This window comes from Tachypleus tridentatus, chromosome 9, assembly GCF_004210375.1.
Source record: "Tachypleus tridentatus isolate NWPU-2018 chromosome 9, ASM421037v1, whole genome shotgun sequence".
Classification (NCBI taxonomy): Eukaryota; Metazoa; Arthropoda; class Merostomata; order Xiphosura; family Limulidae; genus Tachypleus; species Tachypleus tridentatus.
Genome location: NC_134833.1, coordinates 156,593,120 through 156,654,067, shown reverse-complemented (window position 1 = coordinate 156,654,067; position 60,948 = coordinate 156,593,120). Strand labels below are relative to the sequence as shown.

Genomic DNA, 60,948 nt, shown 5'->3' with positions numbered 1-60,948 from the left:
GGATATTTGTGCTCTGCCCATCACGAGTATTGAAACCCAGTTTCTAGAAGTTTAGGTCCACAGACATATCGCTATGGCAGTAGGGGGCAACTCTTAACGAAACATGATGGGGTTTTTCTCTTTGCCTGCTACCTAGGATGGATGTCTAATACATTTTATGAATGTTCTAAACATTCCGCTGTTAGTAATATTACAGCACATTAAGTGCTTGAAGAAAGATACCTTTAATAAGATGAAAACATTATACCTGAGTGTTGTGTTATCTCACAAGTTACTAGTAGGCCTACCAAAAACAGAATCTTCTCGAAACTCTAAGTTTCGAGTTACAACAGTTGAGCCAGGAAGAAGGATATAAAAGTTTACACAATAGTCAAGTGTTTAACACCTTACAATCTACAATACAGTAAACAACAATGCGATACAATACACGAGAATACAATTCACAATAGATCAAGTGATAAGTTCTGTTTAAAATTGGTTTTAAAGTAATCTCGAAGAAGAAATAGTGAAGTACTCGAAAGGGTTCGAGTCTTGGTATTGTATGAAAAACATTAGTGATAAGTGTAAGACAAACAAGAACATCATGAAATGTTTTAAGAGAAAAAAATCTCTTGTTAGCCCTTGTAAAGTAAACTAGATTGTTTTTTAACTTCGGGCAAAATTGTACGAGGTCTATCTGCGCTAGTTGTCCCTAATTTAGTACTGTAAGACCAGAGAGAAGGCAGCTAGTCATCACTACACATTGCCAACTCTTGGGTTACTCTTTTACCAACGCACTGTGGGATTGAACGTAACATTATAACGCCCCTACAGCTGAAAAGGCGAGCAAGTTTGGTATGACGGAGAACCCGCGACTCTCAAATTACGAGTTGAGTGCCTTAACCACCTGGTTTTGCTGGGCCGGTAAACTAGAACAAAAGAAAATAACCTGAAGTTTGAGTAAGCTACTTTAAATCAAAGATTTAATAACGCTATGGAGTAACAACACGGTGTCAACACTTCACACGTAATGTGAAACTAGTTCTAAAACTCATTCATTTATGGCAGATGTCAACAGAGAAAAGGGAATATAAAACTAAAATAAAAATTAAACCATTTATTGAACGTGAACAGCTGAAATTAGACGAGAATGTTCAGAATTTTTATTTAAGTGAACAAAGGGGAAATACTTCTCTATTGTCTTGACTGCTAATACGTGAACTGGAACTTGAGACATAAATACGAGAACTTTAATAAGAATTTTCGTGGAAAGTTGAAAACATCTGAAAAACCCACAAAATCTAAGCTCCACAGCACACAGTTTAACAACTAATTACAACTTTATAGAATATTAAAGCCCATATTGTGGATAGTCCCTCCATATGACTGGTGGGATGTGTACAAATAGGGGAGAAAAGCGACTGCCCATGGCTATCATCTGATTTATTAACAGAAATTGCTCACCTTTCTAGTTAATTACTTTGTTTTTTCGTGTAAGAAAGCCAGATAAGTCAGCTTATGCCTCGCTACAAAACTACTTGACAATTACAGACAGCAAAAGTTAATAATTTACGGGAGCTCCTCATGGCGTCTAGAAAGGGAACTGTAAAAATCAACAAAATTAAAAATAATTACTTTGTAACTCTTCGACTAAACTTCAAATATACAAACTACTATTTGTCATTAATTATTTACATTTTTTTTTATTTTTTGAGAATGCTCTCGTAACTTTCTCTGAAAATACAGTACTTCAATTTGTCTGCAATTTTGTAACTGATTCAGTCGTGGTCATCGTTTTCGTATAATAGTTGAGGTTTCCGATCAAACTATGTTATTCTGTATATATTTAATGGTTGGAACTAAAGAAACACAGAAACTTTTATGCACATTGTCTGTAATTGGAACATGGTGGAAACTCTTAGATAACTAAGCTGTATACGAACTATTCTCGTCAGATAGTAAACACTGTCCGCGAAACATAACCATGAGGGATCACTAGGCTATTTACTGCTCTTGTATTAATTATCGACTTGAGAACAATCACCAGAATGCACCTTACTAACTAAATACTAAGTCTGGCCTCTGGTCAAAAAGACATACTTCTACCTGAACATCTCGATTGGACTTACGTTGATACCACCAGGATTAGTACCAACGTCATCAGGGCATCTGTATTTTTTACAGTTGAGTCAAGGTTTCACATCACATCTCTTCCAAAGTGGAACATATTATTAAGAGGAATTATACTAAAGTAATGGAATATGAACCATTTAAAGATGAAAGAAGCCTGAAACATCAAGCTATTTGGTAACAAACCTAGTAAAGAAGTCAGCAAGACCTTTATAAACATCTAAATTGTTTGTTGAATCGTCTCCCAATTGGATGGCAGTTTGTACTATATATATATATATATATTCCTCTGAAGATAGAAGAGGGTCAATAATTAGGCTTAGACTATTATACAGCCATGACAATGAATGTAGAATATGGTTGTTATGGTGGCTGTCTTCAGTATTTGTATGTAATGCTATGAGTGTTAGACCCACTGATGAATCATACAGTATTTAACAACTACTATTCTTCATGTAAACTAATGCCCATATTAAGGTGAACCATACTAATAACGAAACCACAGAGTTACTGACTAGCTGAAAAATGTCTTGATCAAAGCCGCAAAGGACATTTACGAAATCACCACGGATGCTTTGTGCATCAACTATTGCACTTACTATATGACATAACATTGAACATTCTGAGGGGTGAAACTATCAGTTACAGTTCAACACTTCTAGATTCTACCTAGAATATAATGTGTATCTTTATTAAGGTATGTCAAGGAATGATTGGGAGTGTCATTGTGGTTAGCATGCTTGAACGGTGATACAGAGTGCTCATAGTTCGTAGCTGTTACTACAAAACCACACTGCACACTTTGATACACTAGGCTTACTCTAACAGTGTGAGTCAAATTCCATTACTTGGTCAGACAAGGGTAGCCCAAGAGTTGGCTGTGAGCGCTTTACTTCATTTATTGTCTGTCAGCTCAACATTAGAGATGGTTACGTGCATGTAGACACAAGTGTAGTTTTACTTGAAACAACGGCCCGGCATGGCCAGGTGGGTTAAGGCGTTCGACTCGCAATCTGAGGGTCGCGGGTTCGAATCCCTGTCGCACCAAACATGCTCGCTCTTTCAGCCGTGAGGGTGTTATAATGAGACAGTCAATCCGATTATTCGTTGGTAAAAGAGTAGCCCAAGAGTTGGCGGTGGGTGGTGATGACTAGCTGCCTTCCCTCTAGTCTTACACTGCTAAATTAGGGACGGCTAGCACAGATAGCCCTCGTGTAGCTTTGTGCGAGATTCACAAACAAACAATCTATAGATTCTGTGGTTTGTGCCCGAATTCCTGTCACACCAAACATGCTCCCCCTTTCAAACGTGGGGGCATTATAATGTGACGGTCAATCCCACTATTCGTTGGTAAAAGAATATTCCAAGAGTTGGCAGTAGGTGGTGATGACTATCTGCCTTCTTCTTGTCACACACTGCTGAATTAGGGACACCTAGTGTAGCTTTGCGCGAATTTCAAAAACAAATAAACAGCTCTCTACTTACAATATTTTCATTAACGAGATTTTCCTTTGAGCAGTTAGTTAGGGCCTGCAATCTAGAGGTTTAGATAATATAACGTCAGAGGTCGTTGTGTCTTTCTGATGGGGCTGAGCGAGGAACAGTGGTTAGAATGCTAGACTGAATTTGAGATTCTGTAGTTTGTGCCCCATCACAACATTTTATGGATCCTACATAATAAGAGTTATCGTCAAATCCTAATTTGTGATGAGAATAGCGCATTAATTGGCAGTGGTTGTTGTAACCTGGCTACATCCTTTCTGATCTAAAACATAAAAATCAGACGTAACTAACACAGATAGCCAATCAAGTACCTTTGCACAAAATTCAACAAATAAGAACGACCTTTTCTGAACTTTGTTTGAATCCATCAATATGAAAATAAGCAATAAACAAAATATGTAAACACCAGTTTACATTGGCAAAAACAGACAGAAACAAACACAATACACCAAAACAAAGCAGGGCAAGTGTTTCCAATGGGTGTGTCGAACTAGTTAAAAACGTTCACACAAAGCTTTAATAAATATCTCTAACTGTTCTAATGTTAGCCTTCGTATGAGTTAAAAGAAAACTGAGGTTAAACTAGAATGATAAAATAAAAGAAAGACAAAGAATTCTAATGTCAAAGTTAAAAATAAGGAGCAGCTTTCTTATAGTCTAAACTCTTGAAGAAGTCTGCTTACTATAGAATAACGTATTTTATTTACAAATATTAATAAGTAGTTTCTTCTGTGATCAATTATCATACGTATGACTTGCTTCCACTGCAATTCCCGTATTAACACAGAAAATTCATGGGATATTAAGTGATTTTCAAACAGAAAAGCAAGTTACCTATCTCAAAATATCATAGATGTGGTACTTGCTATCTTTCCTGCAAGAGAATACGCTTAACGACCAATTAGAGGACGCAGGTCTCGTGTGCAACAGAAGGGGGAAAGTTGAGTTGTTTACCTGCGTGAATCTCTGCGTCCAAGTCATTTGGAAACTTACATGTTATCTAAAAGGTCAGATAATACATGGTACAGTTGAAGTATTGAAACGTACTAGTAATTTCTATCTTCATTTAGTATTATAATAATTATTTTGAATTCATTCGTTATTTAATATGTGCATGTTTTACATAATAAGTAGCCAGGACAACAAGTTGATTTTATTTCGAGTTACGTTTGTTCCGTTCTCATTGAAGTAAGTAACACTGGTTGCTACTCATATAGGAAATTGCTTAATACAACACATTGTGTAAGGCTGTTGACAGCAATGCCGTTCAGAAGACATTTAGAGGTTATAACCCTACTTTTGTAGTGATGAGAGTGAGCAGTCACACGGGCAGTGCATGTCATTTTGAATAAATTTGAGATTTCTTAGACACTAAGAAGGTTACATGTAACAAGTCTAACATTTGATTTTAACTTGACTGGTTGTATACAGAAGACCAAACAGAAGAGATTCTCTGGCTATGTGCTTAGAGCTGAGTTAAAAATCAACCAGGCCATTATTGCATTCTCTTGCATATCTTCTTATAAAGATTAGCTTGTATAGTTTTTTCGCTTGGATACTTTCGCTATTCACAATATTTGGAATTACTCAATTAGGAATTTTAGTACTGATTGATATCGTGAGTGAATCTCCAGCTATTTAGTTGATCTATCTGATCCTTCTAATAATGTTTCAGTTTACCTGAATATATCACTGTATAGCTAGGAGATATCGTAATTGTAAAGTTTACTACTAGCCACTGAAGTGTGTACTGCCCTTTACTTCAACTAATAGGATATTTACTTTTAAAAAGCTTCAAGTTAGAAAAATAACATCTTTGACAACTAGTAGTTCTTGTGTTGTAGACGGAAGATTAGTAAACAGGGGATATGTGAGAGTTGTCAGTTCTACAAGTCTATTCCTGAATTTTGGATTTCCAACAATGCTATAGATGTTTCCAGGTTTGATCTTGCTGTGACATATGACCCTAGAATGAGAACTGTCAAAATATGGCGAATCCTCATCAGTCAGTTGAGCTTTCCCTGAGTTTGACCTCAGAGTGAGGGAAATACAAACTGAAGATTGTCAGGGTGGTTTAGCATCTGACGAATTTGATATTGGGTGAAATAGTCTGTAGAAGAATCTCAGGCTTACACCAGTCAACTGGATTTAATCCCCGCTCTGATCGAATTGGAGAGTGTGACTAAAGACACCATTATTGGTCAGTGTTCGCCATCCACAGTCATTTCACGAGCAGGTGAGATGAGAGGTACCAGAATACCAAGATAATAGATTTTCAGGCAGTGATGAGCCTTTCCAAGACAGGAATTATACTAGGAACAGTAATTCACACAGAATTATGGTGTATAGTATAATCCACAGACGAACTGTTGTCAGAGCACGAGAGAATTTGATAGTACCTACTATGTTCTGCTCAAAATATCGAGGATGTTTCACGAAATTACTGGAAAATCATAAGTCATTAAGGAAAGTTTCTGACCACAATCACTGTTCTTGTAAATGAGGTAAGAAAGATCATATATCCGACATTCAAAGACACAATAAATAAATACTTTGGATGATGGGCGTAATGCAAGATAGTTATTATCAAGTTTCTATAGAGGCTCGACTCATGAGAAAACAGAATTTGATTGAATTTAAGGCTTAAAAGATGTTATCACCAAAAGGTTGACAACTTTTGCAGCTAATCTGCGTCATTTCTATGGTAAGTTTTACTATGCAGTTGCCTTGCTACACTATGAGGATATTCTCGTAGATATGTTTGTGGAAGGACTATGCAGTAAGAACGTATGACATCACCAAATTAGGATTTCTCACTCTTATTGTCATGATGCAATAAGAAATGGTACTTAAGAGTCAGTCGCAAGAGAGGAACACCCTATGGTATATAGTGCAATGATTTTAGGCAACCACACTGTATTATGTCTGAGCTCATCTGGAGGAACTGTGATGCAACTACGCTGGCATTCACTGAAGGTAGCAGGACTGTACTAGTCCTGTAGCACATTTTGCTAATGCTTCTATCAATATTTTATCCTAAAAAAGAAGAAAAACGTACACTTTACCTGTAAAAGAATCTGATGTCAGGTAGATGGATCCACAGAACAGTGGTCTGCATGAGTACATATGGAAAAGGAAGTCACACTACTACTATGTACAACAGTGGTGTCCAATGGCTTGCTGCAGACAAACTCTACTTTTCCACGACCGTGCAACGCGTAGGTGTAGACCACACTGTTTAAATAAGGTGTTTTCTATCCAGAAATCAAAGAGTATTAGTTGGATGTAGCCTACTCTCCAAATTGAGATGAAGTCTCAATGTTGTTCTGTAATTATAAGTCATCACTAGCTATCCATCTGGATGATGAAATAGTTATGAGTACAGCTAACATAGAGGAAGTAACTTATGCTAGTGTGAATGCTAGGGTGTACTCGTCATATAATGTTTGAAAGAAGATACGCTGATAACAATACATCTAAGATCTCTAGCTGAGGATTGTGCAAATAGTATGTATTTAATACAGTCGCAGCAACTCAATGACGTGTTGGTAAAACATGCTGATGTATTTATTGATTCAATGGTTGTTTGGGCTTAACCACAGTCACATGACATCCCATAGATACTTGTGTTGCATGTCAGATTAAACAGTCGTTGTTTAGGATTCCCTAGAGCACTAGAGAGAACGTCAGTATGGAATTACAATAAATCTTAAAGAATGGTATTATACAACCTTCAGTGAATGCTTCGTAATATTCAGTAGTAATTATCATAAAGAAGGAAGGTAAGGCCAAATTCTGCATTGATCTTTAGACAGGTGAATGAAGTAACTTATCTATATACTTTTTCACTGTCACAAACAGATGTGTGTGTGTGGGTACGTGGGAAGATAATCTTTGATTAAAAGATTTAGGCCTGCCATTCAGATACTGTCAAGTATACCTGGATTACGAAAGCAAATTCAAGATGCATTTTGTATGAGAAGTGATTTTGATGAGGCTTAATCACACCATTCAGTGTAAAGTGTTCCCACCACTTTGGAAAGGTTAATGAAAGTTACACTGAAAGAGTTGCATTAGGAGAAGTGTCTGATACATGTTGCCAACTTTGCCGTGTTTATTCACATATTCGAGTTTGTGGATGAGAACCTGAAAATGGTATTCCATTAGGTAAAAAAATGGTATTCTATTAGGTAAAAAATGGTATTCCATTAGGTAAAAAATGGTATTCCATTAGGTAAAAAAATGGTATTCCATTAGGTAAAAAATGGTATTCCATTAGGTAAAAAATGGTATTCCATTAGGTAAAAAAATGGTATCCCATTAGGTAAAAAAATGGTATCCCATTAGGTAAAAAATGGTATTCCATTAGGTAAAAAGGTTTTCCATTAGGTATAAAAATGGTATTCCATTAGGTAAAAAATGGTTTTCCATTAGGTATAAAAATAGTATTCCATTAGGTAAAAAAATGGTATTCCATTAGGTAAAAAATGAAGAATTAAAAATTAAACCCATAGATATGACTATTCCTGTGCATGGAATGGAATTTTTCAGTCCTACTGTGGATAGATACTTCACTGATTTTTCCGAAATAGCAGTGAAACAATTTTTATTGTTTTATATGTTATTACCAAGTTTTTGTAGCCTACCTTTTCAAGATAGCTTTATCATTTTTGGTTCTTACTACTGCTCAAAAAGCAGTCAAAATGGTTTTTATCTTGTTTTCTGAGATAACAACTGATATTTTTGAGGAGATACATTGGAGACACTTGTGGGGGCGTTATAATGTTAGAGTCAATCCAATTATTCATTGAAAAAGAGTAGCCCAAGAGTTGTCGGTAGTTGGTGATGACAAGCTGCTTTCCCTCTAGTCTTACGTTGTAGAATTATCACTCGACTTTGACAGTTAAGACAATTGTGTAGCTAAGATGGTTTTGCGATTCCTTTTGTTTTTGAACCAGGGAGTAAATGACATAAAGTGTTGTCGATTTTTCAAGAGCATCCCTTCAACAATCTAACTGAGTAATAATATGAACAAAATGTAGCGAATCTATTTGATAACTCTTATTATAATTCAGTTCAGATGGATATATCACGCACATACTGGTACAGCTTGATTAATACGATAATTAAAGTAGCGTGGGATGATTTTTAGGAGGGCCAGAATTCATCTAACTTCCTTTTAGTTTATTTTGAATTTCGCGCAAAGCTACACGAGAGTTATCTACGCTAACCATCACTAATTTAGCAGTCAAAAACAAGAGGAAAAACAGCATGTCAACACGACCCTTCGCCAACTCATAGGCTACCAATCACTGGTGGGATTGACCATCACATTATAACTTACCCATGGCTAAGAGGACGAACATTTTTGGTGTGACAAAATTCCTAATCCGCGACCTGCAGATAGCGAATTGAGTGCCCTTGACTATGAGGCGACACCAGGTTTGTAACTGTAAGTTTCTCAGAAAGGTTTGGTTTGGTTTTTGGAATTTCACGCAAAGCTACACGAGGGCTATCTGCGCTAGCCGTCCCTAATTTTGCAGTGTAAAACCAGAGGGAAGGCAACTAGTCATCACCGCCCACCGCCAACTCTTGGGTTACTCTTTTACCAACGAATAGTGGGATTGACCGTCACATTATAACGCCCCCACGGTTGAAAGGGCGAGCATGTTTTGATGCGACAGGGATTCGAACCCACGACCCTTAGATTACGAAATGAAAGCCTTAACCCACCTGGCCATGCCGGGCCTTTTCAAAAGAGAAAGCCTCAGAAGACATAATAAATATTTACGGCTCCAAGGGGGAGAGAGGACTTGATAGGTGTTTAGGTTATTTTATAATTTCGTTCTCCAAATGTGAACGAAAAATAACCAGGGGCGATCAGAAACTATTGTTTCTCTTCACCCCACACGAGGCAAGAATAAATTAATCGACTGATCACGAAGATAATTAAGTGAATTGGAGTGGCTTGTTAATTATTTATCAAGAGCAATGGTCACTGATGACCTTGAAGTTCACAGATTTGTGTATCTAAGTGAGGAGCGTCGGGAAAGAGCTAAGAAGCAGGCCGGCGTGTCGGAGAGAAAACGAAGAACGAAGGGATAAGGTCCAGCACAACATTCACAAGCGTCCGAAGAATTACGTGGTGTGATTACAGTCAGAGTGAAGGGAGCAGAGAGATGCAAACACAGTACGTCGACAAAATTAAGACTCATGACTCGGAGAAAATAAATGTTTATGTAGAGGAGTGAACAGCGTTTCGACCTTCTTCGGTCATCGTCAGGTTCACAAAGAAAGAAAGAGGTAACTGACCGATAGCAGACCATATATTTGAAGGGGTTGTATAACTGAGTGTAGGAGTGTAGAAGGCGTGCTTAGATGTTTGATTATATTTATTAATATAGGTATAAAGGTGTTCCTTTGTATTGGTTTATTTTGGGCTTTAGTTGTTGTATAAGTAAGGCTTCTTTAATTTTGCGTTTGTTTATGTTTGTTTCTTTATTTAGTATTTGGGTGTTTTCTATGGTTTATGTTGTGTTTATTTGATATACAGTGTTCGAAAACGGGTGAAAGTGACTTTTTGTGTTCTTTTCACCTTTTTTTTTTATAAATATAATCAAACATCTAAGCACGCTCTCTACATTCCTATACTCAGTTACACAACCCCCTTCAAACATGTGGTCAGCTATCGGTCAGCTAGCTCTTTCTTTCTTTGTGAACCTGACGATGACCGAAGAAGGTCGAAACGTTGTTCGCTTCTCTACATAAACATTTTCTCAACCCAAACCAGCCATTTTTACATGTATGTTTTTCTCTAGAAGGATGTGTTTTTTGTTTTGAATTTCGCACAAAGCTACTTGAGGGTTATCTGTGCTAGCCGTCCCTAATTTAGCAGTGTAAGACTAGAGGGAAGGCAGCTAGTCATCACCACCCACCGCCAACTCTTGGGCTACTCTTTTACCAACGAATAGTGGGATTGACTGTCACATTATAACGCCCCCACGGCCTGAAAGGGCGAGCATGTTTGGCGCGACGGGGCTCTAGATTCTAGAAGGAGGTTTTCTCGTCATCGATAAGGAGAGAAACAAGATTTTTTCTTCCTTCAAATATCAAGCCCTGAATCTTGTCATAACTTTCACATATATTGAATAATTAATAATTCCAGAAGACTTAGATACAGTCTTGTATCACAGATAATTTGTACAAATGTGTTTTTATACAAGAAAAGCTCTAATAAAAATGTATGCAATTGTACACTAGGGGGAGAAACCTGTAAATATCACATGAGTAACACAAACACATTATAAATAATAAAATGATGGTCAAAATGGAGTTTGTTTTTCGTGTAATTGATTAGGTAGTTTGAAATTTGAGTTTATTATTACTATCAAGTATGGTACTGGTTGTAAAGATTATAGATTCTTTATCATTGATACCGAGATAATAACATTTAAGTTATGTATTCACTTTATTTCCTTGTTTTCAACACCTCCATTTAATGATTTATTGTTCGGGTATGTCATTTATGTGTATATTATTTATTTAAAAATGAAATTACAATTTGTAACGTAAGTATTTTAAGTTATGAAATATTATTATTTATTATTATTAACTAAGTGATTTTAAAACTCTACGTTAATTACTTAGCACTAATAACAGTGACAGTACGGAACTTTTAGTGACAGTAACGTCGGCCTAATACTGATAGTTGCCGAGTTAGTCATAACAAATGGGCAACAGATTTCTATAAAAAATAATGAGATAACGACTCCAAAAGTAGATATGCGAACCTCTGTCTAATTTATTTCCATAGGTCATTGGACAGTGGAGAGCTGTTCATATTACTTATATATTTAGTGATATATAAATTAAAACTATTGCAGATTTACGAATTACAAATATCTCCTTACCATCTTTTTTTTTTTTTTTAAGTAAATTTTAGTATTTTATTGGGAATTGATGTGTTTTTAGATTTCACTAAGCTTTTGATAAGGTGCTATGGAAAAACTTAGTCAAGCAAATTACATTGATAGGAGTTAGGAAAAGACCAGAACCAGAATATTGTTAATATTACTAGCTTATTGTAGGGTTGTTGGATTGGAGAATGAAAATGTTTATGTTATCAGTGAAGTCAAGATGGACTGGATCTTTGTTATTAGTGGAGATCTGTAGAGGTTGGTGTATCTCATTTATGTTACTGCTAGGGGCATAATTAGTAAATCATGAAATTTGCTGATGAAATTGAAATTTTGGATATTTCTATTCTTCAGTAAAAGTACAATTACTAATAGATGCTGAAATACTACAAAAAAATCAAACTTGGATCAATTGCATAGTTGGACAAATGTGTAGCAAATGAACTATAATTACAAGTGCAAAGTAATGCATTTAAGTTGTCACATTGTGTTGGGCAAGACACTCAAGAAATCAAAGAAATGTCCTGTGGCTGGTACTGTTAGGGTTTGACCTTGGAGCTAAATCTATATCAGGCCTATTCTGTTATTAGAAAGTTTTGTTCTTTGGCACTAGTAACAGGATGGTTGGTCTGTGGAATGATTACCTGCAAATGTGTTCGATATAGTTAATTTAAAGAGGTTAAGGAAAGGCTTGATAAACATTAGAGTAATAAATGTTGGCATTAAATGTTTTATTTGTATTTAAAGTGCAGTGGATCAGATAGCCTAGATGGACCAACAGGTCCCTTGTTGTCCTTAAATTATACATTTATTTTCACCTCAAATTGTGCGAGGAGACAGATATTATGAAATATTATTTCAGCAAGTATTTAATTATAAAGTTTCAACAGATATGTTAATAATCTGTAATTAAATTATGAAGATGATATGTATATGTAAAAACAGCTCGTTTGGGTTGAGAAAATTTTTTACGTAGAGGAGTGAACAACATTTTGGTCATTGTCAGGTTCACATATATATTTCTCTACAAGTGGGTTTTCTTGACATCCCTGATTATGAACATGATAGATTCACTGATACCAACAACCAGAGGTTATATTTTTCTTTGTTCTGTCTTGCATATATTTTTTTTTAGAAGTGCTACTGATAACAATAATATTGATGAGAAATTTTAAAAAAATACCATAAATATATTTAAACTGTAGATACTATATTCATATTCAAATTGAAAAATAAATTATTGTTGTATTGTAAAAAAGAAATGTTTGTTTTTGTGCTAAAGTAAATAATTTTGAAATTATATTAGTATATTAACCAATAATGCAGATTTTAAACATTGTTTTCCAGTTGAGTTTTCTTGTGACTTCTAGAAGTAGAATTTAAGAAAAGCAAAATGACAAAAGGTAAGTTGACTCATTTTGGTCATGTTTAATAACAATAATAATCTTGTGTTTTTATTCAATAATTTTTTTTAACTGGATGAAGAGTACATAATATATTATCAAAATATAAGTTTATAATTCTAACTGAAGAAAAAAATCATTTTTGTTTTGTTTTGTTTTATTAAAGAAACATAATTGACTTAGTTGTATTTTTTGTGAAAAATATTTTTAATTATGGTTACTGATAACTGTATAGTAACTGAATTTTGAATACATTGTTTGGGATATTAATAAACTTATTTCCAAGAGAAGTTATTTTTATTCATAAGTAATAAAAGTGTGTATTTTCTAGTTAATTTTCTTATCTTGTTATTTGTTTATAAAGTAATCATGTTACTAAGATATAAAGCTAATAAAAATTCTATTTTTACGCTAGTTTGTTTAATATTACTGAAAGTTTCTGACACTTGTATTGTAATTGCTTACTAAAACATAACTTTTGGATGACTATTATTTGAGCTCAAAGTAGTTTTGGTATGTGTTTGCAGAAGATGGCTGGAATTAATACCAAGAAGGGTTTGTACCACATGGACATTAAAGAAACTGCTAGAAACTCTGAAGTTGATAAGGATAAACATTTTTCTCAGAGTGAAATGGAAATCACTGAAAAAGGGGAAAACAAAGATTTAAGTGTAACTGCTAAAGAAGTGCCTATGGGTGATTCAGAAGTGGACAGGGAAGTCACTTCAGATGGCGACGTTGATGCGTCAAAAGTGGAGGTGCCGATACTTCAAGAATTCTCTCCTTTGACACATTTACTTAGCACTATTCCTCTGCAAGCTCAGAGGGGGTTATTTACAATGGATATTAAGTTAACTTGTGTTGATGCCATAGCAGAGTTTGTGGTTCTTGGTTCATCCATAGGAGTGGTGTTTATGTATGACAGAAGGAGATGTGAAACACGAAAGCTTCGATGTGAGGTAATTATGCATACATTCATTCATTAATCTGAATAACAGATGGCATTATTTTTTTATATGCACTGCTGTAATATGCTCTTTTACAAACATGGAGTAAGTGTTGTGTAATGAAAATGTTTTTTTAACTGTTTGTGTTGTGTGTGTGTGTTTATATGGATGAGAATTTATTTATAGTAATTCAGAAAAGACAGATTAGTTTTTAATGGCTTGAGAAGTAAGTCTTATTTGTGAGTTGTATCTGAACTAAATTGTTCAGCTGTGCCTTTTACTGAATAAATCTGTGTTGCAAACAAAAGTTACTTTTGTGCCTGATCAAATAATATCATACTGTAAATTTTGAAACTGAATAATTAGTCTTCACAGTTAGTTATTTTTAGGTTGCAGAACAGTTTCCATTTTCCTTAAACACCTTCATTTCACAATAAACTGCTATTAACTAACGTGTGAATGTGCTGTAGTGTTTTATTTACACTGCTTGTTCTAAAGCATATTACTCATGCAAGAGGCAGCTTTCCTTTATAGCAAACATATGAAAGATATTTAATCTAAATTTCTATCTTAAGTGTTATTGGTATGGAAGTTGTTCTCATAATTTACAGTTGTGCTATTTCAAAACTTCTTTTATTTCAGGAAAGTATTGTTCCTGTCACTTGTGTTAAAATTATTGCCTCGGTTGATTTCATGGTTGCTGCTGGAACAAAGGATGGTTTAGTTTTTGCTTTTCAAGTACCGAGGGAAAATAATGAATGTAAGGTGAGTGTTATTTGAATCATTACAACTTTAGCCTAGTCTCTCTTAGTTTAATGTACTATGAAGTTTTAAGGGTAACGGATGTGGTTTTCTTTGTGGCTTTCGGTGTTTATTAATCTCATTAAGTGTTAGGCAGCACCCATAATTATTATTTATTATTATTATTAACAATTGTCAATAAATTGATAGCTCATAAGAGATGATTTTGAAACTAGGCTTATTTTCCATAACCAATATGTTTGAATAGTTAAAATGATAAATTAATTTTATGTACACAATTTAAACTATCATGAAACTACCAGCAAACACTTCATGTTTCAAAATCTAATCTGCACTGGCATCATCTGCCTTCCACTGGCACAGCAATACGTATGCAGATAACACTGCTAGAGACCATGTTCCTATACTCTTGGTGGGCAGTGCAAAGATAGCCCATTGTGTAGCTCTGTGCTTAATTTCAATCAATCAGTGACATCACTGACATTCTCATAATAAAGTTTTTTCAGTTGTGTCCATAAAATACTTTGATGGTTTGAATGTTGTAACTATTTATAATTGTATAAATACCTTGAATTTTAACATTTTAATGTTAGTCTGTTTAATTTTAAGTTCAAATGTGTGAGGAGAAAAATGTTTCATAATCCATTAGTGTAACCTTGTAGTAGTGAGTGCAAACTAGAGGTGTGTAAGATCCATGTGGAACTTTCGTTTGGAAGAGCATTCTTTATTCAGTGATATAACCTTGTGTAAGATCCATGTGGAACTTTTGTTTGGAAGAGCATTCTTTATTCAGTGATATAACCTTCTAATAGTTGAACACAAACTAGAACCATATGTGTGTTAAACCTACTTTTTGTTTGGAAGAGCATTCTTTATTCAGTGATATAACCTTCTAATAGTTGAACACAAACTAGAACCATATGTGTGTTAAACCTACTTTTTCTATGCTAATACAGTATTTTTTTTATTTGCATTGTTAATTTTTCTCCTGAATAATGTGTGAGCTTACATTAAAAGTTTAATTATCGAGAGATTTAAGAAGCCTTCATGATTTGTTGTGGTGTTACACATGTTTGAAGTATTTCGTGAATAGTTCATTGTTTTGTGTAAGTCTAAATTATCTTTTGTTGTTAAACTATTTACTAAAGAAAAACTTAAGTTCAAAGACTAAAAAAAATATAATGAATGAAATGATAAAGAAAGATAACGTGAAAGGTTAACCTGTTAGAAATCTTTAGTTGTTAGAAGAAATGTGGCACATGGAAGCTAACTGGACATTCCCAATGTGATGTCATTGTACTGGATACCAGATGACTTAACCAATGCTGGGTGTACTCTTACACAGGCATACTTTAGCATTTGATGAACTACACATGCCCTATTGACATTCCCTTCTATACTGTTATTTTTGTAGTATTATAACTGTGCCAAGTAAATTTCACATGTTACTTAAGTAAGAGCTGATTGGTTTACTGATGATTTATATAGTTGGAGAAGTTTGTCATCCAGGACCTTCATCATCACCCAGTAACAAATGTAGAATGGAGTCAGAATGCTATGAAGTTGTTTAGTGGGGATACAACTGGCCAGGTTGTTTGCACAGAAATTGAGTATGAACAAGTATGTTTTACAATAGTCTCAAGATTCAGTTCTACTTATTACAAAATTTATGTTGGTTGCTAATATTTATTGTCAAGTAATAAAGGACCAATTCAAAAGTTATAGAACATGTAAATAATCTATTTGCATTTAACTTGTGGGTTTTCTATCTGAGAGATTATGTATTTTTGACATCAATAATTAATTTATTTGGAGGCTTTAATTTAGGCTGAAGGAAGTTTCAAGTCTTATTATTTGTAGAACTTTGTGAAATTGTTTTGTAATTTCCTATATAATAACTTTAGCTTCTTACTATATATAAGAGAGAGAGAGAGAGAGAGAGAGAAAAGAACTTTGTATATATTAACTGTTTTAAAATAGCAACTTTAGAAATGATCATGTAAACTTGGATATCTTTTATATTAATTGAATTTGAGTACTTGGTTTTTCAAAGGTACTCTAACTGCACAACAAAAAATTTGCTACTGGAGAAAATTTAAGTAAATTTGGGTTAATTTGATGTTGCTGATTTCAAAAACATAGAACTTGTCCATAACATCTCTATTTTGAGTTATTGTAATATCTCTAATTTATCAGCATTATGTGAAATACCATACAGTCAACTTAGTACAGTTTATTTATGCTCAGAAATTAAGTTTCCCTAAGCTTTACTGGGTAAAAGGCATGAATTTTTGGTAACTTCAAACATTGACTATATTGGTGTAAAATTCCAAATATATTTTTTGTATATGTTATTTGTTTTTGTTACAACTACTGTGAATTGCCCCACGTTTTCTTCATTCCCATGCTCACCTGCTCTACCTGGGAATCACAAAACCCTCATGTGCTTAGTTTGCTTGAACATTTAAGTCCCTTGACTGTGGGTAAAAGTGATTAGAACCAGCTGCCTCTCACTCACTCAGTTGGTCACTTTGCTCTGTTCTACATACAGTCAAAACAATTTTTTTCCTCTTATTAGACCCACAATATAATAAAATTCTCCAAAACTTTGTTTTCAAAATACTTAATTCTTATTTCATAAACATAAATTCATTTATATTTATTAGAAAACCATTTGAAATACTAGATGTCTCCCGTTCATGTGAAGTTTAAAAGTGCAAAAACCACCTAAACAATTTGTTACATTTGAAAAATATATATATATATATATATATATTACAATTTTACAAAGGGAAAATATCACACACAATAAAGGTAGATTACTACCACAATTTCGAATGTAAAATTGATGACCAAGGAAAATGTTGTGCTCCACAGTTTGTACATCTGGCTGAATATGAAGAGGACAAGTATGTCACTTGTAGTTCCTGTGATGTGGTGCGATTCCAAAGGTCATGTAAATGACTGTTATTTTTTGTTTCTGGATATTCAGGCACAACTAAACAATACATAAAATAACCAGATGTTGTATTTGTAATGTAACCGATACTTTGTGAGGACAGTCTTCCAATGTCACATCTACCAGCAGATTAGGAAAGGGAAGTTATTCTCCAAAAAGCACAATGAATCACCTTTATCTTCTGATTATATTCCCGTAGCTTCTAAAAAGAGACTGCCTCATCTGGTTTGTGATTTGTGTACCAAAGCAACTGGGACCTTCTTGGTTCTTGTCTACAGTAATGGAATTTATCAACTTTAAGAATGAGTTTTATTTTACAAGAAGCACTATGAAAGTCTTGTTTATCACTGCAGTGTATAAGATACTTTGATTTTGGACAAATGTTGATGTGATAATGAAATAATTTGCTATGGAATACCATTCTCAGGAACAAAGACTTTTTATTGACTCATCTAAAGTTAGGCTTAAAGCACAATGAGAACACTAAACCATAGATTCCCATTGCTCATCCTGTGAGCATGAAAGAAACTTATCGAAGCATGCAAATCATAAATTCCTAAATGTAATTTTCAATGAGTAAGGAAGTTATCAAAAAAAAGTTATTTTTACAAGATACAGTAACAGAGGTGATTAGTAATTTGTTTCAAAACTATTGTCAGATTCCTCAGAAAAATTGCATATTTTCTATTAGTATAAAATTGGTTTTGTTGTTGTTCAGTGTTATGGAAAATATAAAGTTTTGAAATAGCTGTTTGTGGTATGATATTTAATTCTTTGTTATTTTGTCTCTTTCAGTGAGACAATCATGTACACTTGTCATTATGAGAGTCTAAACAGTGTACAGTGGTATATCTATTCCATAAATAGCTGTTTTAGATCTTCATACTTTTCAACTTGCTTTTCGTTCACCATACCTGACAAATTTTATCTTAGTCTAAGTGTGTAATTCTTGTAATGATAACATTGGAATATTCTGTACAAGTGTTATAACTTGTAGATGACATGCAGGCTTTCAAAGTGTATTGGTTTCCGTTTCCTTTTCTAACTATCTGTATGGTCCAATGGATGTTTGGTGAAACTTGGGTAATTGTTTATTTAGTTCTGAAGTGTTTTTTTCACGTTTTGAACCTTTCTGAAAATTCCATATATCTCGTGTTAACAATAACAATTGAAATTAATACTAATATTTCATATAACATCATCATAAGATTTTGCCAAACTTAGCTGTAATCATAGCTTTTACATATGAAAAACATGCATGTTTAGGTGTTATATCTGATTTGTATTTTCTGTTGAAATTTTCTACAACCACATATAATATTTCTAATGTTGTTTGTAACCCCTATTAGCATGTAAGCAAGTCAAGGATACTTTTGCAAGAAAACCATCCCATAGTTCAACTGTCATACTTCCATAAAATTTTGCTTATCTCTACCACAAGTAAGAGTGTTATTGGTCAGTTCAAGGGTGTTGACAGCAGTAGTTTCCATATTATTCAAGTTGGTCAGAAGGAAAGAAAAAGGTATGTGTTATATAGTTTTAACTCTAATGTAAAGATCTTTTATGAGTGTTTTGGATTACAGATATTGTGATAGGCACACTGATAGAAACACATTTAAGGTATGCTTGACACCATAACTTGTGTGTAATGTAGTACTGTTGTAGTTGGATAAATACAAGTTAAGTGAAAGTCACATCATTCACACTTATTTGTAATGAAATACTATCACTGGTGGATTTGCACAGGTTGTTAAGAAGTAAAATCATTCAAATAGTTAAAGAAACATTTTGGTAAAGCTACTTCTTGTTTTAGTTCATAAATGAAATTATGTATGTAAACATTTTGTCATGGTAGTCATTGTCAGTCAGATTTAAATATATTTTCAGTATAAAAAAGTTTGTTTTCATAAGATCTAAAGCTAACTAGTAACTGTTTATTGTTTGTGTACATGATACATTCTTAGCATTCTGTTTTTTGACAATATTTTTTCAAATTTTGTTTTAGAAATAAAATTATAAAATGTTTCCAAGAAGGAAAGCCCCTTCTATGTATGTATGAATTACCATATATTTTTGAAGATTTTCTCTAACTTACCCAGTTCCTCATGATGAAAACAATTCATTCTGAGAACTTTGAAATACAAAATTATTGTACTTGTTCTGAACTATAATTAGCTAAAACATTTTTTTCAATATGTAGATAATATTTATTATGGACTTCTATTCATATAATTATCCAAAATGTTTCTTTCATGTTTGAATGTAATATACTTGTTATGGACTTCTGCACTTTTAATCTATGCTGAGTACATCATCAGCTATGTTGAAAAGCCTAGTATAAAGTCTGTAATGTCTTATAAAGTAACAAAAAGTAAGAAACATGTGACAAAATCAAGTTCATTGCCTGATGTATAAATAAATATTCAAAGAATTATGAGTCTGAGAAGGCAAATTGTCTATTTCTAATTACATTACATAGCTTGGGAATTTATCTTTTTAGACAACATTTATGTTATGAAAGATAAGATTTTCCTGCATTTTTTTTCTTTTCTTTCTCTCTCTCTCTCTCCAGCCAAGGAAAGTTTGGTGCTTGTCTTTCTCCTTTATTTCCACAAAAAGGACATGCAGTTGTATTTGCTTCAAGACCAGGATTAAGGTTATGGAAGGCTAACCTGGAAGGCATGGTTATTGAAACTATTATTCTAAAAGATGTTATCCTAAAACCCTTTCCTCAAATCCAGTTGTTGGGTGTGTGGAATGATCTGCCACATGAGAAGTTAACTGAGTTTCAGTTTGGCCCCGTTGTGGTGTTTGACCAAAAGTTTCTTTTGACTTGGAATACCAATGCTCTGTATGTGATAGATACCATTACCAAGAGTATTGTTGCTGGAAAGCAGTCGTTTGTCTCGATAAAGGACGTTGCAACATTTAATGATGAAATCTTTGTTCTTCAGGGAACAAGGCACCTCATGAGAATTGCAACAAAACCTGAACAGTCTCTATGTGTAGCAGGTAAGAAAGTTTGTTATTTGAACTTGAATTTGTGAATATTAAATGCAACATTTTATTTTTGTTATGCCAAGAGTGTAATTGAGTTAAAGATGGACTAGTGGGTTTCATTAAGATAGGTCCTGTTTTAAAAATTACTAATTGATGTACCCATCAACACTTGTGGAATATGTGGGGTATTGTATCTAATTGCCAACCTCCCCAAGTTATTTTGTGGTGTTCCAGAGGGTACATACCAAGTTTGATAGCTGATCCTTTATTTCATCAGCTGTAAGCACACACACACACGTACACACAGTTCATAGTCTTGTAAAAACAGGAACTGTGGAGAAAGTCTTTCTTGGTGCAACTAGTATGTCTGATTTGTAAAAATAAGTATCAACTGAGAGTTTCTAAGTAGTTAGTTGCTAGTTTTATGAAGTAACTAGCTCATGACACAGACCATCATTGCATTCTATCTTCCATGTTAGAGATAAGACAAGTAGTTCTAAGTAGTAATGACTAACAGGTTGAAGACAACAGACTAAAGTGTTCATGATGTGACTATAGTAACTATTTTTACTTTCAAGACTAGTGTATTTTTCTTGTACATAATCTTAAGTAATGTTGATTATAAAGATGAAAGCAGGTAAGAAAAATGTTCATGTTGTATGTATAACATGCAGTATTAAGTAACAAGTAAGGTAGTTATGTATTGGTTACCAGAGCTATTCAGGAGTTTTGGCTTAAATAGAACCAGTAGTGGAAAAGCTACACTTACATACACAAAACCTAATCACTGATCTAGGTTTGTTTTGTATTTTTTATTTTCATTTCACACTTAGTTAACCTTTTCTCTGTACTTGTCTGCCTTTACATGAATTTATTCCACTAGCTTACTACTGGTGATAATCTGTATGGTCTGTTAAATACTTTAACCTAACTTGAGTTTCTTTGTCAGATTGTTACCATATTGTGTTTGAGTGTCTTATTTGAAAACATTGTAGTATTTTAACAGAAACATGTTTTTCATTTCTTATAATAGAGTCCTACCACCCATCACTGTTACAGGGATTTGTAACACCTTTTAAAGAAATCAGTACTCTAATGAAGGGAAAATACATAGACACTTCAGAAAGTGCTGGGATTGGTCCACAACTAACTAAAGGGAAAAGCCCAAGTATGTCTTCCTTGGATATAAGAGAGAATAAGCATAACCATGGAAGCCTAGATTATACTAATGTTTTCTCATCTGTGCTTGGAAACCTCCAGAAAACACTGTTGAAATCACAGGCAAAGAAAAGTGATAATGGCTTGAACAACTGTGTAAGCGTGTTGGAGGCGACTGCCATAATAGGGGAGAAAGAGGCAGAGACGAGAACTGTCGATGAAATGGCATTGGAAGTTTTAGAAAATGAGTCCAATCCAGGTCCATTGGCTGCAGAACTGAAAGAGGAAATATTGAAAACAATCTACCCAGATACAACTGTGGAAAAAGAAAAGAAAAGGACAGATGTTCAAGGACCTCGTGTTGAAATTCAGTGGCCCACTGTCGTGCCAACCATTGTAGTAAAAGGAGAGGGTCAAAGAAAGGTTGAAGAGTTTTCAAAAATTGGAGAAGAGGACTTTGAAGAAGTTGTGTATTGTCATAGAGTGAAAAAAAAACACAAAAAGAAGAAAAAAGGTTATATATTTTATTCAAATATTTATTATTAACCGTTAGAACTCGGGCAATCACCTTCATTAATCAATTACCGAGTATGTAAACTAGTGTTGCGTAAACTAACTGATTAACAAACATTACAATGAGATCAATCAAAATTATCAGTTAATCAAACTTAGTTTCTGGTTATTACAGTTTTTAATTATTCTCTTTATGTAAGTAATCAAAATATTGCCATTATGATTTTTCACGATTGTTTTCAATTAATTCAAGTTTAATTAATTTCGTGACTGAAGGAGATAAGCTACTAAATAATGTAAGTGTTTCTGGTTAGTACTATCTGTGAGTATTCCAATTATCCATGTCTCACAAGAATGATCGATTAGTTGAATGTGCTGATTTAATGACCCTGACACTTAATGAATTAGTAAATTTTATTAATTACACTTATTACTACTTATTGTAGTTAAAAAAAACGTTTCAGTCTATTGACTTTTTTTTTCTTTTTAATTTTTATTTTTCAGTTATTTGGAAACTAATTAATCCTGTACAAAAACCTGTATGAAGAATTTTTACAAATTCCACATACTTGTTTTGTAAAGTAGTTACAGAATTTTCTACTATTAGTGTTTTTTTTTTATTTAATCTTCACTCAAATATTAATTTGAGTAATAATGCAAATTGAGTAATTTGGTATTAGAATAATGTTTCCTGGTTCATTCAGAGTAAGAGATTAGTTTTTTTGGAGAGCATTTTGTTATTATCACAAGTTTAGAAAGTATTCTGTGTTAAAAAATGAAACACTCTTCACATGTTTATAGTTTCTTGTGACTTTATAAATAGGTAGAAATATTTCTGTTTATATCTTGCATTATAAAGCTGCAAAATTTCATGAAATGGTGGCACTTGTATGTATAAACTGTTCTTGAAATGTTTGTGCTTTTAAAGAAGAAAATATCAAAACTATATAAGAAAAAACTCAGTAATGCCATCTTAACTGAAAGTGTCAACATTTCCTGAGTGCTAAGCCTAGCAAGAGAGTTCTGTCATTCTTTTTGTAATGATCTAATATAGAGGTGGGCTTAAAAATAAACAACACATTAGAGACCTGATTTTAAGTCATGTTAAGGTTCAGGTGATATTCTTTATAACCCTGTTGCTCCTAGCTTCAAGCTCTTTATAACCCTGTTGGTGCTAGCTTCAAGCACTTTATAACCTTTTGGTGCTAGCTTCAAGCTCTTTACAACCCTTTGTTACTAGCTTTAAGCACAAAGAATACTAGCTACAGCTTGAGGCTTTTCTCTGGTAACTTCAAAGTAACAATTATAATTAAAACATTTTCCTTATTTTTTTTCTCTCTTGCAAAAATGCCTCAAAATGTGTTTAGCCACTTAAAATAATGGGCATCTAATTTGAGCCTTTATGTTAAATAATTTAGTTTCAGAGAGAATTTTCTGTAAAACCTCCTCCTAGCATTCACACAACTACTAGACTGTATGATGTGATTACTCACTTTTGTGGGGCTTCATGCTTGTTAAAGCTCACACTGGTAGAGATGTGTATTAAGCCTGTCTATTGTTATGAAAAATAAACTTATTCTGAATTTGTATTGTATATTTGAAACATACTGTGTTTGATTTCACACACAGGTCGGAGTGGTGATTTTGTTTCACCTTTGTTCAAAGCTGTTACTTCAGGAGTAGATGCATATGATTTGCCAGTGAGCAGGTCTTTATGTGGGAGTATACAAGATTCTTCAGGATACAGTGACAGTGAAAGAAGTACATGCTCCTTATCAGAACTGGAAACCCTAAATAAATTCAACTACTCAGTAGACCATGTTGACAAGAAATGTGAGGTAGCTGGAGCAGAGAAAAAGAAATGTGAGGTACCTGGAACAGAGGAAAAGAAATGTGAGGTACCTGGAACTGGTGAACATCACAATCAAGGTGAATGTTGTTTAGAGTTAGGAAAACGTGATAATAGTTCAAATAACTTTGCTTCCGAAGAAAGTAAAAATCAGTTCCTACCGAAAGCTAGAGAGCAATTTACCTTAGATAATGACGAGCAGAAAGAAAGCTCTCAGGAAAAGATTAACAAAGTTCAAGCTAAAAAATGTCATCTTTCTCCTTGTTTAGGAGACAGTGATGCTGATGAAATTACTTTTGAAAAGCAGGAAGGTAATTCCCTGGTACAGCCAGCATCGTTTGAATCCATTTACACTCAACATAGCAGGTGTCCAGTTGATCAACAAGACAGTGAGTTAAATTCCAGTTTTGGATGGATGGATGTTCCTGATGCACCTTCACATTTGAAAAATGAGAGTGACATTTACTATCAGAGTAATAAATCTTGTCTGAAAACCTCTGCTGAATCTAGTCAAAGTATAGAAAAAAACAATGCTGGTATGCTTGATAAGACATCAAAGCATGGTACAAGTGCGAATATGTCTGAGAACAGGTGTAATTGTGACACCAACTGGCTTCAGTTCAAATTGCCAGGATCAGTTGTAAGTCTTGGTTTGTGTGACACATTCCTCTGTTGTGTGGATAACAAAGAGAATGTATACTATACGAGATTCTTTGGCCCCAGCTATGAATGGGTTAAAGCTGATCGTCCAGCTCATCAAGTTGCTGTCTCTCCTACTGGAAGCATACTGTGGGTGCTGTACAGAGGAAAGGTTTATGCAGCTAAGACATGGATAAGAAAGGGTCTTTCTGGAGCAGAGTGGCTGGAAGTAGCTGAAGATATATCGTTTATTTCTGTTGATGAAAACTGTGCATGGTAAGTTTTGTACTTGTATTTGAAGCAGAGCAGTAGGGAGTAGCTGAAGATGTATTGTTTACTGCTGTTGATGAAAGCTGTTCATGGTAAGTTTTGTATTTGAAGCAGAGCAGTAGGGAGTAGTTGAAGATGTATTGTTTACTGCTATAGGTGAAAACTGTTCATGGTAAGTTTTGTATTTGAAGCAGAGCAGTAGGGAGTAGCTGAAGATGTATGGTTTACTGCTGTAGGTGAAAGCTGTTCATGGTAAGTTTTGTATTTGAAGCAGAGCAGTAGGGAGTAGCTGAAGATGTATTGTTTACTGCTGTTGATGAAAGCTGTTCATGGTAAGTTTTGTATTTGAAGCAGAGCAGTAGGGAGTAGCTGAAGATGTATGGTTTACTGCTGTAGGTGAAAGCTGTTCATGGTAAGTTTTGTATTTGAAGCAGAGCAGTAGGGAGTAGCTGAAGATGTATGGTTTACTGCTGTAGGTGAAAGCTGTTCATGGTAAGTTTTGTATTTGAAGCAGAGCAGTAGGGAGTAGCTGAAGATGTATGGTTTACTGCTGTAGGTGAAAGCTGTTCATGGTAAGTTTTGTATTTGAAGCAGAGCAGTTGGGAGTAGCTGAAGATGTATTGTTTACTGCTGTAGGTGAAAACTGTTCATGGTAAGTTTTGTATTTGAAGCAGAGCAGTTGGGAGTAGCTGAAGATGTATTGTTTACTGCTGTAGGTGAAAGCTGTTCATGGTAAGTTTTGTATTTGAAGCAGAGCAGTAGGGAGTAGCTGAAGATGTATTGTTTACTGCTGTAGGTGAAAACTGTTCATGGTAAGTTTTGTATTTGAAGCAGAGCAGTTGGGAGTAGCTGAAGATGTATTGTTTACTGCTGTAGGTGAAAGCTGTTCATGGTAAGTTTTGTATTTGAAGCAGAGCAGTAGGGAGTAGCTGAAGATGTATTGTTTACTGCTGTAGGTGAAAACTGTTCATGGTAAGTTTTGTATTTGAAGCAGAGCAGTAGGGAGTAGCTGAAGATGTATTGTTTACTGCTGTAGGTGAAAGCTGTTCATGGTAAGTTTTGTATTTGAAGCAGAGCAGTAGGGAGTAGCTGAAGATGTATTGTTTACTGCTGTAGGTGAAAGCTGTTCATGGTAAGTTTTGTATTTGAAGCAGAGCAGTAGGGAGTAGCTGAAGATGTATTGTTTACTGCTGTAGGTGAAAGCTGTTCATGGTAAGTTTTGTATTTGAAGCAGAGCAGTTGGGAGTAGCTGAAGATGTATTGTTTACTGCTGTAGGTGAAAGCTGTTCATGGTAAGTTTTGTATTTGAAGCAGAGCAGTTGGGAGTAGCTGAAGATGTATTGTTTACTGCTGTAGGTGAAAGCTGTTCATGGTAAGTTTTGTATTTGAAGCAGAGCAGTAGGGAGTAGCTGAAGATGTATGGTTTACTGCTGTAGGTGAAAGCTGTTCATGGTAAGTTTTGTATTTGAAGCAGAGCAGTTGGGAGTAGCTGAAGATGTATTGTTTACTGCTGTAGGTGAAAGCTGTTCATGGTAAGTTTTGTATTTGAAGCAGAGCAGTAGGGAGTAGCTGAAGATGTATTGTTTACTGCTATAGGTGAAAGCTGTTCATGGTAAGTTTTGTATTTGAAGCAGAGCAGTAGGGAGTAGCTGAAGATGTATTGTTTACTGCTGTAGGTGAAAACTGTTCATGGTAAGTTTGTATTTGAAGCAGAGCAGTAGGGAGTAGTTGAAGATGTATTGTTTACTGCTGTAGGTGAAAGCTGTTCATGGTAAGTTTGTATTTGAAACAGAGCAGTAGGGAGTAGCTGAAGATGTATGGTTTACTGCTGTAGGTGAAAGCTGTTCATGGTAAGTTTTGTATTTGAAGCAGAGCAGTTGGGAGTAGCTGAAGATGTATTGTTTACTGCTATAGGTGAAAACTGTTCATGGTAAGTTTTGTATTTGAAGCAGAGCAGTAGGGAGTAGCTGAAGATGTATTGTTTACTGCTGTAGGTGAAAGCTGTTCATGGTAAGTTTGTATTTGAAGCAGAGCAGTAGGGAGTAGCTGAAGATGTATGGTTTACTGCTGTAGGTGAAAGCTGTTCATGGTAAGTTTTGTATTTGAAGCAGAGCAGTTGGGAGTAGCTGAAGATGTATTGTTTACTGCTGTAGGTGAAAGCTGTTCATGGTAAGTTTTGTATTTGAAGCAGAGCAGTAGGGAGTAGCTGAAGATGTATTGTTTACTACTGTAGGTGAAAGCTGTTCATGGTAAGTTTGTATTTGAAGCAGAGCAGTAGGGAGTAGCTGAAGATGTATTGTTTACTGCTGTTGATGAAAGCTGTTCATGGTAAGTTTTGTATTTGAAGCAGAGCAGTAGGGAGTAGCTGAAGATGTATTGTTTACTGCTATAGGTGAAAGCTGTTCATGGTAAGTTTTGTATTTGAAGCAGAGCAGTAGGGAGTAGCTGAAGATGTATTGTTTACTGCTGTAGGTGAAAACTGTTCATGGTAAGTTTTGTATTTGAAGCAGAGCAGTAGGGAGTAGCTGAAGATGTATTGTTTACTGCTGTAGGTGAAAACTGTTCATGGTAAGTTTTGTATTTGAAGCAGAGCAGTAGGGAGTAGTTGAAGATGTATTGTTTACTGCTATAGGTGAAAACTGTTCATGGTAAGTTTTGTATTTGAAGCAGAGCAGTAGGGAGCAGCTGAAGATGTATTGTTTATTGCTGTAGGTGTTCATGGTAAGTTTTGTACTTAAATCATATCAATGAACTACATGTACAAATTTGAATATTGTAAATTTCTATAAACATTGAAATATTTTAATTAGTCAGTTATGCTAATAAGTAGAAACCATGTCTCTCTTCTTTCTTTTTTCTACATAACTATGTTTTCAGAACGCTTAATTAATTTTCTGTTTCTAAAAGAAGATATTTTCTTTTGTTATAGGTACATAACAAATAATTGTGAAATAAGGACACAACAATATCTGTCCATGTCTCGTCCCTGTTACAAGTCTATGCAGATAGAATGTATGTATGTTCTCCGTCAAGTGGTTTGTAGGAAAGGTGTTGTGTGGGGGCTTACCTCAGGTGGGGAGCTGATATACAGAGCTGGGATTTCTGGGAAGAATCCTACTGGTACTGACTGGAAAAAAGTCAGGTAAATATTTCTGGCAACACTGAAGTAAAGCTTAGAACATAAACTATATAAACTAGAGGTACTTCTGCAGGGTCTCCAAACATGTTCTGTTTCAAGGAGAAATAAAACCAAAATAATAACAAATATTTTTTCTTCATTTAGAAGTTCATGTATCATACTATGATGTAGCCTACAAAGTGTGTAATTCTTCTTGTCATTCATGGAATGTCTGTGTTTGTCCCCATCACAACAGTGCAAGTTAGTGTTTAACATTCCTTATATGACAGAGAAACAACACACTACTGTCAAGTGGTGTGAGTGGTTAAAATAGGTGATCCCTTCAGGGAAATGTGCTGCACATGATGTGTGAATCAGCAGCTGTGTGATATAAGTCATAACTGTTTTCAGTAAGTAACATACTGAAGCAAATCACATAAATGTAGGAAGTTAGAAACAAGAAAAAAAATTAAAATGTACAGATTATTTACATGTGAAATGAAATAAAAGCATGGATTTGTGTCATTAAATATTTTATTTTTAATATATTTCTGACTGTTGTGAAATTATGGTTTATACCTGACAATTGGAATGGTTCTTTAAATCAGAAACATGTTACAATTATGAGTTGCTAACAGATGATGATGTTGCTACTTCTAGGTGTGAATCACCTCTTACAGTAAGTAGTGTGACACTTGGCAATGACCACAAAGCGTGGGCAGTGGATGACCAAGGAACAATCTGGTTTCGTGATGGAGTTACAAGTGCCTCACCTGATGGTTTGGATGATAAGTGGTGGGAGGTAGGTGTTCGGATTAAAAAGAGGACATTAAATTGGTAACTATATCACAATATTTTAGTGTGTATGTCTACAAATTCACCCTCATAGATATAAGGATCATTTAATCAAAAAGCTATAGGAAACTTTAAATCAGTAGAAAGGATAGTGTTTACAATAGCATCTACCAGGTTTGTTTTTGCCTATTAGTTTAAATCTGTGCAAGTAAATCAGCTGAAGTGGCTCAAGACCATGACATTCTTAACAAGCTTAATAAATTTCTCCCCCTGGTGGGTATAACAGCTATTAATCATCGTAGGTATAGAAGTGCTGTGAAGAGCGCTTTTTTCTTACTATTAACATCATGTTTACTTTAAGTAAATTAAACAGACCTTAACAACGATCTCTTTTCTTTAGATTCCTTTTTATTTTTGTCATTATAATCAAACTTAGTTAACTAATTATAGAATATTATTACTAAAATTAGTTAAATATGATAATAAATGTTCTCTAATCCTTCTCGTTTTAAATATTAGCTAGCCTAGAGAAAGAACTGCACAATTTTGTTAATACACAATTTAGTTTATCTTGTACGTACTAGATTCATGGTAAAACTTCAGATTAATGTGACACAAAGGAATGATTCTCGAGTGAACACAAACTGAAGTGAAACACTTTCTAAATCAACCTTTTAAAAAAATTAGTTATTATCTGTGATATTCTTGAATCAGAAGTAGGTAGGCTTAACTAAAAACTACAGTTAAATTATGTGTTGGAAAAAAAGTTTTTGCTATAACATAATTTTGTTTAAATTATATCATAAACTCATGTTGATAGTTTTTTACAGCTTCAATTGTTTTAAATTAAATTTTCTTATATTTTGAAAAACTAGTCAGTCATTATACATTACTATGAACTGGTAATGTGATGATGTAAGTAAATATAAAAAGCAGTTGTGAACCGTTATTCCCTCTAAGTTGAGCAGCCTTACAACAGCCAGTCATTTGTCACTCAGTTGTTCCATCCATGCACATTCTGGTAATGGTGAGGAGTCTTATGATGTTAATGGCTTTAATGACTTTGGCAGGCAATTGACATAAAGCCTAAATAACCATTTGGTATCATTGTAAAGTGGCCTGATGATTCAGTGTGGTTGATGGTCCTCCCATCCCAAAAAGGAAAAGAAGAAACTAGTGGTTCACATCTGCACATTGTCTCAATACTGGTATACATGAAGAAAAACTCATTCTGCTCATGGATTGATAAAACTATCTGGGACATTGCTGAGAACTAACTTTTGAACCATTCTAACTCGAGTAGTATTGTGCATATATATGGAATATTACCAAACTTTATTGTACGTATATATGGAATACTACCAAACTTTATTGTACATACCATATATATGGAATATTACCAAACTTTCTGAAAATGTTATTGAAACGTTAGACGTTAATAATTTCCAGATTTCTAAGTTGCTGTAAGTTTATTAATACTGTCCATAATTAGCTACAGAAGACTTAATTCTGTGTGCAGTGGTGGGATGAAAATGTACATGTCAGTTTTTTTAATAGGGTTACATTTACAATTTAAGCTGCTTTATTATTAAGTTATATCAATATGATTAGCATCAAAGCATAGTTAACCCTTTCTCTGCAGGCTTAGTATAATACACACAATTTCATCTACACATTTGCACATGTTAAGTATTTGCACTATAATTTTTGATACACTATATGTATCTTCACAAAATTTGGTAGACTTTCAGTAAAGGTCACAAGTAATTTGTGTACAAAAAAATCGTTTTTTAATGAAATTTTACTAAAGATTGGTTCGTGAAAATAGTCTGTTTCATTACTAGTCTGAGTGCAAAGTAATTTAATATCATGATTAAGAAAACTTTTCTTTGTCTGAAAAATATTAAATATTACTTGTGTAATCTCTAAAACCTAAATACATTTCAAACATTTGTTTTCACTAAGATTTTATATTTTGTTATTTTCTCTACTTCAACTATGTAGGGTCTGTTATTTGATCAACCTTGTAATCATCATAAAAACATCAGGAAATAAATATAAATTATGCTTTTTTCATGCAAGAATAACCATTTTATAACACAAAAATACTAATGTTTAATCTAAGTAGCATAAGTCTCATAATGTTATATATTTACTATTTTTTATTATATTGATCTTCCAGACATGCCTAGCTAACATTACATAACTTGTATTGACAAGGTGCATATGCACTTCTGTTACATATCCAGTGATAAAGGACTGGCCTGTGGCCTTCCCTATCTTGGCTGTGTTTTAGTGGACTGATATTTTGTAATATAGTCGTATTTCAATTATTATACACTATATATATGTATATAGTTTATTACTATTTGGGAATAAACTATGTTTCTTTAAGTATAGAACAATAAATCTATAAGTAAAGCATACAATTATCTTTTCTTGCTACTATCTTTAAACTCGGTTGCTGAGCCTTTTAAAATTTTTCCCAAGGAAGATATCAAACAATTTTTTTTTACATTGTATATATTCAGTTGAATAACCAAAAAAATTACTAATAACTCTACTGATACCATAGAATTCCATTATAATTTATTGAGCTTGGTAACTAACATGTATTTAGATTTAAAAAAAAAATGAAACTTTGAGCAGACTAAAGACAAAACCTGCCTTAATGAAATCTTGGTTCGAAAGATTGTGGTAGCCTTTTCACAGATTAAGATGGCTGAGAAAATTGCAAAGGAGATATTCCAAGTTGTTGATTGGTTATTCACATGCTTTACTGTAGTAAGAGTATATAAAGGACCATTTTAAAAAATGGAAAGAGTTGAACGGGTCCACCATGTTTGATTCAGTACATAAGCTGTATCTCGGCAAAATAAAAAGATATGGGGCTCTTATTTTACATTTTAGCTTGTCAACATTAGTAATTTGTACAAAACTATAGACTCTGTATATGGGCATCAGTCATCTAATTCTAAACAGTGTTACATTCAACATACCCTGTGACTCACTGAAATCTAGATTTAGGTGTGTTCTTTTAATATTCACTTTTAAATTAAGAAATTAACTTGTACATAACGTTAAAATGTGAGTACAATTTGATTCCAAACTTGTTTGAAATCTTCAAATAGTAGTTCAATAAAACTGAATGCAAGTAAATAAAAGTGACGTGTCCTTTTAGCCGTGACCCATTGCAAAAGGGTTAGTAAATATACTTTTAATGTTATATAAGATTTAATTTCTTAATTTTAAAAGCAATATTTTTAAAAAATTACTCAGTACCAATGTTTGTATGTCATGTGACACATCTGTGCTATAAGTTGTTCAATTTACTTTTTTTTTTTACCTTTTTTACTTTTACCATAAAATATCAACGGTATTAAAGATTCATCTTTTGACATGCTAAAATCTGTGTGTGTGTTTCTATATAAAGATGAAATATATATGTTTGTTTCCACCCTAACTCCTCATAATGTATTGGACCAACCTCAACCAAAATTTATATGTAAACACTATGAATTATAAGGAATATCTTAAGGGGGTCATAATTCAACTTAACCCTATTTCTATTTTCTAAAGACTGGTGGTTAATTATTTCCAGCCTATTGAGTAAATCCTCAATCTTTACAGTGCTAAGACTTTAGACAGTGATGAATATTCTAAAGGGATTCAAGGTAAATGTGTGAAAGTTGCTGGACTGTGTCTCAAACATCCATTCTTTTCTCATGGGCAGCAAGACATTGGGTTTTAAAGGGTGGGATCACCTCAAAACATTTGTTGGTATAATAGATGGAAAGCAAGCTGCAAATGTTGTTTATGAAGAAACTTTGTTATAATATTAAAATTTTCAGATAAAAGTTTATGTTCAGGTTATTACTTTGAATTATATGATTTCTGTTAAACTTACTTAGTTTTAATTAAGTTTAAACATTCCTCTTTGGTTGATGGGTGTATCGGCATGTGTAAAATAATTACTGTCCACCTTCTTGATTTACTAAGATATCAGTACGTATACATAAGGCAAACTGACCAGAGAAAGACTCTCATCCTTTCATTCTTACTCATGCTACATGTTTATAACCAACAGGAAAAACAGATACTGAACTGCATAAACCTGATGGTTGTTTGTCAGTTTTATGGTGAGAAAGACTAAAATTATGTGAGATATTGAAGTTTATTTACTAAAATTATTGCTCCAAACAAATATATTTAATCATGTTTATAAATTATTTAGAAAGTCGGATACAATATTGTCAGTTTGTGATGTCCTGTTACAGTGAGTGATGTTTTTTTTTTTTCTAAAATGCAATTTACATTTTTTGTATTTATTGTTTTACATTGGAATAATAATGAGTTACACGTGAGCAGTATGGATCGACACACGTGTATGTAATTTATGATTGTTGAAATGTCATTGTATTTGACAAATGTTGACACATTAAGTTGCAAATTTGTAGTAGCTAGGCCAGTTTTACTTTGAAGTTATGAATTTTTGTACACTTTTTTCTTTATTAATAAATCAAATATTAATAAAAGTTTAAATTTCAACATGAAATATCTAATATCTCAATCTTCACCTGTGTATTACATAATGCAGTTGCTCACTAAATTAATTTAGATTTTTGCATCTACTATTTGATCTTCTAAGTTTGGAACAAGTTACTAATACTGTAAGTACTACTAGGCCATAACATAAATTCTCCAATCTTACTGATTTGCTGAGATATGATTAAGAGTTTTGGATGATTCTTGGATGTGGTGTTACTGTCTGATGGAAACAGTAATAACTCATGCTGTGATTTATTGTACAAAAGGATTACTGCTTCATGTACAATAAATAAATATAGAAAACATGTTTTATAAACAAATTAAAGGTTTAAACTGTCAATATAAGTAGTTTATGATATGTTACTTTCCTTTTTTTTTTACAAGATCAGTTTTTCCCATTTTATTCTGCCCTCTAACATATGTCAGAAGTCTTCTGCACCCCTCAATTGAAATCAAAGATTCCATTGTGTGTCTAATGCAAATCATCATGTTTTACCTCCACCAGTGGAAGAGCACTACTATCATGTGATGCATGTGGCTGCCTTTGTGCACCACTACTAAATCTTCATGTTTTATCTCTACCAGTAGAAGAGCACTACTATCATGTGATGCATGTGGCTGCCTCTGTGCACCACTACTAAATCTTCATGTTTTATCTCTACCAGTAGAAGAGCACTACTATCATGTGACGCATGTGGCTGCCTCTGTGCACCACTACTAAATCTTCATGTTTTATCTCCACCAATGGAAGAGCACTACTATCATGTGATGCATGTGGCTGCCTCTGTGCACCACTAATAAATCTTCATGTTTTATCTCTACCAGGAGAAGAGCACTACTATCATGTGATGCATGTGGCTGCCTCTGTGCACCACTACTAAATCTTCATGTTTTATCTCTACCAGTAGAAGAGCACTACTATCATGTGATGCATGTGGCTGCCTCTGTGCACCACTACTAAATCTTCATGTTTTATCTCCACCAGTGGAAGAGCACTACTATCATGTGATGCATGTGGCTGCCTCTGTGCACCACTAATAAATCTTCATGTTTAATCTCTACCAGGAGAAGAGCACTACTATCATGTGATGCATGTGGCTGCCTCTGTGCACCACTACTAAATCTTCATGTTTTATCTCTACCAGTATAAGAGCACTACTATCATGTGATGCATGTGGCTGCCTCTGTGCACCACTACTAAATCTTCATGTTTTATCTCCACCAGTGGAATAGCACTACTATCATGTGATGCATGTGGCTGCCTCTGTGTACCACCAATAAATCTTCATGTTTTATCTCTCCACCATTAGATGAACATGACCACCATGTGATGCATTTGGCTGCCTCTGTGCACCACAACTAAATCATCATGTTTTATCTCCACCAGTAGAAGAGCACTACTACCATGTGATGCATGTGACTTGCCTCTATGCACCACTACTAAAATTACTTCTTATTTGGCATTGCTGAAATTGAGACATCTTGTATTGTTTGTTACCAATCAAAGTGATTTAAAGTAATTTTTTTACTTGATTTTCAGAAGTGTTTGATTTGCCCATGTTTTGCCATGAAAAATGTTGTTGTTTGTTTTGTTATGAATTTAGAAGTAAATGTTACCACATTTGGGCACATTTCTTTCATCAGTAGATGTGGATGACCTGCTGGGGGGGTGCATTGGCTTTTTTTTTTTGCAGGGAAATTGAGTGTTATGTGGGACAACCTCTGTCTTTTGCTGCTGTTTTACTTCCTCCTGAGACTATTAAGCCTGGCCTGGCTGCCAAGGAGTTTGATTATTGTATTTCATTGCTTAGGTATGTGAAGTTGTGTCTGTTGCTTCTATTTCTTATGAACCTCATCCTTTCCTGTTACACAATTCTGTCTCCTAACTTTATTTTTTCCTCTGTTTCCTGATATTCAAGTTCACACTGTTTCACCTTTCAGTTAGATGATGACATAAGTATGTCTCATCCCTTGTGCACTATAGATCAGTTTTCACTCTCATATCATAGGGCAAACTATCCATGTCTGAATCAACAATTGTTGAGTCAGTTTTGCCCCCCTCAGTGTGGATTCCTGTACGTGGTGAGGGGACCTCCCAGGGAAGGTTCTGTTCTTTCTGGTTACCTCCTCTGGGATCTAAACATCCACCCAAATGTTTGCTGTGCTTGGCGACCCGTGAAGGGGAAAGAGGATCCTGGTGGTTGAGTGGTCCAACCCTAATACACCACTTTGGCCTTGAACTCCTGTAGACAGGCAGCCTTTGGGTGGCCCCCCTTGGGTCAGTCGGCTGGTCCACTTGGGCTAGAGTCAACTAAGTACCAGTGTTGGAAGTTCTCAACGGGTGTTGTGGACATTGCGTCTGATGCTGGTGTTTGGGTATAGTGCTCACACAACCTTGGCGTTGCTGCAATGTCCTTTCATGACATTGTAGTGCTTCCCCTTGTAGGGCTCCATGGTGGGTGGGGTCAGTGGGTACTGAAATTTTCCTTTTTTTCTATGGATCCTCCTACGAAAAATTTAAATAAAATAGTGAAAAAACAGTCAATAGGTAAACGACCACGTCTTGAAGACTCTGAGCAGCAATCTTTAACATCTGTAACATGTACCTCATTTTCTTATATTACATTCTCTTTCAGAAAAACCTTTAGGGCAAATGTCCCCCTTTTTTAATCAGAAGGGACTAGAGGGACTTGCTGGCTCTCCAAAGTCGGTAAAGAAGCTTCGATCTGGAGACACATTGGTTGAAACATCCATATCCCAACACAGTGAACTCCTCTTGAATTCAAAGGCAATTGGGGATGTACCTATTGAGGTTACTCCTCATGCTACCTTGAATTCATCACGAGGAGTTTTTGTTGAGAGGGATTTGTAGAATGTCCCCGAGTCAGAGATTCTCACTGGTTTCTCCACTCAAGGAGTTTTTGCAGTGAGGTGCATCTCCACTTGCAAAGATGGAGTTACACTGCAGACAAATATCCTCGTTTTGACATTTACATCACCATGTGCACCTGCCACCATCAAGGCAGGTTATCAAAATTGCAGGGTACAGCCATAAACTCCAAACCCTCTTCGATGTTTCCAATGTCAGAGGTTCGGCCACTCAAAAACATCATGTCGTGGTTCCCTGGGTCATACCATCACTGTTTGTTCTCTCTACATGTCACTTGGAGAGACATATGATCAATCAGACCTTGATGCTCTCATTGAACAGTTGCTGTCTCCCTTTCTAATCCTGGGGGACTTTAGTGGACATCGTCCCCTCTGGGGAAGTGCTGTTGTTGATAGGAGGGGTCACTATGTATAGGGAATGTTCTCTGATCACAACCTTTCTCTTTTCAATACTGGTTCTTCCACTTATTTTCATGCACCTAGTCAGTCCTTTACTGCTATTGATATCTCTGTTTGCTCCCCTTCATTATTCTCCCATTTTTCAATAATCCACTAGGCAGTGATCATTTTCCTATACTTTTGAGAGAGACTGGCCAAGGTCGATGCCACCCTACCCACGTGCCCTGGTGGAAGCTGGATCAGACATACTCGTCCACTTTCACTGTTCTCTCAGAACTTGATCCTGCCATCGTCAGTCAGCCATCAATAGACGACTGTGTGGCAGTGGTAACTGACTATATTATACAAGCAGCTGCTCAGTGTATTCCTAAAACCTCGACATGTTTTCCACGATATCCTCGTCCGTGGTGGAATCCTGCCTGCCATATGCCACAGAAGGCTCAAAAATGGGCCTGGGATACTTTCTGTAGATATCCCACACTTTCAAACTGCATCGCCTTCCAATAGGCCTGTGTACTGCTACGTGGGTAAGACGTCAAAGCCAGAAGGAATCTTGGATTAAGTTCACAACTAGCATATCTTCTACAACCAGTTCCAAGGCCATATGGAACAGGGTTTGAAAGGTCAGTAGGCACTACAATTGTGTCCCCCTCTTGATCTTACTCTCTGATAGCTAAGAAATAGCTGATGTTTGGAGCATCACCAATACTCTAGGTGAATGCTTTTGCCAGGTATCTAGCGCTTCTGCTTGTTCCTCCACCCTCTTGGCCATCAAAACTCGAGCAGAGCGTTCACCTCTTTCCATGCAAACTGACTGTCTCTTTGACTATAATTGTCCCTTTACACTGGTGGAACTGAAAATGGCCCTTCATCAGTCTGGCAGTACATCTGTTGGACCTGATGATGTACACTATGGCATGCTGCGCTATCTCTCTCCTGCTTCTCTTGATATTTTTCCAATTGTTTTTAAGCGGATCTGGCAGGAGAATGTTTTTCCTAATGCCTGGCACCAGACTATTATTTTACCTTTCTCTAAGCCTGGGAAAGATCCCAAGATTCCTTCAAACTACCGTCCAATTGCTTTGACGAGCTGTCTCTGTAAGATCTTAGAGAGGATGGTTAATGCTCATCTTGTTTGGTTCCTCAAATTAAACAATCTCCTCTCGCCCACCCAATGTGGGTTCCGACGACAGCACTCCACCACGGACCACCTAATTTGACTTGAAACATCAATCAGAGAAGCCTTTCTCAAACGACAACACCTTGTATCAATATTCTTTGACATTGAGAAGGCTTATAACACTACATGGAGGTATGGCAGTTTGCAAGATCTCCATATATATGGGTTAGTGGCCATTTACCCATGTTTATTGAAAATTTTTTAATGGACAGGAGATTCCAAGTTCATGTGGGTTCAATACTTTCAAATTCTTTTGTACAGGAACTTGGGGTTTCTCAGGGCTGTGTTTTGAGTGCCACACTTTTCAGTATAAAGATTAATGCCATCACTGAACAACTCCCTCTCACTGTTGCAAACGGGCTCTATGTCGACTACTTTCACATCTCGTGTCAGTCTTCGAACATGAGATATATTGAACGGCAACTACAAACTGCCTTTGATCGCGTACTGATGTGGACCACGGCATACGAATTTAATTTCTCTCTCTCTAAAACCGTTTGCATGCATTTTGCTGCCAATGGGGTATTCACCCTAATCCTGAACTCCGTATCGGTGAAGTTTCGCTGCCAGTGGTCCCTGAGACCAAGTTCTTGGGGCTTATTTTTGATCGTAAGCTGACCTTTATACCACACTTAAAGCAGCTACGGGTCAAATGCACAAGAGCACTGAACATCCATATTTTCTCTACCACCAATTGGGGAGCTGATAAATGTTCTATGTTCAAGATATATCGTGCTCTTTTTTGATCAAAACTCTACTATGGATCACTGGTCTATGGCTCTGCCACACCCTCAGCCTTAAAGATGCTGGACCCCATTCATCATCAAGGACTTCGACTCTGCACTGGGGCTTTCTGCACCTCCCCAGTTCAAAGCTCATTCGTAGAATCTAATGAACCTTCTCTGCACCTTTGCCATTTGCAACTGTCTTTATTATATTCTTCAAAACTTCATTCCTTACCGGAGCATCCCACCCGGAGATGTGTTTTCTTTCCTCAGTGGGCCATACTTTTTCAGAACAGAGGATCTGCCATTGCTCCTTTTGGCCTTCGCATCAAGATGCAATTGGATGAATTGGGTCTGTCCATGGATAACATTGCAGAATCTATTGGTCAGCCCATCCCACCATGGCTTATTACAGTTCCCAAATGTGACCTTTCTTTAAGTCATCTGAGAAAGGCAGATTCTCCCGATTGGAAATACCGTCTTTTATTTACTGAACATCTTTCAAACAATCTTTCCATTTATACGGATGGTTCCAAATCAGGTAACTCTGTGGGCTCTGCCATGGTTTGTCGCAGTTTGGTGGTTGGGCGCAGAATCCCCTCTACAGCTTTTGTGTTCATTGCTGAACTGTATGCCATATCTCTTGCCCTGGATCATATTGAAGCTAAGCAGTACAATTCCAACTGCACTATTTATACTGACTCCCTTAGTTCTCTACTGGCCCTGGAATCGCTACATGTTGGTTCACACCCTGTTCTCGCTGATATTCAATACCGACTGGCCCATTTTTCATTAACTGCTACTTCTATCCAGTTTTTCTGGATACCAGGCCATGTTGGTATTTGCGGGAATGAACTTGCAGACACAGTAGCTAAATCTATCTGTTCTGGCACTATCACCACTGTGCCTATTCCATACGTGGACTATGGTCCTGTATTCAAGGTTCAGCTCCGTGCCAGCTGGCAGTCAACTTGGAGTGAGCAAAGCGACAACAAGCTTTTCTAAACAAAACCCTATATTGGACTTTGGCTGTCTAGCTTCCATAAGGTTCGGAAGGAGGAAGTTGTTCTAAGTACACTACGCATTGGTCACAGTTTTTTAACTCATCTTTTTCTTTTATCTGGAACTGATGCACTGGTGTGTAGTTTGTGTAACATTCATGTCACAATAAGCCACATTTTTCTTATTGCCATCATTACAACTCTCAACAACGGTACTATTTTAAACATGTTCTGTCCCAAGGTTTGTCCGTAACATTAGACAGTGTTATTGGTGACGGTGACACTGTCTACGTTGATAAAGTTTTTAGTTTTTTAAAGGCCATTAATCTTTTTAATGTAATTTAAGTGTTTTATATTTATTCATTAAATCTTTTTTATTGTGGTTTGGTTTGAAATTAGAAAATGGCCGTAACATTAAATAACTCGACACCAGGACTGGAAAGGCCAACTTCAGGTGATTAACGCTGCTGTTTGAACTACCCGTTAATCGTCCTGGCGAGTTATTATTACAATTGCATGTCTTTTAACACTTTTATTACTTTATGTTTTGATACTGGCCATAATGATACATAACCCGGAACCAGGACTGAAAAGGCCAACTTCAGGTGACTGACGGTGGTTCTTGTACTTACCTGTTAGTCTTCCTGGTGGGTTATGATCATTTCCATTATGCTACAGAAAGTCCTTCACAACTTCTCTTACTCTGCTTTCTCTCTTAACATTGTAGACTAGGTGTCAACATTGGTTTTATGCTTTTTCTGTTTTTCAATGCTGTTTTGTTTTACCTTCATTTCCTTTTATGAATTTTACTACATTTACTTTATTTTTACCTTTTTAACGGACGTTTGGTGCAGATAGCCTAGCTGCTTTGTGCCATAAAACACTAAATCAACCAACCTATCTGTCTTGCCTGTTTGGAGGGTTGGACCCAAATCTCCCATTTATTTTACCAGAATCCATTATTCCTATCTTCATTTTACCTTGACAACCTTTAGTTATATATCACCTGTCTGAAACTCATCAAAGAAACCTTTTTGTGTTTCTGGGGGCATCCTCTTCCTCCTCGTATCAACATTGGCCTACCTGTCAGCTTTGGCCCTGCAAACATGATGCTATAATGTTACAGATACATCTTCTTGCCCCTTATCTACAGGACCTTCAGATGTCCCTGTTTTTGAGATGTTTCCTGTTTGACACAATCCTCGAATTTATGGGGTCGTGGGTAGTTTTGATCCAACAACAATCCACTTTCTCTTCTTTCCAATTTGCACCAGTTGGATCTGAATGTGGCACCAGTTTTTGTCTCCTGACTCTTTCTTTTCCCAGCTCTTGTCTGTTTCTGCTTAATGTGGTGCCACTGTTTGTAGTTTTTTTTTATCACAACACTTGGTATTCTAACAACATTTCTGGTGACTACTTGGTGGGAGCTTGTCTGGTGATCTTTGTTTGTTGGTGGAGCTCTTTCATCTCCATTATTTAGGTTCACATAATTTTGTTATAGGGATTTATTCTACCTTTTCTGATCCTTTCTCCCTTGTCTCACATGAGCCCAACCATTTCCTTTATGGCTCTGTTCTATGAGACTGGCCCTTCAAAATGTGTTGTCTATTCCTTCACTTTCTGCTTGCAAGATTCTGTTGTCTTGGGGATGTGATCTTTTATGACATACCCCTCAGTCATTCTCACATGTGATCCCTTCAGTGGGTTCTTTATGACCAGAAGAAACTTTCTCAGGAACCTGATGGTGTGGTTGGTCTCGGACAATGGTTGGACAAAACTCGTACATTAGTGGGTTTTCCGCTTCCTTCTCCATGGCCAGATTTACATCTGTTCCTGCATGAACCTTTTCAGGGCTAGGGTGCATGATTCAATCACCAGGAGGCTTCAGGTTGTTGGTCTGTGGAAGAACGTTCTCTTCATACAAACATCCTTGAAATTCCTTGCTGTTCTTTAGAATTTTGATCACTTCTTATCTACAGAGCTTTTCTGGTCATGATCCATTCCAGACATTCAACAGTGATGACTCAGTATCAATCACCAAAGTGGTATCCAGTCAAGATTCCTGTGTTTTCTACCACTGAGTCTTTTGGGCTAACAATCCTCATATTTATTTGATTTCATCTCATGTACCAGGGTCTTTCAACTTTGTGATGGATAGTTGTTTTTCATGACCTGATTGGGTGTACCGAACAGGCTAGTCCTTTCATCCCTTTGTTTTTCAGTGGCTTTGTCGTTGAAGGGATATTTCTCATATCATTTCATTTGCCACTGTCCTCAATCACCATTTGCCTTTGTTTTGGTCCTTGGTACCCAATTTTTGGGTTTTGGCTATAGATACTTTCAGCCAGGATTGGTTAAACAAATTTCTTTTATGCTTATCCTTCTATCTGAATACTTCATCAGGTAGTCTCCCTCATGTTGAAATAAGTCAACATTTTTTCCTTGTATTCCAAGACAGTTTCAACAAGGAAGTGATTATAATTCTAAGTTAGGGACTACTTTTGGGAGTATTTTAGTATCTACCTAGATAAACCTACAGCTTTTTGATCTGCATTAATATTTGTAAACCCCAGACATTTATCACAAATTTCACCATTTTTAGTCACATATCACACAAAAGTAGAAAGCTGAAAAATGTTTCTTGCATCAGTAGTTTCACCTACGATAAGAGCCCCAAATGGAGAATCACTTTTAATTTCATTCAACAATATTTCCCCTACACAGTTAATGAGATCATTCTGGATTCTTATATATTTAAAAATGGCTGGTATGGGTAGCAAAAGCTCTAATAGAGGAGCAAACAATGTTTCGACCTTCTTTGGTCATTGTCAGGTTTGCTCCTCTATTAGTGCTTTCTCTATCCATACCAGCCCTTTGTAAACATATAATTTTCTCTACAAGTGGGTTTTCTCGTCATCACATATCATTCTGGATTCTATTTGCCAGCCCAGAAAAAAACATTTGATTTCTCTTAATGGGATTTCAATAGTGGATTGCAGTTCTACCACAGATTTACAATCCCACATAATTGTCTCTGTTTCAGGACTCTAGTGATTCATTATGACCTCTAAGTGCTATTTGTTATTAATAACTTATTACGTTGATTAATTTTCTTAAAACATGCCCATTCCTCTTCACCTTTTGTGCATTTGCACATTTATCTTAGAATGGCTACATTTATCTTAGAGCGGCTACATTTATCTTATAATGGCTATTTAGTTGGAATTCAGTTCATGATTTTCCAAATCTAGTTAGGCCTAGAGTTGAAAATATGACTGTAGGAATTTGTCTTTTAATTGTCTTATGTATATTATTCAAACCATCGAATCCTGTTGAGTTTGTTGTACCAAAATTGCTGTTAAATAATGAACAGAAAAGCTTCTGCAAGTTAGGATGAGCAGTTAACTAATATCTTGTCATATTGGTTTACGTTGAATTTTTAAATGAACTGCTTTGTTCTTCCAGTTAGGTTTAGAGCTGACATTGTTCTCCCATTTGTGGTGATGGTTTTTTTTATCACTAAAACACTTTGTACCAAATTTTCAATAATACACTTACAATTTTTTCTATTATCTTTTGAATCCATATTCAAATCTGATTATTACAGCTTTTATCTGCTGTAATTATTCATCAACCCCACTGCTGGTTTGGTTCTACATCCTTCACTTTAGTTTGTTTTACTTCAGGCCTTTACATTGTATCATGAAACCTATCTTCTCTGTTTTCTGGATCCTTCCTTCTCAAAACCTCATTGGCTCATGAGGAAACTCCTCCTTTTCACGCATTTCTCTTTCCTGTTTCTTATCTCTACTCTCGTCTTTATTCGGAGAGACTTCTATGCACCGTGCATGCCTTTAATCATATTACCCATATGGAATACTCTGTGAGTTCCTATTCCTGTCTTTATCTCATGGCAACCCTCTTCCTCTCAGGATCTTTCTACCTTTAACAATACCAGTTGGCTTATTTCTATTTGTCTCCTTCCCAATCTGTTTTGTTTTTGTTCTATGTTATCTCCCATCCTTTCCAGCACTTCATCCTTTCTCTTGTGTCTCATCTTTGTCAGTCTTTGAAGGAGATTGTGAGCTTGGGCATGTGGACCCCACCCCTCAGACATTCATCTTTTATTACTTACATTTTATTGTGGTTTCTACTTCTTTAGGGTATCACCTTCCACATGTGACCATACTTCAGATGTTAGTATGGCTGTGGCAGTAGGTAAGTCTTCAATAAAGCTTTTTTATTTCTTTCAGGGAACCCTTGCCTCAAATTTCATCTCTTGGATTCTTCTCTGTAACAAGTAGTGCGTGACCAGGTATTATATATTTACAGATTCATACTGTATGCCATGTTGATTTGCATGCTCTTTTCATGGCTTTGTGCATACATCTTCAAGATGGGATGTGTCATAGGATCACTTGATGGTCAATAACCTTATGATATTTGCTTCATAAATAGGCCTGTTCCAGACTCTAACACTCTTGGATTGGATGGATTAAACAGGAGGGGATAGCTGTCCATCTCTCCATTCCTAGATTGAATAAATCAGTGTAGTCTGCTTTTCAAAATGTGGTTTCATGATCACCCATTGTGCACAGTCTTGGGTGAAGCTGTTCCTCCAGACTCTCCAATTCAGTTTAGTATGGAAGTCCTTACCTTTTGCCAATTCCAGGCTGGTGGGATAGTTGACCATGGAGGCATACTACTGGATGGATTCCACATAAATGGTTGTAACCATTCAGTTCAGAGTGGGGCAGTGGTGTTCTGCCTGTGTAGAAGGCATGCCATCTTCAAACTGAGTGATACATACCACTGAGTGAGACTTCTCAGTGCAGTTCTCCCCTTAATTGGGTGTCCTCATCCTACCCTTGTGCAAATGTTGGTACCCTTTGGTCTGGTTTTGGATATGAAGTAAAACAATCAACTTAAGCCTTCACACAGGTTTGGAGTTGTCCATTTCCTTCCTAGATTTTTCTTTGTGTAGGGGGTCACAGGAGGTATACATGGAATGTTTGTCTTGTACTCCCTCCTTCTCTCTTGTGACAGGAATGTTATTGATATTTGGATGTTCCAGACCACTGTCTTGATACTGGGTGACACATTTCCAGATATCTGGCTCAAGGCTAATCCAGTGTTGTGTTTTGGAGTAAGTTTTTTCCTTACATCTGTCATTTAAAGGTTTGAGGTGCAAAGTTGATATGATCATGTTGTTTGTTCCTGGCTTGTTTTGGCAAGGCAATAACTTGTTCAGATGTTTTGTGTCCCTCTTGCAATCATCTTGATGTGTTTCTCTCATTTACAGAAATATCATTTGGATGCTTTCAAGGGAAATATGTCTGTTCTTTCTTTGCACTTGTTCCCCCTTTTCAATGTGGGTTTCTAGCTAACCTTGTGAACGGAGAGTTGTGATGTGTCAGAAGTTATAATTTTCCTGTTCTGAAAATATATTTACTATAAGTACTCTTCTCTTCTCACACTTTCTACCTCCTCTTCTCACAATATTCCAATGCTTATGTATTCTGCAATTTTAAGTGGTGGTTTAGTAGTGATGCATAGAGTGAGTCACACAATGGAGATACTCTCTTATTGGTGGAGAGATGACACATGTTGATTTGAATGAGGGACATTCCAGTGGGGTGTTGCAGAAGACTTGTGGCATGCATTATAAAAAAGTTTTTATATAGAGGGCAGCACAAAATGAGAAAAGCTAAACTTAAACCCCTATTGCAAGTAGTTTCAGTACAGGAAAATTCTAACTTCATGATATTATTAAAAATGAAACAACTATGTTACTCAGTTTATTTCATGTTTTTCAGCCATTCTGTTCATTGTACTTAGATTGCATCTTTTAAAGATGCTGGAATTGAGTATTTTTTGTATAGAGAAATCTAAAGATAAAATATGAAATGTTGTAAAAACAAACTTGATATTCATTTAGGAGGTTCCAGAGGCTATACAAAAGAAATATGAAAACCTTAAAATGAAAATGTGTATTTCTGTTCCTATAAGGAAAAAAATTCGCCATTCATGTTGACAGACTCAATAAATTCCCAGACAAGTTTTTATTAGAAGTATAATATTTTAATGTACAAGGTATGTATCATGTTTACTGAAGAAATGCCAAATTTTGTAAACATACAAAATAACTTCACAACTACATTACTTGTTAATTCCTCAGTACAACCCTTAGTTAATTGTACCAAATCCATTAAAGAATATTTTGTTGTTCTGGGTTTTATAACAGAGAAGTAGGCTTAATGTATGACAACCAGTATTAAAATAATGACATTGCAAAAACCAAGATCTCTATTTATTTCAGTATATAATAATTTATTAAGAAGTTATTGTTTGGGATGTTCCTAATATGCAACACACTCTTGTTATTTTTCATTTTTTTCCTCGTTTTTCATTTACTGGATGAACTTTTGATTCATCTCTATAAATTGTTATTCTGTTCCCCTGTTGGTGGATATATGCATAAATAAACATTTATGTATTATAAACAGTATCCATTTTACATTATAAGTAAAGGATAAATTATGTGAACTTTAATTTGTTCATGATTGTATCTGTTATCAGAATTCATCACCTTAGTTTGATCAATGAATTTTCTTCCATCAGGTGGATATGAGCGATTATTTGTTTCAAGATATATCTAGGACTCTGAAAATTAAGAACCTGGCAGTTGTGCTTTCTCCCGAGAAACTGTCTAATTTGTTTCTGGGTCACCAACGAGCTTGCATCACTTCCTCATTGAAGGGAGTATACTACTGTGCTCCCCTTGGAACCACTCTGTATTTTTCTGGAAAAAAAGCTATTGGTAAAAGGCTCCAGATATTTCATACAGATGATTCTAAAAGTACAAGTAATACGTGGTAACCTATTCTAGTGTTGCGATAAGTTTAACTACTATTACTAAGTGAAGTGAAACAATGTCTCACTATTCATTTGAAAATACTAGAATAAATAGTAGTAAAACTTAATTATTTATAACCAAATGCTTTTATTTGCATTTAAAGATTTTGCAATAAGAATAAGTAATTAAATAGGAAAGCAAAAAGAATGTTTAATAGTTTATCATACCTTAAAGTACTACTTTGTATAAATGTAAAAATGTGTTTAAAGTTTTCCGTGAAACCATAAGAAAATTCATCATCAAATGAACAAACTTACAAATAATGTTTGTGACCTGAATAACTCTAGACTTGCTTTTGTTTCAAGATTAACCTGTTGACTGCCAAGTATTTCAGCTGCTACAATACGACTCTAATGCTTTAGCTGTTACAATCCAACTCTAATGCTTTTTCAATTTGTAACTCTTTTTGTGATGCCATTTTGGATTGAGAATGAAACAATTTGTAAGTAGATCAAATGCATGTATGGTGCTGATATCTAGCATTTAAGTTAGGTATTACTGAGAACGAATTAACTCCTCCGTGGCACTGAACAGGTTAAGGGCATTACATAGGTTCTTGTCATACAGAGTGCTAATGTGAAGACAATATATGTTGAAGTTTCAGGTTTGACCAGTAGTTGGTATGTTGTGCCTATAAGGTTGTGTATAAAAGTACCTTTTTGTTGAAGGACATCGCTGGGAAAAAGTAACTCTTGCTAAGAAGCATGAATCATTAAAATGGATCATAGCATCTGCAAGTGGAGTATATAAAGACCAAGGTTAGTGTTATACTTTTTATAAATATCAAAGTTCTTACTGTTAAATTTCTAAAGATCTTTTGTCAAAGTGTTAGTCACTTGGAATATACTAATTCCCATGTCTTCACTTGTGTGGACAGTTTTAAGTATGTATAGATATTGGACTGGAATTCTTTTGTATGAAATATTATAATTTCAGCTGGAAAGATCTTGGAACTGTTAAGTTAGGTTTGTAAATTTTTTGAAATGTATGGCATTTATAATTTTATCTTTCAGGTTTGATATGGCTTGTTCTGAAAACAGGGGAGTTATTTTGTGTTTCACCCCATCACGATAATCCAATTCCTGTAGTTCTTCCTCTTAATGAACAGATCAGATGTCTCTGTCCTGCTCCTGAAGCCTTGTGGATCTTGACCCAAAGTAGAAGGATTTTCATTCGTCGAGGGATAAGTGAACATTGTATTATCGGTTCTGGATGGGTAGAACTAGATGTTGGACAACTAGGTATTTTATAAGTTACTGTGTAAATATTCTCAGCTCTGAATGTGTGAGAAAAACACTTGAAATCTATTTATAAGTTATAACTGCTGCTTCTGGGGATCAAATATCGTCCTTTAAATTGCTGACAATTTAATCGAAGTCCCTAGTTAATTTTGATATATGTTGAAAGCACTTAAAAATATATGTTCACTATACTTAGTTCTGTATGTGAGACAGCCAACATATGGTATAAATACTTGTAATAGGTGTGCTTAAGTTCATTTTTTCTCACTCAACCTTGTTAACAAATTTTTTAACTGTAAAAGTTCACTATTAATATCTCTTTAATATGCAACACAGATTAATATTTATTCTTAATGATGAGAAACTCACTTGAAATAAAAATGTATTTCAGAATGGCTGGTGGGGGTATTAACACTGTTATTGATAGGAAGAGAACAACGTTTCGTCCCTCCAAGGTGATCTTCAGGTTAACAAAGAAGATTAATCTGAAGATGACCTAGGAAGGTCGAAACATTGCTCTCTGCTTATCAATAAGTGTTAATACCCATATCAGCCATTCTTAGATACAGATTAATATTCAACACTGAATTTCTACTTTTCAAAGGGAAATCATTGTTTTAAAACATGCTTACTTTCTCTCACACTGCACAACTGTTACTTGGCTGCCAGGGTTTCTTTCTTTGCCCATCTAAACATTGGTCTTTTTTTTTTTCTGCTTTCTCCAGTCTTTTGTTTTCCTCTTGACCCTATGTATCATTTACTGTGCATGTCATGAGGTTTTAGAGACTCAAATTCAAAATTTTATAAAATTTCTCAGTTGAGACTTAATATGATTAAGATCACTGAAAAGATGGAGATGTATATTTGGTTCTGTGGTTTACTTCCAGGGTGCTATAATGCTGCAAATGAGGGTGCTCCTGAACATTTTGGAGAAAAATTAGATTTGATTTTCCTGCACCTTCTTTTATTCTGTTGGCTTTTCAGAAGGCCACTTTGGGATCAGCTGTCTCAGGCTCTTTTCTTCAGTTGGCCCATTGAATGTACTTTTGAGTCTTGGAGTGAATAATTAGGTTTTCCTCCATACATGGACATTGCTGTGGCCCAATGAATTGTTTTCCTAAAACAAACAACATTCAAGAAATCATCTTGCCATACATACACCCTTGTGTAAATTAATTGAAACAAGATGGAAAATTACGATTTTTTTCAATTTTTTGCATTTTATTTCTGAGAATCCAAAAATTACTCACAAATTAATACATGATATGACCGCCTTTATTTTTCAGAAGATCATTAATCCACTTTGGCATTGAGTCCATGAGTTGACTGCAATCTTTACTAATATTTGGATCGTGGTACCACACCTCAATTATGGCCTCAATTAGCTTATCTTTTGTAGTACAGTCTTTTCCCCGAAGTCTTTCTTTACAAATTGCCCAAAGATTTTTAATAGGATTTAAGTCTGGAGAGTTTCCAGGCCAGTCCAGCACCTTTATTCACGTTGTAGTTATAAAATTCTTCACAAGTTTCGATGTGTGGCACGGAGCCAGATCCATCTGGAAATCTCTTTTTCAATTCTGGAACGACTCTTCTCTGCAAAACTTTGATGTACTGTGGTTCTCACATCTTACCTTCTACAATATGTAAGCTTCTGATGCCATAGTAGCTGAAAAAGCCCCAAAACATCTTTTTCAAAGGATGTTTCACAAACCAATTGATGTGAGATTCTCAAAGTTTCTCACCTGGAGATCTGCGAACATGCAGACTTCTTTGACCCTGTAGGAAGAAATGAGTCTTGTCACTGAATAACATCTTCCTCCATTGTTCTTGCATCCAGTTCTTGTATTTCAGACCCCATTGATACAGTTTTTCTTTATTGAGTTGGTAAGAAATTGTTTTTTGGCTGGTCTCCTTACCCTTCTAACGCAATTTCAAATGACGTACTATTCCTCAAAATTTTGTCATATATCCCAAAAATAGATCAACCATACTGCAAAACACAGCTAATGATGCCATCTGTGTAAAAAAATGACTATTAAAGGAAATCAGTGGGTCCAGCAAGCCTACACTGGCCGCCATGCTGAAAATATTGTAAAATGACAATTTGTTTCAATTAATTTGCACAAGGGTGTATGGTGTTATTTATTATCCATCTAAACTTTGTTGGAAGACTCAGGATTTACCAAGTCCATTGATGATGAGCTGGAACCATTGTTACTGTGCACATTGGTAAAATTGTTAGTTTCTACATTCATACCTTTTGTTGTTGGTGTCTCAACTTTTATATGCCCCTGTTTGTAGGTTCCAATCCCCAATATTAGCCCTTTGGTCTATTGGTACTCATGACACTGGATGTGTTTTCCCGAGATATCAATAGGAAAGACAATAGAATATGTGGGATCCTATTCATAATACTGTTTCTGATTTGATGCTCAGCTAGGTTGAGTATGGCTATTCCTTTTGATCAATGTTGGTTCAGTACATTGTTCATAGAAGAAGATCATTTTTAACTTTGTAATTATGGACACTGAGCAATTCCTTCCTGGGATGCTCAACCATCCCAACTATTCTGGAAATATGGATAATTTACCTTGCTCACACAGTTGGACAGTGAGGATGAGTGCTTATAATTCCAGACTGGGTGAGTTCTGTTTCCTTTGGCTGAGTATGGCATACAGGATCACATCATTCCAAGTTTGGGATGTTTTCTTGTGGACTTCTTCAGGTTGAAGAGAAAGTTAGTCCACTGCAGTGTTGTTTGCCTTGTCATGATTCTGGTGGCTTTGAATACATCAGTTTGTGTCAATAGGATGGGATATGCTCATAGGTATAAATATGTATAGTGCAGCCCAGTTGCCCTAAACACCAATGCAGGATTTGGGGACCATAGCCCTATAATTCCAACCCTGAGCTGTGGAACCTCAACTGTCTGGTTGGAACCTGGCCACTGGTGAGGACAGACCATGTACAGTTCCACCCACAGTATATGAATTAGATTCTGGGTGAAGAGCATACCTTTTCTGGGTGTAGTAAAGTTCCCTCCCCTTATCAATGTGGGATTCTAGCTGTAGTTTGAAAATAGGTAAGTATGATTTTGAAGTTAACATTGCCTTCAATCCAAACTGTACTTCCAGTAATAGTTACCTCTTTCCAAACTTTCCCACCTCTCTTCTCCACTAAGAGCTAGTGTTAGTGACTGCAGATTGTGTTACTATCATAAAAGTGATAACATTATTTTAAGGAGGTGTTATATATACTGTACCAGGATAAGAGGGTGCATTGATGTAAGTGGAGATTGCCACAAGATAAATATTGCAAAGGGCAGTTTTAGAAGACTGAAGTAAGTGAGAAAAAAAAAATCAGATCAATGCTGAGATGGACAAAGGAAGAAACTTTGGCAGTTGAATAACAGCTGTAGTGTGAGGGAAGGTAAGTATTACTGGAAATACATTTTTGATGTAAGAAAATGTTAACTTTTGTTGTTTTACACTGAAACTAGATAGTCTGATAGATGTTTAGGTATAAAGTAAAATACTAATTTAATAATAATGAAAATATAATTATTTATGAAAATATTGTAGGCAACGAAAATCATTTCAGTTATATTGCGAATGAGTAGAGTTATGTATTTTGACTGTCAGGAGAAATTCAGTTGACACACATCTGCTGCTCCCATGAGTCAGTCTGGGGATGTGATGATAATGGGTGTGTCATGATGAGACTTGGTACTTTAAAACCACCATCTGTGCACAACCTTCCTCAAGCATGGATAGTCATTGATACTCAAACTACTGTCTTTCAGGAGACCATGAGGAAGGTGAGGACCAATATGTTCTGTTGTATATGGAAGTAATGAACTAAGTTAGGGTTTGTAATCAAGCAAAATATAATAGATACTTACAAAATCAAAGATATTTACTACAAGTATATACTATTAACATATTAATAACACTAATTGTTTCAAAATACAATAAATATTTACATTTCATTATTCTTTGTTAGCAGATGAAGGAAATATTAGAATTCTTTATTAACATTTTAATAATTCTCTTTTTTAGAAGTTTAGAAATAAAAACAGGAAGTTTCTTATTTTGTTTACTTTGTTTCCTAAAAATGAACAAAATTAGTAGTTTCTGTTTCTCCCAGATCTTGCACTTGGATATTTTATCTTTAGAACATGCAGTTTAGAAAATACTGTACTTTATCTTAAGTGTCATATTAGAAAATGTTAATTATATTTACAGTAAGCTGAACTGTATACCAATATGTTGTACCAGTGAAAGTGACCACTTTAAAAGCTGTATTGTGTTGTGTCACCTGTGTTGTTGTTTCTGTAAAGGAAAACCCAAAGACCAAGCCCCTGTTTGATCTACTTGGTTCCTTCTCCACATCCAGCACATGTTTTACAAAGGTATAGATATCATCAGTACCTTCCTCTGTCTCTTTTTATTAGGTGTGTGTGCAGTGTCTGTAAATATCTTTGTATCGGATATCAAACTTCACGTGTATAGTTCCAAATCTTGTTATGCTTAATAATAATAAATCTCAAAAATGAGCACAAAGGAAAATTTCAATGAAGAGTTAGTACACATGAATATTTATTCAACATTGGTAATACATATATATTCATTGAAGAATTGAGTTGTTAGTTTAATGAAAGGGAAATGTGAAACAAGTAAGTGTGTTTTGTAAATGAAAACCGTTAAAGGGGAACACTAAACGAGAAAGTGTGTACTGTAAATGAAAACCGTTAAAGGGGAACACAGAACGAGAAAGTGTGTACTGTAAATGAAAACCGTTAAAGGGGAACACAGAACGAGAAAGTGTATTCTGTAAATGAAAACCGTTAAAGGGGAACACGGAACGAGAAAGTGTGTTCTGTTAATGAAAACCGTTAAAGGGGAACACGGAACGAGAAAGTGTGTTCTGTTAATGAAAACCGTTAAAGGGGAACACAGAACGAGAAAGTGTGTTCTGTAAATGAAAACCGTTAAAGGGTTTACTCAAAGTGTAAATATGGCTTTGCCTTCAACAAGTTAGTACTTGAGACTAGAAAACTGTAAGTGTATACTGTATGTATTCATGTTAGAATAAACTCTTTGAATTGTTTATTTCTATAACATGGTAACTGTGGCTAGAATGATAAAGCTGATACAAGGCTATTATTCTCGCTTAATATACAAGATGTTTGTTTATCTGGAAGAGAAATGAAGTAATTTTTCATATTTTAATTTTTTACATAACTTTAGGCCTACCACTTTTCCTTCTTTCAGGTCTACAATGGGCCCAAGTTTTTTATGGTGTGGGCTATTGACAACAAAAACAACGTGTTTGTTAGAGAAGGTGTTTTCTCTGACCTTCCAGTTGGAACAGGCTGGGTTAACGTGCCAGGAATACAGGCCAAACAGCTGGCTATCAGTGAAGAAACAGTCTGGGCTTTGACGACAGAAGGAGATATTTATAGGCGATTTGGAATTTCTCAGACTAATTTCATTGGTGATTACTGGAAGAAGATTCCTGGACATTTGGAACTGTTATCAGGTGAGATGGTTGATTAACAGACTATGAAATTTAGTTTGTTTTTTTCTCAGTGAACAAACATGATATTTTTATGAAACAATCTTTAATATATTGGTCTATAGCACGTTTGTATTCACACAAACAATCCTTTTGCACTTTTGTCAGATGAATTGCCTCTTTCTCCTTTTTGTGTGTATCAAATCTTGTATTGGTTACTTTGTGTATTTTTGCTCAATTTAAAGCTGTTTTTTCCATGTGAGTGACATCTAGTAAATTTCACTGTACGAGGTCTGTTCAAAAAATATGCGGACTGACGTCATAAAACAAAATGTACTTTATTTAGAAGTTACAGGTCTGGTACCCCTTCAAAGTACTCTCCTCCCCAATGCACACACTTATCCCAGAGGTGTTTCCACTTGTTGAAACAGTCCTGGTATGCTTCTTTTGTAATGTCCTCCAGCTCCTTTGTCACATTTGCCTTAATCTGGGAATTGTCTCAAATCTTCTTCCTTTCAAGGGTCTTTTGAGTTTGGGGAACAAGAAAAAATCGCAAGGAGCAAGGTCAGGTGAGTAGGGGGGTGGGGAAGAACAGTGATTGAGTATTTGGCCAAAAACTCACGAGTTCTGAGGGCTGAATTTCACAGCAACGCGGTGCATCTTCAATTTTTCGGTCAAAATCTCGTAACAAGATCCATCTGATATCCCACACTCTTCAGCAAGCTCCCTGACAGTCAGACGTCGATTTGCCCGCACCAGGGTGTTGATTTTGTCGACGTGTGGGTCGTCAGTTGACGTGGAAGGACGTCCAGGACGCTCATCATCTTCAATGGACTGTCGACTGTTACTTGAAACATGCTGTACGCTTCATAGCAACATCACCATAAGCCGTGTTAAGCATAGCAAAAGTTTCAGTCGCAGATTTTCCAAGTTTAACACAAAATTTCACAGCAAGTCGTTGCTCCTTCAGGTCATTCATTCTGAAATCCGCCAAACGAAAAAATCGCATTTCACTTAAAACCGCGTAGCTAATACACAAATGAAGATATCTGCAATCGGGAAATGGCGTCGTAATCAGCTGATCTGTGCAAACCTAGCGACACCAAGCAGATTCCCCTGGAACCAACTGAAGCCGCACAATTCAAACAGTCCACTTATTTTTTGAACAGCCCTCGTAATGTTTCCCATTGTGAGATATGATAAACATTAGAAGAAAATGTTGAAGATATTTTGTCATAAAAACGTGTTTCTTCTAATGTATCAAGTTTCATCTGTTGTCGTTTTTTGAAATGCCTAAGATGTTTGATACAAGTGTACAAGACAGTGCTACTGATTAAATCTACAGTAATCCCACTTGCATAGTATCAGCCAATAAAACAACAACATGGTTAGAAGAGCCATTTGCATGGCTGCATATAATAAATTACATTTTAATGAAACTGGGGTATATTTTAATTTACTGAACTAATGTTAGTCTTCTGCAAGATTGCTTGTTAGTGTGAGACATCATTCAGTCATGGAAATTGAAGTATTCCATGTGACGTGTGGACCTAAAAAGAGAAGGCATCTACGAGGAATACGTGATGGTGGAATACAAAAATATTTCCAAAGATAGATGAAAATCTCTTCTAAAGGTGATGTGATTTGTACCAAATGCTGATCTTCCAAATTATGATGAAACTTAAAGCTGTGTTTCTTCTCCATATTCAGGTTTAAATGCTTTCTTAAGGTGATCAGTTTGGGTAAGCTACATCTGTTTGACTGAACTTCAGATCAGAAGACAACAGTCATGATGAATTTGTTGTATTTCTAAAGTGCACTCTGCTGTGCCATTTGTACCACAAACTTGGGGTGCTTATGTTTATCATCCTTTCTCAAGTCTGGTGCTGAGAAAGTTATCTGGACAGAAAGTAATTTTTACCAAACCCGTTTGCAGTTAGAACGAGACGAATATGATTTTCTGTGGATGACAAATGTAGCAGTGGTAACTGAATGATGCTAAATACTTGATTGTACTGAATTGATTAAAACTTTCTTGGACAACCTTTGGTTTTTATAAGATCTTTGTAAACCGACTTAGGTGTTTTCTTCATTGGGTTTTGTATATGGTCATCCAACAAAACTGTAGTTCTGGGTTTGGAAGTACTTTTGCTGTAAAGAGAAGATATGACGAATGTAATCAGCATTTATAGAATGGCCAGGTGGTTAGAGTGCTTGGCTCATAATATGAGGGTTGCAGGTTCAAATCCCTGTCACACTAAACATGTTTGCCCTTTCAGCTGCAAGGGCATCATAATGTTACAATCAGTTCCCCTATCCATTGGCACAAGAGATTCCAGTTAGTAATGACTAACTGCTTTTTCTCTAGTCTTACACTGTTAAATTTGGGCAGATAGTGCACATTGCCTTTGTGTATATTTATGGGAGATTCGAAACAACCAACATTTATGGGAGAATGAGTTCAATAAATAGTTGCATGAAACAGTGGAACTCTAGGAGTTTTAATGTTAACAAGTCCTTAGATTTGTTTTATAAATGATTATATAAGAAATGTGAGTGCTGGTTTACATCTTAGGAGTTGAGGTATGTGTTGAAAAATATATATGTAAAAACGGCTGGTTTGGGTTGAAAAAATGTTTTACGTAGAGGAGCAAACGACGTTTCGACCTTCTTCAGTCATCATCAGGTTTACAAAGAAAGAAAGAGGTAACTGACTGATAGGTGAACACATGTTTGAAGGGAGTTGTGTAACTGCGTGTAGGAATGTAGAGGGCGTGCTTAGATGTTTGATTATATTTATTAATATAGATATAAAGGTGTTCCTTTGTATTGGTTTATTTTGGGCTTAAGTTGTTGTATAAGTAAGGCTTCTTTAATTTTGCATTTGTTTATTTTTGTTTCTTTATTTAGTATTTGGGTGTTTTCTATGGTTTATGTTGTGTTTATTTGATTTGCAGTGTTTGAAAGCGTGTGAAGGTGACTTTTTGTGTTCTTTGAACCTGGTTTCCATTTTTCTACTTGTTTCTCTAATATAGAAGTGGCAGTTATCACATTGTATTTTGTAAATAATGTTGGTGTGGTATTTGTCAGTGTAGTTTTTACATAGTATAAACCTTAGTTTTGTGCCTGGTTTTTAAATAAATTTGGTATTAACAGGAATGTTATATTTTGTTAATAGTTTTTGCCATATTTTTCTGCTGATGTTGGGAATATATGGTATGCAGCAGTATATGGTTTTATGATTTTTAATTCATGGGATATATTTACTTTTGTTAGTTGATTTTGCTTTTTGTCTAGGTGTGTGCGTATAATGTTTTCTACGGTTTGTGGAGGAAACTTATTGATATTGATGAAGTATTGTTTTATTTTGTCTAATTTGTTAATTTTATCTGTTGAGCATAATTTTATGGGTGTTTTTTTTGTGGTTTCTTAGTATGTTGAGTTTTTGTTTTGTTTTGTGTGCTGAGTCCCAAGGAATGTATAGTCCAGTATGGGTGATTTTTCGGTGGATTTCCATTTTAAATTGTGTATCAGTTCGTGTAATTTTGAGGCTAAGAAATGATATTTGATTACTTTCTTCCTGTTCACATGTGAAGTTAATGTTGGGATGTATAGAATTAATGTGATTGAAAAAATTGTGTGTTCTGTAGATATATATCCCGCAATTGTGTCATCTACATATCTGTACCAGTATAGTGGTGGATGTAATACTGTGTTAATTGCTTGTGTTGCAACTTGTGTCATAAAAATATTGGCTAGAACTGGTGATACTGGGTTGCCCATGCTTAGGCTATTTGTTTGTATATAGTTGTGGTTGTTGAACATGAAGTTTGTCTTCATCGTGGTGAATTCTATGAAGGTTGCTGAATAGTTGCTGGGAATGTCTGTTGATGGGTTAGGGTCTTGGATATAGAGTTCTAAGGCTATCTTGTAGGCTTTTAGTGGTTGGGACTTCTGTAAAGAGGAATATAACATCGAAACTGGCCATTGAGGCTTTATGACTAAGTTGATTAAGATTATACTTGAAATTAAAAGAGTCTTTGATGAATGAGCTGGTTGATGTTACATATCTGGAGAATGCTCATGCTATGTATTTACCAAGATTGTAATTAAACGATTCATATGTGGTCATTATTGGTCGTAATGGACAATCTGGTTTATGAGGTTTGGGGATGCCGTATATTTGTGGTGTGCATGAGTCGGTCTTACGTAGGTAGGAATAGTGATTTTGAAATTGTGTTGGCTTTTTTAATTTTTAGTAGTATTTTGTTTAGTTGCATTTCATGTGTCTTTGTTGGATTTATATGTATTGGTTTAAATTTGTATGTGTCTGATAGGATGTTCCTTATTATTTGGATGTATTCATTTATGTTCATTATGACTATAACGTTTCCTTTATCTGCTTTTAGAATTTTTGTTTTTGTTTTATTTTCGGATTTTAATGGAATTAATGTCTCTTTTTGTAAGATTGTGGTTTTTAGCTTTCTGTTTTGTGAAATTATGTTGATGGTTTTGTGAGAAAATTCTTTGAGAAAAAACCATATGATGTTGTTTTTAGGTGTTTCTGGAAAATATAAATTTTTAATATTTTTTGGGGAAGTTTGGCTGTTGAATGTCAATAAAATTGTAAGTAGTGTGGTGTCACAGGTGTAATAATAGTGTTAATAGTAATATGTAGTGCTGCACGTCATGTCTCTAATGTGGTTCTTGGGTTGTGGGAGCAAAACAAAATGACACTTACTTAGAAAGTACTTGTGAGTTTATGAAGGAATAAATAATGAAGTCTTTTAATATTTATTTTACACAAAACTTTTTAATATGATTCCACATACTAAGTGTGAAAGAAGCCATTCTGTAAAAATGCTGCTTATGGAATCTATTGGATCACATGGCTGGAGCTGAACAGTTAGTTGGTAGCAATAAATGATTAGTTGATGATATTGAACTTATTGGTTAATTGCACATAATACTTGAAGAATGTGAGTGATTGCAAATGGTAAAAAATTAGAAACAAATCTCATTTAGCTGGATTACTCTTTTATGTAGTGACACTGATTTATTGAGCTGAACAACAGAGCCAATCAATAATAAATGATAGGTCATAGTGTACGTGTTTAAATTATTGAGATAAAAACTTGTTACTTTGTCATTTTCATGCTGTAATCATACTTTTCATTACTTCATTAAACTTGATACTAATTGATATGTATAAATATTCAAGATAATTACCCAATTCTGCAAACAGTGGATCTATTCTTGGTAACAGGCTTAGCCTTTGCATACTGAAACGTTAAAACTGGATCGACAGTTATCATCAGTCTGATGCTCAGATGGGAAATATTGTTCTAGAAATGTGATGCTTTCTTTTAGTGACGGTGGATGATGATCTCTGGGGGCTGAAGGAGAACGGAGCACTCTACTCACATCTGTCATCTAGTATTTTATATGAAGAGAGGAAAACAAGAACCAGTACTAAGGAATTAGAAGAGGCAGACTGGGAAATTCTATAGTCCTGTGGAAACAAAATTCCTCAGTATAAAATACTTAGAGCAAATACTTTATTTCAATTTATTTTTAATTACCACAGACTTTGAGTGAGAAATTTTTTCAAAACAAAACATGTATTTCACTTCTAAATAAGAAGAATATATATTTTCAAGAATAGGTAGTATCGGTAAATAAAGATGAAGAAATGTGATTCCACACAAAACTTTCATGTACTTACCAGTCTTGTATCTAAATACATTTGTTAAAATATCTTTAATTTATTATCTATTCTGTTTATATTGCATTATTAGGGCAGTATCTGTGAATGTTCTTTACTAGTTTTGGAATTCATGCACAACTTGATATTGTTACTATGATCAGTGGAGAAGCATGCTTCATTTCAGTAGATATATTTTTATTGCACATTTTTAGGAGGTGAAATGAAACTGAAACCTAATGATGGTTTATTTTTTGAAAAATAAATATTTTAATGATTTAGTTGTGTTTATCATTTTATTACTTTAAATGTTTGGCTTTAGGAAAATGTGTAAAAGTTTAATTTTTTCTTCTGTTATTTATTTATGAGTCATATATTGTGCATGATTAACATTTGTGTAAGTCCCAATAACTCAAAAGTATGTTTCTTTACTTACTGAAGCCATGTTTGAATTATATACAATAATGAAAGTATGTTTCTTTACTTACTGAAGCCATGTTTGAATTATATACAATAACACAAAAGTATGTTTCTTTACTTACTGAAGCCATGTTTGAATTATATACAATAATGAAAGTATGTTTCTTTACTTACTGAAGCCATGTTTGAATTATATACAATAATGAAAGTATGTTTCTTTACTTACTGAAGCCATGTTTGAATTATATACAATAATGAAATTGTGTGAAAAACGTCAGAGGTTCGAAATGGTTTTCAGAGGTTCGAAATGGTTTTTGACGTTGGGTAATATCACGTTTTCTTCGTACCAGCGTCTTTGTATTTTAATTCAATTAGGTATACTTAAAAAATATTAAATGAAAATACATTGAGATTACAGTTGCATGCAAGTGTGACACTAAAGTTTGGATATAAAGATATAGATGATGGGACGACTGTACAACTTGATCATTGTTTTGGTTAGTAGCCCGTGCGAGTGTCCACGTCAAATTATTAACTTCCTGTTTTTTAAATTATTGTTTGTAATTACTAGATATTTAACTTAATAAAATCTACTTGAACAAAAGTGTAACACCCACATTGAAACAGTTGTTTTACAAAGAAAAATAGTTTAAATAATAAAGATTTTAAATGTGTGTGAGTAAAAGCAGGGAAACCTTCTCGAGAAATTAGAAAATATCAAGTAATCAAAGATTTAAATAAACTGGGAGAATTAATATACTTATCAAACAGTATTTGAAAAAGGCTTCAAAGTGCTCGGGTGAAGCAGAAGTGAGGATATTTTATTTGTAATGTATCTATTAAAATCCTTATACATAACTTTCACAAGTAGTAGGGATACATGTTTGCAAGTTAAATTAATAATGCATAACTTAAATATGGTAGATGTATTAGTTTGTCTCAGATACAAGTAGGAAAAGTATATCAAAAAGAGTTACAGTTATAAGTTATTTTATATGTAACAGGAGGAGGGAAGTTGTGGTTCATGTTGAAACTATTAAAAGTTAATTCACAAATTGAGAATAGTGAAGTGTTAACAAAAGAAACTGATTATATGTATCAAAGAAAGTGGTATGCTTGTAATAGCTATCACACAGCTTTATAATGTAAATAAAATTCTTAAACAAATTAGAAAATTTATTAAGAGATAATAGAATTACAATGAAATTACGTTGTTGATATAAATATTAATTTATTAGAAGAAACAACTTATATTAGTAAGTATGTGAACTTACTGACTATATTTGGTTTTGAAACAACTCGAGAGGCATACGAGTCAATTTCTTGTTTATCTCGTGTTTGTAAGCCAATTTAGAGAAGTGAACAGGTATAGAAATTTATAAAAATATCAATAGCAGGTCATTCCCTATAGCATTCAAAGTAAATATTTATATAAAATCATAATGTACATTGGTAAGTAATCTATGA

At 34.9% G+C, this 60,948-nt stretch overlaps 1 protein-coding gene across 7 annotated transcripts; it reads left to right on the top strand.

Moving 5' to 3' along the window:
- The first annotated feature begins 10,897 nt into the window (after positions 1 to 10,897).
- Positions 10,898 to 59,342, top strand: LOC143226740 (tectonin beta-propeller repeat-containing protein 2). 7 transcript variants are annotated; one of them, XM_076458108.1, is made up of 19 exons: positions 10,898 to 11,126; positions 12,876 to 12,931; positions 13,459 to 13,890; positions 14,521 to 14,643; positions 16,129 to 16,260; positions 18,949 to 19,121; positions 20,172 to 20,611; positions 21,633 to 22,271; positions 23,900 to 24,199; positions 24,389 to 25,034; positions 27,958 to 28,170; positions 28,807 to 28,948; positions 46,305 to 46,503; positions 47,268 to 47,357; positions 47,613 to 47,840; positions 51,482 to 51,657; positions 52,180 to 52,251; positions 53,114 to 53,381; positions 58,728 to 59,342. In XM_076458108.1, the coding sequence occupies exons 3-19, from the start codon at positions 13,462 to 13,464 to the stop codon at positions 58,865 to 58,867; spliced, it is 4,410 nt and encodes a 1,469-aa protein (XP_076314223.1). In that variant the 5' UTR covers positions 10,898 to 11,126; positions 12,876 to 12,931; positions 13,459 to 13,461; the 3' UTR covers positions 58,868 to 59,342. The 7 variants fall into 7 exon arrangements, 6 of the variants coding, with proteins under 6 accessions (XP_076314223.1, XP_076314219.1, XP_076314222.1 ...); XR_013014728.1 differs by having other exon boundaries at positions 23,900 to 25,034; positions 52,085 to 52,251; XM_076458104.1 differs by having other exon boundaries at positions 23,900 to 25,034.
- Positions 59,343 to 60,948: the final 1,606 nt, after the last annotated feature.

Bases quoted from the DNA above. Each gene is read 5' to 3' on its own strand.
- LOC143226740 (XM_076458104.1), top strand. From the start codon at position 13,462: ATGGCTGGAATTAATACCAAGAAGGGTTTGTACCACATGGACATTAAA. The intron at 13,891-14,520 runs GTAATTATGCAT...CTTTTATTTCAG, and splicing joins CACGAAAGCTTCGATGTGAG to GAAAGTATTGTTCCTGTCAC. The intron at 14,644-16,128 runs GTGAGTGTTATT...TGATTTATATAG, and splicing joins GGGAAAATAATGAATGTAAG to TTGGAGAAGTTTGTCATCCA.